At 42.9% G+C, this 68,204-nt stretch overlaps 1 protein-coding gene across 2 annotated transcripts; it reads right to left on the minus strand.

Annotated features, from left to right (window-relative positions):
• Nucleotides 1-14,043: 14,043 nt before the first annotated feature.
• LOC116386019 (E3 ubiquitin-protein ligase Midline-1-like) lies at nt 14,044-60,480 on the minus strand. Of its 2 annotated transcripts, none has more exons than XM_031851957.1 (10): nt 60,217-60,480; nt 36,014-36,807; nt 27,907-28,002; nt 23,976-24,083; nt 22,197-22,345; nt 21,557-21,684; nt 20,357-20,500; nt 17,646-17,807; nt 17,236-17,443; nt 14,044-17,148 (listed from the first exon to the last, which is right to left on the minus strand). In XM_031851957.1, the coding sequence occupies exons 2-10, from the start codon at nt 36,737-36,739 to the stop codon at nt 16,800-16,802; spliced, it is 2,070 nt and encodes a 689-aa protein (XP_031707817.1). In that variant the 5' UTR covers nt 36,740-36,807; nt 60,217-60,480; the 3' UTR covers nt 14,044-16,799. The 2 variants fall into 2 exon arrangements, with proteins under 2 accessions (XP_031707817.1, XP_031707816.1); XM_031851956.1 differs by lacking the exon at nt 60,217-60,480 and adding an exon at nt 47,687-47,952.
• Between the last annotated feature and the right edge of the window lie 7,724 nt (nt 60,481-68,204).

The following is a 68,204-nucleotide window of genomic DNA, read 5'->3' on the forward strand; positions in this document are numbered from 1 at the left end:
AAAGCGATGATTCACCATCATTATTCATATGTTACAAAGCTTTTATCATTTTAATACAAAATTACTTTGAAAGGATGCTCAGCCTTAAAAAATATAGGCTTTAAAGAAATGTGAAGCCCATACCTTTACTTATTTTCAGCTTTTTTCTCATTTCCTGTTCCGATATTCTTTTGGGGGAAAAAACATTGTTTTAAAACCTGTTCAACTCCACCCCTATTTTGGCGCAAAACCGCCTAAAATGACATACCCAAATTAAAATGACTTTAGCTTCTGAACCACTCTGACTATATGCATCAATCCGGTCTTGCTAGAAAGAAAACCCCCTAAGGTTCCTTGGAAAAGTGTCAGAAAACCTGTAGGTCATATAGAAACAGAGCAGTGGGCCTTTGAAGTCAGTAAAAATGGAAGACTTTTGTCGGCCTAAAATAAAAAAGTATCTTTCAGTATAAATAACTGCCTGTGGCTGTATCTGTACAGGTAAAGGACAGTATATGGCTGTAACTACACTATCAGTGAACAACTGCCTCAAATTTGAAGAAGATTGGACAAAGTATGACGATTCTACAGTGTTTCTTCCATGAAGAGATCCAGGCGGAGCTCTAAAAGGATATTTGGAGACCCAAATGGACACATGGTAACCAAATGATATTCTGACACACTAAAGGTGTTTCTCCCTTTATATTTTGATATTATATTATTATCCTTTTATTTTTAGCCTTTGCAAAAACTATATATATATGGTCGAAGGGGTGGTGTGTGAGTAGCGGACTTACTGTGCGTAATAGCTACGACCGAGCACACGATCGAGTATGCGGGTAGCTCAGTTACGCAAGGTTAAACATTGGTTGTCGGCTTATGTAAGAGGAAGATAAGGTTTGTACTTTAAGTACTAGCGTTTTCTGGAGCAACTAGCTCCATGGTAACATCCGCTAGCACATAGTCGGGTCTGTAATGTGTCTTTTTCCGTCGAACTGCTGCAAGATCCGACTTGCAGCGGTTATGGCGACTTTGGACAGTGTGTGTTTGGGCTCCTTTTGTGAAAAATCCATAAGAAATGAAAGAAAATCGATGTTTTCTTTGCAAAGATGATGATTTTGGGCATGCTGGGATACCGAACACGGCCATGTTTTGTGACGTAGTTTGCGTAAGCAAGCCATAGGAACGGAAGGGGAGGGGATCGAGGACGCCGGCGTCCTCGCGGAGTTGAACAGGTCAAGTCAAATCAAGTTTCAGAGAAAAAAAAATCAGGGCAGATGATCCATCCCAATAAGAAGTAGATTCCAAAACTTAAATCCAAAGGCTTCCAAACACACAGCAGTCTGTGTTTGGAGGATAACCAAGACCAGCGGCAACAGCACCTGCACTGAATTCAGTTTATTACAAACTTGCGGTCCATTATGGTACCAATCATGATAATAATCCAATTGTGCACTTTTGATTTCAACTTAGAAAAGTTCTCGAATTGCCTGAAATGACTTTTAATTGACTCCTTACTCTTGAAAATATACACTGATCTTCTGGTTTGAGTTTCACTCCCAGTCGGCCTCGCTACAATTTAGCCTCGCTCCCCCCAGAAATAATATTACCATCATTACACAGATGACTATTCCCTCCACTTCTCAGCCTGAAATGCTCGGAAAATCCCCAAATCTCTACCTCGAACATGCACTTCCACGGTGCTGCAAGCTATACGCCCCGAGCTACAATCCATCGGGGCAATAATTCCATTACTATACAGAGCATAGCATATAAGGGCATCGATTCTGCCTCGAAACACACTGACTCACCGGTTTGAAATGTGCCTTCAGCCTGCATTACTTCCGCAGCATTCGTCTCCAAGGATGGGCAGACACACACAGGCTCAGATGTACACACCTGGAGGAAACTGCTGTCCGAGTTCTGTCCTTTAATTATTGTTTCTGCTCTGAAGAACTGAAAAGTGTACAATAAGAGATGAGCTGAACTTGAGCATGGGACTTGTGGTGGATACATGTGCTGTTCCTTAATTGGGTCAATTAATGCGCTCTCTGGTTGGAACTGCAGTTATGCTTAGATGTGTTGTTTCTTTTCACGTTATTGGCCAAGACCCTGCTAGGTGGGATTTTGTACTGCCACGTTCAACCAAGAACTTGAAGAGTGAGAAATTGCTGCTGTATATGTGTTGAGATTGATTGCGGGCTGTTGGACACAAAACATTCCAATGAGAATTTGAGGCTGAAGAAAAAGTTGCAATTCTGTGAAGGTGGCACGAAACCAGGAGTCATTAAAGCAAACAGTGTAGAGTGTGAGCAACGTAAAAGCAGGACCATAATAGTGGGAGTGCTGTTAAAACCACAGCTATTTAAAGACGTGCGAGTGTAGTAGGTGTTATTTTGTTGAAAGGACGTTTTTCTCACCGGTTTGTTTAAACTGAGGGAGATTTCATTGTGCGTGTGTTGGGGGGCAGCACTGCCTTAAAGCCATTGGGTTCCTGTTAAAGTTTGATCGTACCGACGGCGATCAGGCCCCGGTTGAAAACGGACAGAATTCTGCTTCGTCGCGATTGGCGACACGGTAAATCCAATCGAAACTCCAGCGCGCAGCTTTAATCCTGCATTGCGGTATTTCAAAAATTTTACCGGACAGATTGTTTGCGGCTACAAATGCGATTAAACACATGCGCGCCCCACATGCATGCAGGCACGAATTTGATCTGTTGGGTCGAGTCTCAGGGGAGCATCACTGTTCAAGGTGGCGCCAGGGTATTCACGGCCTTCCTCTGGTGTGCAGTTGACCCATACGATTACTAAGCCAAATGGGTGTTTGACTCAAACAACACCCTGAGGATGTTTATGCTGCGCTGCGAAACACAGTCAGTTAAAAATCGCCCCGGAGTAACTGTGGGGCTTTTCCCGAAAAAATAAATAAGAAACGACTGCTCTTCCAAGCTCCAAAGTTAACGTGTCTGATGTGGAACTGAGATACGAAGGTGTACCTTAAATGGTGGATGATTTGGTTAAGGGACGGTTGGGAAAGGGATCTCGCAGTTACACAAATCTATACCTTGGGCGATGTCTTGTGTCGGAGTAAGAAAAGAGGTGGGTGGAGGAAGCAAAAGCTTTGCAAGCTGTTGCACGCGGGGACGGGGAAATGATCCCAGGCATCTTGTTTGCATTGTCTTGCGTGGCCATTGTTTGTGAATGTCAGGCGGCGGCTTCCAGCTCTCAGTGTGCTGGAGAGAGTTGAAGCTTCGTACTATGGCTGACACACACATGTACGCGTGTGCATAGTGAACACACCCACACACACACACACACGCACACACACACACACACAGTTTCAGCTCCTCTCTGTTGCAGAGGGTTGGAGAGTAGCTTCCAGCTTTCACCCAAAGCCGCAGTCTGGAAAAGCTCCATTATAGTGTCTGCATCACTCTCTGCTGGCCAACTGTATGAACTACACCCACATTGCTCCTCTTATTGACCCATATTGTCTCATCCTCACACCTATTTCTTCTCACAATTGTCAGTTGAATTCTTCGTTTTTCATTCAGTGATTTCTTACATTAACCCTAATGTAGTGATGGATGTCCTGCAGACCGCAAGCCCTATTTAATAATACAAAATAATATATATTTAACATTGTTTTATTATACTTTTATTATAAACATGATTTTGAACTGATGGCATATGCCAATGTCATGAAATGTGCAAGCTCAGTTTGTGTCAGGAAAGGTTTTCTTCAATACTTCCACTTCTCTCGTATTTAAATCGATCAAAAGAAAAGAAAATTCATATTGAATTGAAAATAAATGATTGCTTTTGCAGTTATTAGCATGATATTTACGTCAGTAAGGTCTCTAGGACACCAAACAATGAGAAATAAATCCAACATGAAAACACAATGGTTAATGATACTGCTTAGAAATGTTTTAACGATGCCAAACGCATTAGTTAGCGGGAGATAACGGCAAAGTTCCTGCAAGTAAGTAACGCAGAACATGTATCTGTGTGGGGGTAATCCAGGATTAGCTGTGCTGCTGTGCACTGATTCCATATGGGTCAATCAGGGAGTTCCAGGGTTCCTTGGCAAAATCAGGAATTTAGGAAATCAATAAGAAACATAACGGATTAAGTCTAATTTATTCACATTACACGAAGGTCTTAGCATCAGGGAACCCAAATCTCCTTTTGAATTCTCGACACTCAAGCAGACGATCTAGAAGTTTTAGGACTCATTCACATGTATAGTGTCAGCTAAGGCCATACTCTTGGCATGGACCGGTGCGTCAACCACACAACCCCACTGTGATTCTGTGCCTGTAAAAATTACAAGGACCACTGGGTTTTAAGCGTATCCCTGTCAGCCCTCATCTACTTCAGGCCCACCACGGTTCAACACATACAATGTGTAGAGAGGTATGTAATTGAATGTTACCCACACCTTTCAGTCTCACTGGGATCCCTTCTGCAGAGAAACTCCATCAAACGCCACACTCACAAACAGCCACCTTGGGTCTAAAGGCATCCAATCTGAACCATAATATGATCGTTATTTAGTTATTTTTTGTGACAGCAAGACAGTTGATTTATTTCACGTGATCATAAGTCTTCTTCTACACTTGACCTTGATCATTTTGCTGCAAACTAGATCATGAAAACTACTGTACTGTTAATAGAAATGATTGACGGATCAGAATTCATGAGCTTTCCGACATGTGACCTTCCCCTGATTGCTTTAAGTTCACTACTGTCTTTTTTGAGTGATGCATCTGTTTCGGAAAATGTGTTTCAGCACATTTTTCTCTCCGTCGTGCAGCACCGATGAGGCGGTTTCTGCCGAACTCCCTCGTCTTTTTATGTGACAGTAAAACTATTTGTTGCAGAACGTTTATCACCCTCCGTTTGATGCAGAGTTTCCCCTCTTTTTCAGGTGTTTTAATGGTTACAATGAGAAAGCCCTGAGTTTTCAGCACATTCAAGTAAATGAGGGGATGGTGTTCCATACAATGTGTGAACTCGGGAACAACCTCACCAAGGCTTACACATTGTCATTCACTTCCCTATCTCACTTGCAGTTGAGGGCCATTTATTTAAGTCAATTATAAGGACGGTACTTGCAGGAGGACATATTTTACAAAAAGACCTTCATTCTCCACTTTTATTCTATATTTTTCTTTGTCATTACTGCAAAAGAGAAGTATTTAAATCAGAAGAATGACCTCTACCATTTCTATTTTATGCATGCGGTTATTGAAAAACCTCCCAGGGGGAGCAATTGTTGATAGTGGTCACTGTTTGAAATTCCTAATTCTCTATAAGTCAGAAAATGACCTGCAGCAACCTTTACATTTATATGGTGGCCATATTTTCCCTGCGCTGCCCATAAATGACAGCTGTTAGCGACGAGAAGCAACAGCTTGCGCAGTAAAGTGTGAGCTGGATTTGAGCTTTTGGCGCGATACGCTAATATCCATACTTTGAGTGGACTTTTCACCCGTCCTCAGAAGTGCGAGTGACAGATTTCTACCGGCTTAGTGGGATCGCATCATAAAGAATTCACTGTGTGCAAAGCCAACATCAACGGGCGGAGGGAAAAGTAGCCTGAAGGAGAAATAAAGTAGCCGAAACAAAGAGTTATCTCTGATCTGCTGTGTTATTTATTCCTGGCATAAATAGCACACCTGCTACTACTGAGTATGTAGAAACTGTAAGCACAGTTAATTTTGGGGCTGTCCAGTATTTCGCCAACTGTCCCAACACAAACAATGGCCATTGCTTGGCTTTTGTGAATTTTAATGGCACATGAAATAGCTCTTTTGTGTATATTTGTCAGGCGAGCGGAACCACTTGCTTTCTGCAGGCAGACGTGACAAGAGTTTACTCTAACAGCAGGTACACACTCACACTCAAGCTTGAGTGGCTTGAGCAAGGAGAAATAAATTCTGGGCCCCTCGGCAACAACACAACAGCTTTCAAACTGCAAATAATCACAGCCATCTTCCAGGGGGTTTTGGCCTCCCGAATCCCCCCCTAATGATGTCCCAGACCTTGAGGGTTTACGGAATTGAGAACTGAATGAATACTTGTATGTGTTGACTGCTGGAAAGCCTCTCTGAGCAAGAAATATGTCTCTCAAACCTCCTGAATTTGCTGGATGCAAACACAATTAGCAGCAAAATGTTCCTGTAATAAGTCTGTCAACCACACTGAAATCAGCTGAGTCACAGATGATGGATTTGGAGGGAGTGCGTGTTCGTTGTGTGTCTGTGTACTCGCTATCAGCGCATGCAATAAACAGCTGTGACGTCTTTGGAGTTACTACTGTGCAAGTCAGCAAGATGAAGGAGACAGTGTATCACCTTGGATCTGCACACACAAACACACATGATTACAGGGACGCACACAAGGATATGCGCACATCAGGCAAAGCGAAATTAAACTCTCGCCCAGACCGGATATGAACATGATTCAAGGAGTCACCCGAGAGTGTCATTTCTAAGTATCTCCAGTGGGACTCGCTTCAGGTAATCCATAAGCAATTATTCTGGGGAGACAACAGACAGGCCTGTCATATCCGTTCTCCTCTGTGCAAATGCACTCAGGCAAGAACAAACGCCACCACAAGCGTGCGCACAAACACAAACACACACACATGTGCACATCCATATACAAATGCGCATCTTCCTCTCACCTCTCCTCCCTCTCCACCTCACACGCAACTACACCTAATCTCACACATACTCTCTTCGCTCTCCTTGCTCACACAAACTCACCAAATTCATGTTTTCTCTCTTCTCACATTTGGTCTCTCACCCTCATCCTCTGTCCTTCACACATACGCTCGCGCAGTGTAGGAGTAGTGTTTCAGTCCTATTCATGTCTGTCTGCTGACTGCATTCATTCATTCTTTGTAAACTTAAAGGGGCACTCCAGTGATTTTACATGTCAGGTTTATACCCGATCATTACTGGTGGGCAGAGGTATGGACTCAAGTCACATGACTTGGACTGGAGTCAGACTCAAGTCACTAATTTGTTGACTTTAGACTCAACAAAATCAAAGAAGAGCGCATAATGACTTGTTTAGGACTCAAAGTTTAAGACTTGAGACTTGACTTGGGACTTGTTAGTCCTGATTTGGGACTTAATTCAGGACTCTTCAGTCTTGATTTGAGGCTTGATTTGGGACTTGTCAGTCTTGACCTGGCACTTGACTTGGGACTTGCCTGTCTTGATTTGGGACGTGACTTGGGACTTGTCAGTCTTGACTTGGAACTTGACTTGGGACTTGTCACTCTTGTCTTGGTACTTGACTTGGGACTTGTCAGTCTTGACTTGGAACTTGACTTGGGACTTGCCTGTATTGACTTGAGATTTGACTTGGGACTTGCCCCTCGTGATTTGGGACTTGACTTGGGACTTGAGTGCAAAGACTTGAGACTTACTCGTGACTTACATAACAATGATTTGGCTTCCACTTCTCTTATCAGATCGTATTCTGGTTCCAAAGTGTTTTACACCTGCAAAGTAGCACCTAAAACACCTTGCATTAGTAAGCATTTCCTCTTGTCAGAATAAGATATCCAGATACAGATTACAGGATAATACCATGTGTAAATGGAGTAAATGATTTTTGCTGTAGGTCAAACCTCTAATTAGCATTTGAGGACAAAATTTGCACTAATTGGATGATTAACAATACAATACTGTCTAAAGATAAACCTACTACAAAACAATATTATATTTGTTTATAATAGTTAACTGTAATCTGAAATATAAATCCTCGACTGAGGACCAAAACAAATTAAATCTGCTCACGTCTCAGATATGCTGTCACTAGAAAGGTCTAAAACTAGATTTGTTTCTCTCAAGTACAAAAGTACAAGAACACACAAACGCATACACACAAAGACATACAGACATGTTTGTTCTTCCACCTTGTCGGGTCAGAGAGGCTCTCTTGTACTTTCCTCGTGTAAATGAAAAGCAATGTGTTGCTGATACAAGCGACGCTCCCCTGAATTTTAAAAACGGAGATGAAACACACCTGAGTTCTTCGATGACCCACTAGCACCCCTTTAGAAAAACGGCCTGCTCTTAGTTTGGACTTAGCCAAGGGAGAAACACCTAGCTACCACCCTGCCCGTGTCTGCTACCTTTTAATTCATGCCTTTATCGTTTCTCGTCGCTTGGTTGCTCCCCTCTCTTGTGTCCCTTATATATATTTTTTTTCCAATTACTTGAGTGCACAAAAGCCCTTGCCCATTTGGAGTGCAGTGAATTATCGTCTCTTAATTAGGCAGCGAGGCAGTAAAAGCATGTCCGTCCAAGTTTGTTTCAACCTGACTGAAGATTTTATGATTGAGAGGTGCAAACTAATTGGATTCCTGACTGGCTGTCTGGATAAAATTGCTTGACTATCAAAGAGGGATGGAGCGAGTGTTTGAGTTTTAAGGAGAGAAACGCAAGAGAGGGAGAAGTGCTGGGAAATACAGAATGGGAGAAAAGAAAGAGGGAGATGGAAGTCAAAAAGAGATACAGGTACACACGACAATACTTCCTAGCTGAACTTTCCAAAATAAAACATCATTAGTAGAGTGATTGTTCATGCCTTTGGGTTTTAATTGTGCTCCAGGCCTTTTCTGATCAATAAATGAAATTGTTCATCACAAAAGCCTCTGGTGCCTCGTCTGGTGCAACCGATTAGAATGCAAGGCTGGAGCATACATAACAAGTGTCTGATTAACATCAAATGCAATAAAGGAGAAATGAGGAGTCTCATTCCCCAAACAAACAAAAAAAAAAAATGCTATCTGAAGTTTCTAAATAGGTTTTGGCGAGGAGAGGGTATGGTTTAGCGTTATTTGGGAGGTAGCGAGAGGTAAGGGGAGTTCTGATAAGAAGCCGCGCCAGACCTCATTCTCATTAACGACCCCATATCTGTCTGCTCTCCTTTCAGGGGGATGGTGAGCTTACCTCGTGTGGGAGTAAGGATAAGCCACGGTTGTTTTTTTGCAAGAAGCTATAGCGTTGCTATGAAGTCATGTGCTTCACACCTGAAAGAGAAGGATGAATATGTTGAATTGCATTGATCAGTAGCGAGGCTTAGTTGTGCCGAGAGCCAGGATGAACAGGCAACATTGGAATACCTGCTTCCTCTAAATCCCCCAGCAGCTAGCCTGCGATTAGCACAGACTGTGTGAGGGCTAATTGCAGGTTAAAGAAGCGGGCCACTCTTTCTAGCTCTCTTTTTTCAACATCCTTAGAATAAAGCCGGGTGGCAAGCTCTGGAGGACTTTTCCTGAGTTCAGCAGTACTGTCCAGACAGCCTTTGGGCCCCTTGTGGCTACTCCACCTCCTCACAGGAGAGGCCCCAGCTAGCGACCAAACAGCCTCGGCAGCAGCCTCCCAGATGTACTTATGAGCCAAGTGAAAAGGGGCCACTTCGGATCAAGACCGAGCCCCGAAGCGCCGGCGCCAGCAACCTGGCCTCCACGGATGCCAGCCAAGATCCTGGATGCTGGCTGGCAGCGAGCTCCGCAGCTGTGGATGTCATCATCAAGCGGCTTGACCGTGAGGCGGAGCAGTTGGGCAATGGCGCATGAGTTTGACCGTAATGCCGTCCATCCGCTGCAGCCGCTCTACTCCACCTCTTTGCTAATCATTGACCTGAAACCCTTTAGCCACATTAGCTAATAACTTTCCCATAATAATGGTGATTTTACCCCTCACACTGGCAATTATGTCGTCAGAGTGGGTGCGAGATTTCTCAAATAGTGGCCATTAAGTATGTGATGTTTGATAATACTGTGATTGTGATAAATGTTCTCCTTAGGATAAGAGGCAGAGCATGGTATCTCTGTAGAGGGCGGGTGTGGCTCATGGACACCTCAGTAGGGCAGAATGCTCGGATTTCGTATAATGCACGAATGTGTATGCTACACATGCTTGCAGTTTGCACCAGACGTACATGCTGCGTTCTTAGAAAACTACCCTTCAGAAAGAAAAAAACCCACCCACAACCTGATTGCGTATTGATCTTTTCAAAACACTCATGAAACATTATGGCTGCAGTCGAGCCTCGCAACGTATTCTGCCACATTTTCTCGGCCCATACTAAAATGGACACAACTATGGTCTCTATTACTGCAATGGCTTGTGACTAACGGTCTCCAAACCAAATTGAGGATTTAATAGATAGTGACTTAAAGGAGTCGAATGTTTGATGGAAGTCCAAATGAGTTACTGACACTTTACAGCAACTGCCGGCATTTCATTCACTGAATTTTCCCATTTTCAGTGTAATAAAGTTGAAATCAGTGTTTATCAGGAGATGAGATATGAGATATGATGTTATAAATGGACATGATTATTTGTGGTGCTTTCCAGACCAGAGGCCTCAGCAATATTGTAATATATGAATAGGGTAGATTATAATGGAGAACAATCAGTTGATTTGTCTGCTGGAAATGCCTCTTTCTTTGAAACAAGCACACACACCAGGTCTAGAGAGAAGTTCAATAGTCCTTATGTTGCCAATTACTGTCCATTATTCAATGACATTTCTATGGGGTATGCTTGTTTTTCCTGAACCCTAACAGTGACATCTGCTGGACATTTAGAGGACTGATTTCTATACTAAACAGGTTTAGCATGGCCAGCCGCACATATACATAGAGTTGGTGAGAAAGGAACTTGCTAGGCTTAAAATAAGTTTTATAATAATGAACAATGTTATATTACCGATTATGTCTTTACAATATGGCTTGAATGTTCCAAATGTTCTTGAATGTTTTTTTTGTTTTTTTTAATCGCATGCACATCGCTACATTTCCAGGTCGCATTAGTTTCAAGAGTAAAAACAAAACTCCAGTTAAACTACGTGAGAACTGAGCTAATTAGTAGGGAGCTCCCCACAGCTCGAGAGAGGCGACAGGTGAAGTTGCTCGTACCCTAATTAGACCCAATCACCGATCCGGGCTACCACCAGGTGAGAATCAGTTTGACGGCGCGTGACAACAGACGCGCGCAGTGTTTACGCTCGCGACGGATGCTCCGTGATTTTCTGCGTTGATACTGAGAAACTTTTACCTTCAGTGAGGTGTGCGTGAGGACTTGCTGCTGTTTGAGACCTCCGCTCTCCGTCTGCAGGACCTCGCTCAGCTCCAAGCGTTTGAAGACTTTGAGGAGCGCTGAGGGGACGAGAGGAGGCCGAGGGGACCGGCTTGTGTTGCGGACTGAGAACGGACGCGCCGGGGGATGCAGAGCAGACTGTGGAGGCCCCTTCAGACTGGTGAGTGGCCTAATTGACTTGTTGTTTAACTGTTTATTGTACAGTGAAAAGGTTGGCAACCGCTGTGTTGCAACATAGCAATGTAGAATGTGTGTCTTTGCTAAGTAGTGTGTGCACAAACTGCAGTTTCTCTTTGCTTCATGCTGTCCTGAGTCTATCATGCACACCTGTGATGTCTGCTCTGGTGACGTTTTATGCTAATATGACTGCTGTCAGGTGCATTATAGGCTAACGCTGGTTGCACCTGCCCTGGTGTCCATATTCTCATTCATTTTTGGTCATATCTCTCTAATTGTCTGGTTTTGTGTCTTTTCTGGTTGCTTCTAGAGGAAAGTGATTGTAGATAATCAGCTGTATGCAGAGGCTGCAAATGTCTATCGAGAAGGAATCTGTTGTTGGTTTGGATGTTGATGTGGGCCCCTTGATGTATGGGTCGACATCTGATCAAATGTATTTTATAACCTAAAGGTAATGTTGAAAAAACAGTATGTAAACTTGAGAATCTTATTCTAATATTATCTCCAACCCTGCAGGTAAGTGCAATAACCAACTGTTATTGTTGTAACTCACTGTACAGGTGAGAGTGTTGTGTAGCAAACTGTGCAGTTTCTCCTTCGCTTACATGTGTTTGCGAGCTGCTGTGGACTCTATATTATGCTGCACATCTGCTTTGCTGACGCTTTATTCCGCTGTTGATTCCATAACAAGTGTCATATTTAATTCATGTGGCTTAATGAGGCTCGCCGCACTCGGCGTGGTGTCTGTTGCTCATTCTGTCTGCCATTTGTTTGTCAATCGCATGTGCTGGCTGCAAATATCCGTCTATAGAGAAGGAACTTCATTGTTGGTTTTGGACATAGGCGCTCATGTGGTGTGATGGTGTTCCTAGTGGATGTGCCAGAACGTTCTCCAATTAAATAAAGACAAAGCTGACGCAATCAAGTTTGGTGGCAAAAAAAAGAGGAACCGATAGAATGTTTTACTCTGGACTCTGACCTAAATTTCAAAACCCACAACAACAGAATTACAAAATAAGCCTACTATCATGTTTGAAAATATCGTTTAAAGGACTCGTGGGTACAACAATAACTTTGTTTTTACAGGACTGGATTATTGTAGCAGTGTCTTTATTTATTTATATATGCAGTTTATTCAGAAAACTGATTACCGGATGCATCCAGTAATTGATTTCAAAACATTATTATTGACTTACAAAGCACTAAATGGTTTGTATATTTATTATAACATCAATTGAATCCCCCCCCTCATATTTTCCACGTTAACTCCAAGTACATATGAACTGAGCTACTTTTTATCAAAGTATGCTTTTGCTTGAGTATGACATTCTAGTTCTCATTCCATTCCTGGTCGTCAGAATTTCATTTGCAAAACGGGTGAGACCCAGTAACCCAATAGTTAGACGGAGCTTTATTTAGTCTTTGTTGGTCCTGTGCTTCTGGACCAAAAGTCTGTCCCACTTTCCAGATCCACTCCTGAGGGAGTTACTATTATTGGTCCTCTGCTCATGCTGCCATTGCCCGTTGGCCTGAAATGCCATATTGTCACCAGATGTGCAAGTTTGTTTACCCCACACACACACACACACAAATGTACATCAGGACCGCAAGGGCCTATAGAATACATGCACAGCTCCCCCAAGAGCACAGAGGCTGTGTCTTTTGGAGTCTCACTCTCTCTCTATGCTGTGGCTTGGCTGTAAAAATCCTCTGGGGACGGCAGAGCCTCCAGACTGCCCATACAAGTGCGGTTGCGGTGGTGGCAGTGTACAAAAGTAGGACAATGCTCGCCTAGAGGAGAGTGAAGTGGTGTTGTGAAGGAAGGTCAGAGAGGCTCACGTTCCAAGACCCATGGGTACAAATTGAACGACTAACAGTTTCTGTGTCTTGCTGAAATATATTCAAGGTGCCCTTGGCAAAATGTAAGGCCTGAGCTCTCTAAGCTGCTGGACCTTCACAGTTCTCGAGTGTGAATATAGTGGTGGTACATCACTATGTGAACCAAGGTTGTGGAGAAAAACGGCAACACACAAGCTCAGTAAATCCTTCCCATGACAAAGGTTAATGTAATAGTTGGTCCTCAACCTTTTGCGGTACATTTCAGCCGAGCAACAAAATCCCAAGACGCTTTAAATTACTGTATCGATTGTTTGAAATGTCACACAAAGTCTTGCACGTGAACAGGGGAGGGTCAGTGAGCGCTTTTAACTGCTGAACTTGGGCTAACATTGGATTAAGTTGGTGGAAAAGGTTATAATTTAGGGCCGGTGATTTTCATTGTTCTTTAAGTACATGCAGTTGTTTGACAACCTGAAGGCATTCCTCCCTTTATAGCAGGCCAACAAGGAATTCATTATTTAGTTGAATACGGAAAGTTGACTCCGAGGCAAGTGTTCAGAAGATAATTGCTCTCTATGGACGCCCTCATATCAAGAAATGACGCAATTCATGCTCGGCTGACTCCCTTTTAGAGAACAGATGGCCTAATATTGTGACTCAGCGTTTGAGACATTTCATATGCAATGAGTGTAATTGTATCTTGGATGTAACACTGTGCAACTGGTTCTCATGACACATTCTACTAATTATAGTCAGTAGCCCATGTTGTGTGTTATGCATTATTTACGAAGACATACTAGTGGAGTAAAGTTATTCATAAATGCCCAATAGTAAATGCACATTGTCTGTCTCATGCAGTAGCAGTTCAAGAAAGCAGCACTAATGACTGGTATCAGCGACAACAAAGAGTCATCTGCCCATACTAACCCCACCATATCTTCTATATTACAGACACACACTTCCATTATTTGCAGATGGTGACCCGTAAATTGCCTTTGTGTCTTTTTATTGGTTGCTTGGCGGAGCGCTGGCTTAACTTTTTTTTTTTTTTTTTTTGCCCACTCAAACCACTGAACCGTGCCAGCAAACACACACAAAGCTTGAGCTAATGCTAGGTGTTGAACGACAAACCCCCACTGAGGCCTGGCGTCTAAGAAGAATCAGGAAGAGCCCCCGATGTCCGCGGGAAGTTTACATGACAGACTCGACCACCACCCCTTCCTCAGGAAACGCATCAAGTCAAATGACCTGAACAAGTTGTGGTCTGAACTTAGAGGGACATAAGCATCTTCCTGGAGGATGCCAGTGGGTGCTTTGATGCCTTGTGCAGAGTTTAGTTGGCGGTTAATGGGTGTCTGGCTATCGGAAGCAAAATAAACAAACTGATATCTCTCGTCACGTTTAGACCCCACCGAACTAAACCTAGCCACTGCAGATCCATTGTTGAACACATAGGAAGTGGTTTTGTGACTCAGCATTGATTTCCAACCTCGGGGTCGATCCCTGATAATTACCGAGCAACCCCTTTCACATGTCGTGTGGTCCATTGTTCATGCAAGATTATGGATTATAGAGGCTTTAAATGACGGTTGTCTGACATAGTGTCTGACCTGAATTGAGTGCAGTCTCCCTGAGGGACACCACTAACTAGACCAAAATGCCAGAGTCTTAACTGAATTTGCAAATGCTTGAATATCTTCAAAATGTGATCTTTTGTTTGTAAGCCCCCACCAGAAAGAACACCAGAAGTGGCTCCTGGCATTTCACCCCATCCTGCTTTTATGAGATCAGCTCTTGATATTCTCTCACCGCTGTTTCGCCTCTCTGGATAAAGAATGGCACACTGTAATGTGAAAAGGAACAAATGTTTATTTTTGACCTTCTCATAGACTTATATCAGACGACAGTGATGTAAGCGCACATATCCTGTTTTCCATAAAAATGTCCACAGAGACGGAACAAATACCACCATGGTCATAAAGTTCAAATGGAAACATTAAATTGAGCACTACATATTTATCGGATACTATGAAAACATACAGTTCAATTAACTGCCAAGGAAACAGAATTAAAGAATAGATGTGTCGTCATACTTTTGAAGTGTACCAGGTATTGAAACTACGCAACATTATACAACCAAATCTTTATATTTACACCGACGAGCGCCTTTTTTGCCACTGTTAAACAGTATTACATACAGAACAATATTGAATTATAGGATGTATTATTGACGATATCCCTTTGAGAGGTTTTGTTGCAAGGGCCTTGACGTTTTTCCCTTTTTTTTTTTTTTTTTTTTTTTTTTTTTAAATAGCAAGCCAATGAGTGAAGAGTGATGTACACCCTGCTGACATCATCAATGTGCAACATGTCTGCAGGAAAGTGGTGCTGCATGTAGATTTGATGTTCACAAGACCTCAGTGTAAACATGACATGTAAATATGAGTATTTTGATAATGGGAAGAGACGAAAAAGCAAATTAATTAAGTATTGGCACACCAGCACAAATATGTCCCACTAAACAGCCATATGCTTGTTGTAGAGGAAAGTGAGAAAATCACACTCTAATGTGCATTTCATCCCTTTGCTCCAATAATAACTTGCGGCTACAACTGTAACACAACTCGCATATAATGTATCGCATGAAACCCTAATGGCTGCCAAAAAAGGGTGAATTCAACACAAAAGTCAAACGGAACACAGCACATTCCCAATATTAATGCATGTTAATTGCACCAAAATAAATTGTATGCTACAAAAGCATGAATAAAGTATGAGCAATGTACAAAAAACAAGGTTTACATTTAAGGGAATCCTGCATTTAATATTAGCATAATTCTATATCCTCTCTTATTACGTTTTAAAAAATAATACAGCATTTATTTACTATGTAAAATTTATGTAAAGACATCTGAACAAACAGCAATGGCTACTTTGGTTCCTTTTCAATGAACGTGGGAAAGATGAGGGGAGGTATGCGATGAATTTACAAAATATACATCTTTAATTCTGCTCTTTCCAGCAACCATGATTGATTAATGTGTGTACTTGCAGGGATTTTCAAAGTGCTATATCTGATAAGGTGGTGTAAAGAAGAAAATTAGAAATTGATTTGTGGCTTGTTTCCCAGTTGCCATGGTACAAATGCACCCATCGTGGCCAAAAGTGCCTTAGAGTATGAATGTGTGGCTCACATCTGTCCTTTTGTCCTAGTTTCTTCTGGATTGACTCCAGCTTACTGTCATCCATCTCGAAAAAAGGGTTTCACTCGGAGTCAAAGATGACATGAACCAGCGCCATATCTGCTATAAAAATCAAAGTAAACAACGGAAAATCACAGCTCAATGAGAAAACACACCAGACATCTATTCTTCTTTTTTTGCATATAAAAGCTGCACTAGGTCATTTTGCACAAATGGTAGCAAGTATTAATATCAGACACGTTTGAGTCCAGTGTTTTTTAGGGCCGAGCTGCTGTTTAGGAGACTTCACTCCTTATGCAAATGTGACGAGAATTTAATTTAGGTAAAAACAGCAGACTTGTATCAATTAAAAAGGATGGGACACTCTGTTGTTTTTGTATCCAAATAATTTCACAAAACTTGCCCAGTGCAGCTTTAACATAATCAAGACCAGTTCATGCTGATTTATTCCCATCTGTCTGTAGTTGTCAGTTGTCGGGCTCCAGCTCCTCTAGATGGTCAGGGATGGGTAGACCAGTGAGAATCGTCAGACACTTGTTCCACACGTTGAACACGGGACACACGGGCTGGACGAAGGAGACGTGGAATGTGTGCAGGTGCTGGGAGCCCACGGCGTCGTAGAAGGTCACGTAACCGGCGTCGTAGTCGAGCAAGACCCCGACGCGTCGCAGGTGGGGCGAGGGCTCAATGGCCAGCTCTTTGCTGTTGTGGCGAACCACCCAGGAGTTGTTGCAGCGGCAGAGCACCCAGGAGGCAGAGTTCTTGCCGATCCACTCGTGCTTGGGGGCTGATTTGTAGGCTATACCCACAGCGTACCTGAGGAGGAGCGGAGACTTCGGTCAACCTCGAAGCTTTACCTCAAACAGACTCCCGACTAGACATTTGTGGGTCAGTAAAACTTACCATGTGCTCCCTCCAATTAACGCCTCCCAGTAGTGACGACCGCTGTCGATGTAGACATTCCCCACCACGCCGTAGCTGCTCTGGCTGGTGAAACGCTCCTGGCTGTGGCCTTTCTTGGACGTGGTCTCGTCCCGCTCCACCGTCAGGTTATCGTGGGACACCTTCAGCTTCTTGTGGGCAGATTTGGGGTCCAGCTTGAACGGCTGGCCTGGTAGAAGAGAAGGATTTTCAAATGTATTGAGATCTATGACGTGCACAATCTTTACAGAACTGCTCATTTCCATTAATTTACTTTCACAATTGCCGAATAATTAAACCAACAAGCTACTTTTGTGAGTGTTTTTAAAGATATATTTTCAACAAAGGTCGATCCGATATGGAGTGTTCGTTTTCAGTAGTTTTGTGCTTACTGTTGGTCTTCAGAGTCCCCGGTTCACTGCTCCTGCTTCCCGCTTGGTTAATGGCCTTGACAACAAAGATATACTTTGTGCCGCTCTGCAGACCATGCACTGTGTAGTGGTTCTGCTTGATGTTGGGAACAATCATCCAGCTCTCCAATGAGTTACACAGACCTGAGAGAGAGAGGGTAAGGGGCGCAAGATAAGGAGAAAGAGGGAGGGTTGATACAGTATTAATTCAATGGGACATATTCAAGTTTTTGCTTGTTAAAGGTTCCTAAAAAATGTATTTATAATAATCTTTATATAAAGGATAACCGTCTGAGAATAAATCTGTAACTGCAGACATTTTCAGCAAAAAACACCCAAATAGGAGAAAAAGGGTTTATTTCAAGGTTTCCTGGAGAGGAGTGAAGTCCAGTACAGCCGTGTGACAGGATAGTGTAAGAAATGATTGGCTGTGTGTTAGCCTGCGGCAGTGGGAACAGGTGAGTGTGAAAAGGCACTAGAGGAAACCATTCACACCTCGACGGCTTCATAGCTGCACTATGCTCTATCTGCTTGGTGTGCGTGTTTATTCAATGGCACTACCTCCTGAGGCGTGTATGTGTGTTCCCTTCCATGTCATGGCATAGTTTGCCTGAGGAAGTTACACAGGAAGGTACCACTACCACTGTAGCTGCTCTTTGTTGGCCACCCAGAAGTGAAAATAATATTCCATACCGATCGTCGTCAGGTCTCCTTTGAATGATACAGTGTCGCATAAAGATCTGGCCACCACACTGGCTTCTCATTTACCTCTGTGGAGAAATAGGAACGTGTCCATTTCTGTGTCCACTTTCTAGTGACAGTGTTGTCATGTACAGCCTGTATGTAAGCATGTGAGATCTGTAATAACATATTCACCATTGGGCCTTCTACTCGGGACCGCACAACCGCCGTTGGACAAATAGGAAGAGTGCCAGTGCGTTTTATTGATAAATTGGAATTGATGACATCTCTGCAATTTCACACTATGCAAAGTCAGCGTTTTAAGTGTGAAAAGTGGGGATTAATGAACATCTTCTAAATGTGCATTTATTTTTATATTATCTATACATGTGATTAAGACAAATTAGGAAATTATGATAAGAGGATCGCACTGAGGAATTGCTACTATTCCTGTATACAGTAAGTCCATTAAAATCCAACACATGAAAGCAGACTGTCTTTCTCCCTTTCCTATCATCTTAGCACACATTTCCCACAGGCAATCTAATTCCACTGAACATGCGTGCATAGGTTACACGTGTTTTTTTTGGTGTCTTTTATTAAATCAACATTGGTAGACTTTCACTTCTTGATTTATCCGAATTGCTCCGGGGGTTATTTTCCAACAGCAACAACCTCTGACATTATCGGATGTGAAAACAGGAGGTGAGAAAAATCACAGCGTCTCGGTGAACGGGAGGAGACGGGGATGTGAAAGAGAGAGGGAAATAAATGTCACATTAGCTTGATGGCCGTCGGTTCCAAACATGCTTTGAACGGTAAAGTAATTTGAAAGGTGTAACCTTGGGAAGAAAGATGGAGAAGAAGGAATCTTTCAGCATATGGACTCCGTCATTGCCACTTTAACATCTCGCATGTACAGACATAAGAACTCCGTACATCCACTGAAGTCTCCTCTTTTACTGAGGGCTCTACACCCAAAGTGAATTATCTGCTGCACTATTGTCAAATCTTGTTTGCCTTTCATCCGTCACAAGCTACAGTCACTTGATGTGCGACAACATCTGAAGGTGATAGCAGCATAAAGGCCAGAGGCTTCACTTCAGGAGGTTCCACTTCCACCGCTATCTCGGCTTTTAGAAAAGCACTATAGCTCCCAGCTGCCTTAGGGGAGCCAGTGGCCACCAGTAGAGCAGCATGATTGTACTTGAGCAGGTCTTTTTATTCCGTTAGCAAGTTCTCAAGATGCTTCTTCAAAACATCTTTAATTAGTTTGTCCCTGTTGCCATAATGCATCTTAATTTGTAAGGACAGCTTCTTTCTGGAGCCAGCTTGGTACCTCAGCACACAGTATTTTATATCCATTCATTTAACCTTGATTCAATCCTCACCATCGAGTACTTTGTGCTTCTTTTAATGTAGCTTCGATTGTGTATTTCAATGTGTCCTGTCTGGATGTAATATGTTTTAATGTACCCTTTCAATAGCAGATTTTACACATGCAAACCAAAGACAAATTTCTGCCTCTTGCGTGCAAAAAGTAGACACAGAATTGCCATTTTACTGTCACTTCATGTTCCCCATTTTCCATCTGGGTGGGGTTGTTATATTCCGTCCGTAGCGACTTGACATATCCATCCAGGCTGCATCAGTTTCAGTTAGCAGGAAAGCTGCAGTAGTGCTTTCTGGGGGCAGTTAATATGTTCTGCGTTGATGGAAGAAATATGCTGATTTCAGAGTTATTTCTCGTCAGTCTCATGCACGCTAGAGGCCATTTTCAGTTATTTGTTCTGTTTGACACAGGGAGACAAAATCACTGTTCCCAATTTTGCCCACAAAACACGGATTGGCACGGTTGTTTTCCGACAAAGAAATGTAAAGAGATGTGGACTAGACTCTCACCAGGCTGCTAAAAACACTAAATACAAAAAAAGATACTACTTCCAAAAACCTGAAACTACAATAATTCCCCGTCTGATTTCAAGCATTCCTTTTCAGCCACTCATACTTACTGGCAATGTTAGACTGCCCAGTGAAGATGGCGTACTGGAGCTCATAGGACACCACTGTGAACTCGTCATCAGACGTCCAGTGGACCGAGATGGTGTCGTATGAAGCTGTGCACAACTCTTCCCTTATGCACGGAGCGCTCGGAGCTGCAGAGGGCATAAAAAAGGAAAAGTCATCCAACACGATCTAATGCTGATAATACCAACTGAATATAATTGCAAATTACGCTATTCCAAAAGTGATAACACACTTGTCATTTGTTTTAGCAAACAGTAGCCCCAATTAACCCCGTACTAGTTCATTTGGCTCCATTTAGGAGTGTAAAGGGTTCATTACACACAGGACTGAAGATGTTCTTTCCACTAGAGTGGTAGGTTGAGCATTAAAAGCAATGCGGAAGAGAAATAATGAAATATTCACATGAAAAGCAGCTCACATTAACACAGCGGGGAGGGTAAATAACACAATCCTTTTAGCAGTAACTAATGCGAGTCGTTATATAACCAGATACGCTAGATTGGCTTTTACACTCATGTATCCATGTGCTCTTTATGATATAGTTCTCCTTTTTATTTGTATTCACACAGCATTTGGTAGGAAGAGAATGGACTGAGGTAAGATACAAAGACGCAGCTTAAACTGATTGTACAGCCACTTCTCGTCTCTTTCTGTGTCTGTCACTCTCTCCCTCTCCCAAGCGTTCTGCCATGAGTGGCTGAACATAGTGGAGTGATTCAGACTGATTCACTTAGTGAAAAGGCCCTCCAGCGAATCCCTCATGCATCGCAGAGAATAAATATGAGCCAGCCATTTTCACAGACCTTCAAATCCACTACCCATGATGCCTTGTTTTTGTCCCCGGCGTGCTCATAACTCACACGGTGACATTATGACGGGCCCTTCCAAATGGGACATCAGAAATTAATGTTGAAAATTAATTTTGGAATTAATGTACTGGGGACCGCTCCTTCAAACGCAGTGCTTGAAAACAGCAGAGGCTTCAAAAGAATAACAAGTAGAACTCGAAGCAAGAATAGAGTTGTAATTCAAGGCAATGTTTGGTTTTATGTTCAGTGAGGAACTGAATTAAAAAGACAGTCTGTCGTTATAACAAAAAGCGACACCTGGTTTGTGATTTAACCTCAAAGACAATGGGCTTGAATCAATAGATGTCCCTCTGGAGGGAAGACGAGAAGGTTTACCTGTCAGGTAATCCAGATTCTCCAGTAGCTTCTTCTCTCTGGTGAAGTCCAGGGCAACCGTGTCAAAGGTGTCCGTTAGGTGTATCTCAGGAATCAGCACTTGGGTTGATGCAGTCGCCATGGAAACCCTAGATCAATACCAATCAAAATAGAACAGGCTTTCATACTTTATTGTGTGTTGTGTTGATATTAGAACCGAGGAGCTTTATCATAGTTTATAAGCTACTCCAAGATGCTGAAACAAGGAATTTTGGCATACTAGGCTGATGGATTAAGATACGTTATATAAAATGAACTAACTGCTCAAGAGTTGCTAAATTTATAGATACTCAATCTGAATTAAATCAGACCCCTAAATAGTGACTGCAAATGAGATTCCGATTGAAACACTCCAGAGCATGCACATATTGGACACCGGGTTTTGCTCTAAATTGCCAAATTAGAAAGCTGGAGTAGGGAGTGGAATGCAATTTGGCTAAATGAAGGATAGATTCCCTCTCTACTCGTCTGCTGTTAGGGAAATCAAGTACACGAAGTTCTCTATCTGTGTGTGCAATCTTTGCCCACTTCCTAACGCTAGACATTGGCTGACTGAGCTGAGTAATTCCAACATGTGAGGCCAGTGTGTGGGCTATCTGACCTCTCGTTGATGCTCTTGGCGGTCTGCAGGAAGCGAGCGTGATCGGTTTCCTTAAGTGTCTGATCGGCCTGCGTGATGAGGGCGGAGGACCTCTCGATGCACTGTTTGCAGTTGGTGATCTGTTGGGCGAGCTTCCGAATCCTTTGTGCCTGGTAAGGATGGCAAAGGGAAGTATGAGAACAGTGCTGTTGGGCTGGATCAAATTACTAAACCTAGAATGCATGAAAATACCTTCAGCTGGGTTAAGATGTTGCAGATTATTAGGGATTATTAGGGATTAGAATAATCAGATTAGGGATAATCAGAATAATCAGATTAGGGATAATCAGACTTGACAGGAAATTACCCCAAAACGTGTTTTTTTTTTTTTTTGGTACGGAGATGAATTTTAACGTTTCAAAGTTAGTCGTACGCGAAAAGGTCAAATCCAGGGCCGACTGATGCACATAGTCTTGTATTTCTTCATGTTTTCTTAATTGGTATGAACATCCAGCACTGTGAATTACAGCAAAGGGTAAGAACGTGTCCATCCTGCTTAGAGTTCAGGGACTGGAAGCTGATTTGTTTTGGCCTCCTTCCTTGTTTCATGTTCTATGAGGTTCTGTTTAGACGCCATGGATGTCTTCTCACTCTGAAGATAAATGAACCAGACACTTCAAAGTTAACTCTCTATGTTGTAGAGAAACTATAAGTGTCCTTCTGCAACTAAACATCCTACGAAAGCTAATTATTTTGAAAAAGAAACTGAGTGAGTTAAGCTTTTCCATGTTGCTGCCAATACTACATTCTTTAGGCCTTTCAATGATTTTACTGCACGCAAATCTGGGATTTGATATCCCCTCGTTTGCCCCCCGGTTTTATCCCCTCTCCCTACAGTATGAGCAGAGATGTTAGCAGACAGATTGAGGTCAGTGGCTGGATTGAGGTTAAAGGACATTTCATCATCAGCTTGGCTTGTACAGATCAAACAAAAAAAAATCTAATCTCAGTCCAATTCCATTTCAAGTTACAAAGTCCTCATAGTGTTCAAAAATAAGGAGAACAAACCGAAACTTTCTCAGAAAAGCCTGAAAAATAAACATCTCTGTCTTTTCTGTGTCCTCGCTGACACAATCCTCAAAGCTAAAAGCACACGTTACACGGTGTAAAAAAAGAAATCCCTGGTGGGATCCTAGTCTCATTAGAGACAGCTTTTTAAAAAAAAATCATCTGGGTTTAGAGTACAAGTACATGCACCCTCCCATATGCTCTGGGATCTACTTTTGGCCAGTCTGAGTGTTTTTCCCCGTCTGCTCAGAATGTGTTGAAAGGTTTGCATTTGAGGCAGCTGAACAATTTGGCATCTGCTCACAATATAAGGTCAAGTGGCTGTAACGAAGTATTGCATTGGACACAAATATAGCTTGGAGTGTTTTCAATGTTTTAAATATTGATGGATAAAGGTAATGACATTAGCAGTCTGTTGGAATCCAAACCGTTTGACTCATTACATTGTATATGAGCAGGAATAAAGGAGTTAATTAGTTTTTGTCATGCATATGATTGTTGAATATTATATTTGCAGACAGTATTTGCCCCTTGATGATCATTGTACCTGCTGTAATGTTGATGGACAAACAAATATTTACATTGTGCTGTTTGAAATGGGCTACGCATTTTAGTTTATTCACTGTTTGCCAGTGAGAGGCTATGAGGTGAAGCATCGGAACACAAAATGGCAAAAGAAAATAACTGGATTCTACTGTCGCACTCCTCGACCCTGCTGAGCGTTCGCCTCACCTTCCCCTCCTTGATCTTGTTGCCGATGATCTGCCTCCTCTGCTGAATAATGTCAATCAGGACATCGCACTCCTCCAGGAGCTTGCCCTCTTGGCGGGACGCGTTCACCTGAGAACCAATTCACAGAGAGCCATCCATAAATGAAGAGATTGAGAGATTGTGGGTATATATCGAGAGTCAGAAGTTTAGTGGCTCCGCATCATGTCGGCCGAGGGACAGGATGTCATTTTCATCCATCAGCCGGCCCTCCCGGCTGAAGCCAACACTTTGGGAAGATGAGGCATATTCAGCCATTTTGCCTCCCGCTCGCTTTGAGTGCTGAGTGACAAGTGAAATATGCAGCAAGCTCTGTGGCTGTTAGAGAGCAGACATGACACTCAGCAGTATGCTGAAGAACCAGAATGTCTTGAATCAGGACTGTGTGAAATGTAGTGCCCTGGAAAAATGTTTCACTGTAGAATTCAATGTGTTGCTTTTCATAGAAATGAAAACGCCGGTTGTGAGACTCTACTGATGTCAGTGTTGATGCAACAAGACAAGGATTGATGGTATGTGTTGGAAATTTCAATTCACTGAGTGAGAGTAAACTACCGAGTGTCTATTCTATAGGGAATAGTGAATGAGGAACAAGGGAATGATTTTGGAAACGGCCAATGAGTAACCCTCTTTTCCATGGTAGTCCTTTTGAAGTAAGGAAGTATTACTGTTTGAAAAATTATGGAAATAAGACATATTTCATTTTACATAATCCCCGTATTAAGAAAGAAATCCAGGTTGCTTTTTGCTCAAATTTGAGGGTTTTGTATCGCACTGTAGAAGGTATAAAACTAGTTGACCTACATATAGATAAAGGCCAGTGCTCCCCTAACTTCATATGAGGCATATTGATTTGTGTGGCAGTGGGTTCAAACATCTGCTGGGCTCAGAACCAAACACTGATGTTCAACTGAAGAAAAATAATTGGATTTAGTTGGAAGGTGTTTGGGAAAGTGCAGTTGACTCTGAGCGTCTTTTTAGAAGCAAAAGGGCAGCCAGCTGAGGTGTTTGATTCACTTGGAACCTTTACAGTCTATAAAATCTGTTCAACTCCAATTATGAGACTGCGGGGCCGAACATTACGTGTGCTTCTCTTTGTGGCCATTTCCTCGTGCTCCTTTCAGCACCTTGTGAAGTGTTGTGTTGCCGCTGCGAAGCGATAGCACAGGGAGCAATGAAAGGGAACTCTGCTGTGAGTGTTGCCAAGCTAGCCAGTTAGCGCACATTTATTCAAACAAACACATACACTCTCTGTTAAACACAGGTGTTTTAATAATGACATCATGGGCAGTTTCCTCCGTAGAGCCAAACAAGGCTGGAAAGTACTTCCTCAATATCCTCAACGTGGCCTCCTAAACAGCCTCCATGGGCTTTTCTGGACCCCGTGTTGCAGACAGAAATCATTTTATTTTAACACCTGGATTACAAACCTACAGCTTGCGAGACGTGCTAAGATGAACACCTTCGAGCAACGCCGGTGTGTCTGTCTTTTCAACACTACTAATTGGTCCCTTCGACATCACCGCGACAGCTCTGGGGGAACTTGAGATGTAAAACTGCTTACTCTGTGAAAAGCTTGTATATGTGTTATCTCTTTGTGTCACTTTGTGCACCAATTAGTATACTTTAACGGATCTAAATATAATGGGGATTTGGGGGTAGAATATTCACTGAAATTAGAGCAAAGACAAACATTGAAGTTCAACTTTTATTTTTTTGTAAGTCAGCTCTTTTTGGTATTTTGCTGTGTTTTTAAAGCACCATCAGGTTATGAGTCGTTTCCACAAGCTGCTAAACAACAACAAAGTAGAACTGGCTGACATTTCACGACCATTAATCTCAAGAGGTCAATGTGAACGAAGACGACGTCCTCCGATATTGCTCATCTGAGTGGAACGACCGCTCACACACGCACACACTGTGGTCGGTCTGCCTCCGAATTTCAGCTTTCCAGTAAGAAAACATACACACGCACAGTTTGTGACCAGAGTACATGATGCACCATGTAAAGATGTGGAGCATCTAATGACTGTGGGCAGAGCCCTCTGGAGCGTATGAGCAGTATGACAGATTGCACCCTGACAGGGACATTAAGTGATTCATTAGCCACAGAAACACACGCACATACAAAGACGACTCGGACCTCGAGGATATCCAAACTTTCGGAAAGGCAACTTTCTGTGGAGGGAGGTGACTTTAAACTTCACAAGACATCAGAGGAATGTATTCTTCTGTGGCTTCTGCTACAGAATAAGCATTAGTGTTTTTCCCTCACTCTGAGTTTTTTTCTTTATTGCATTTCTATAAACAAATCAATTAAGTGCTTCAAATGGTCCCTCTTTGACTGTTTGATATTATATGATTAACTTCATTTAAACATTGTAACTCTGTTTTCAACATGCAAAAGGCGTTATATTCCAACAATTACAGCATCTTCATTATATTAGTTGATGTGCTGCTAGCTGAAAAAGAATGCTGGTATTTGAAGTAATGCGGTGCAGGAGCTTTGAATTGTGGCTAAGGTTAAACCACAGCTCAGAAGAACTGGATGCTTTTTAGGAGACCATCTATGCCTCTAAGTATGCATGAACACTGTGCAGTCTTAAGCCATCATCTAGTCTCGGAGATGTCAGAGAATCTCAGCAGCTATCTCCTGAGAAGCTGTTTCATAGATTCATCTGATTTGAAATATTCAGAAAGCTGCCTGTGCAACGCTTTTACTGTGACCCTCCTTTTTATTTTTTATAAGCCCTCTTATACACCACTACTGCAGCTGCATGTCAAACAGCTCCATATATTGAGTTTATATTACTTCATGCATTTATTTTTGGCTCACCATCACCAGCTTAACATGTATTTCTTCCATCTACTTGTGCGATATGGCTGTTCTCACCTAAAAACAACGTGCTATCACTGCTCACTCCACAAGCTATTTTAGGCATTCAGAGTGAGTTGCAAAACCCTCCCGCACGAGTAGTTGTGACCCCTTCATATATCCATCATTTATTCATTTTTCTGTGCTTTTTTGATGGTCGGAAGGATCGATATTATTTAAAATTCCAACATCATCAAAATTCTTCAAGCTTAACTCACAGAAAAAACATCTCTTTGTGATGGTGACACAAAAACATACTCAAAATATATGCACACAGCACTATAGCAAATAAAAAAAAACAAATCTCCTTAATAAATCACAATCCTCTTTCCTAGCAGTTTGTGAAGGCCCTTGCCAGGCAGAGAGGCTGTCCTCCATTATTTCCAAGCAAAGATGTCTCTGCCTTTTAACCCTGTGGCATTGCGTTATTTAAAGCTTCTTAGTGGGCCAGCGTAACATGAACAGGCAGGCTTAGCATTGCCCTCAGTAAATACACACAACCATGCACACACTTTATTATCCTAATAGTAAACGTATTAGACAAAACCAGATGTTGGACACAAATAAAGGTGAGTGTACAAAAAGAATACAAGATCACAGAGCCTAGATGATTTTGTATGTCCAGCCAACACTCCAAAACCCAGAGATATTCCAATTTTTGCATTTTACGCTTGATTCATGGCTAAAACTAATATATCAGAAATGTCACCAGTTCCTTTTCTGCCGATTGACTAATTGTCAATCCTTTCAGCTCTCAAACACATTGTATAATAATTTCAAACAGCTACTATAGGGTTTTAGTTTAGCTGCTAACTGTAGCTACATGCTATCTCTGCACAATAGAAAATTCATTTTTTTTTCTTGCATAAATGAAAATAAAAAACTAGATTTAGTGTAAAATAACTGCAATAATATGCTCACAATAGACATAGCCAAACATATCCACAGAAATAATATGATAAATGTTATATTGACTAGACGGAGACATTATGTAGGTCAGCGGTGACCACTGAGACTCACCTCTACATGTTGACAAGTCTGGATCAGTTTCCCCATCAGAGACTCCAGCTCGTTGTTCCTCTTGATCAGATTGGTCAGGTTGGAGTCCAGGGCTTGCTGTAGCAGACACATTTAAAAAAACAACACTGAGAGTGAGACACGAACAAGAAACGGATGGGACATAAATGCAAAGAAGCCGAGGAGGGCAGAGCCGTAAATCAAAGGATACAAATGCAACTGCTTTATCATCCTCAGGTTTCTCTGCTTACACCAGCCAAAAAAAAGTTGTGAAACGACCTCGGGCACTACATCACAAAACAAAAAGTTCTAGAGCAACTACATGCTTGGAAACACAAATGTTTGATTCCTCAGCACAAGAGCAGCAAATGGAAGCGATGTTTCCCCCTCAGCTGTTCTTCCTCAAGGGCATCCCCACAAGTTGCAGGCTTTCCTTCTTCTATTGAAGAGGTGCATTCAGTGTCCATCGTACCTCTGAGCGCGGGTGATACCCCTCATCCCTGTGCTGCCTCCTCATCCTGCCCCGTCCGAGCTGCCGAGAGAGGAGCCTACTCTAGGAGAGGATGTGACTGGGACAGCCGCTCTACTGAGCGCCAAGCCAAGCGCAAACCCAGCCGAGCGGCAAATTGGGCATCAAAAGCCTTCCCTATGAGAGCACGCAGCAGCGCTCTCGGCTAACGAACCGGCAAACAGGTGACAGCGCGTCAGCTCTGGCCCTTAACGCTCCGCCCTCGCTTTTCTCTTCCCTCCCCCTTTTTTTTTCTTTTTTTTCCCCTCTTTTGCTGATTTTTATCCGCCCGGGCACAAGCTGTCTCCTTTACTTCAAGACCATCATATTATTGCCAAACAGAGCGCGCTTAATCCGCTCTGATGCCGCCTCGAAACTGTCCTGTTCAAAACTGTTTTCCTGAAGATTTTCAGCTGTGACTTGGCGAACGCTGAGATTTGCGTGTCTCAAAAAAAGGCGTTGGATCAACAAGGCCAAAGATAGCTTTGCTGAAAGCGCAGGTTTCTTGAATTCAACATTTTTAAATCCTTTGCTTCGGTTAAAACTACACATTTATTGACTTTAAAATCAAAAACTAGCTCAATACGCTCCATTCCAATTCACTTTAACCACTTTTAAGCTGCAGTGTAAACACAGCCAGGTTCTGATGTTATGTCGAGGATTAAGGAGGAGTTACCCCAGAGGGAATATTGAATAAAGTGTGTGTGTGTGTGTGTGTGTGTGTGTGTGTGTGTGTGTGTGTGTGCGTGTGTGCGTGTGTGCGTGTGCGCGCGCGTGTGTGTGCGCGCGTGTGTGTGCGCGCGCTGGAGTGGCACTATGGGGGCTTAATGGGTGGCCTTAATACGCAGATGACACACAAAAGAGAAAACGGCATAAAGGTCTCCTCGGAGAGAACGGCGCTGTCGTCGCCATTATCATCCATAGAGATAAAAATAAACTAAAGCTCTTGCATGATGAAGATGATGATGATGACAAGAATCACAACAATCAGTCAAACAGCTGCGTCACGCGCAAGTCGCTGTGTGCATGGAACTCATGCATGCATACTTCAATGCAAAGAGGAAAACAAATTTGTAATTATGTCTACATACCAGCTATCATAAGCACATGTTCAAAAGCAGACTTTACGTCTCCATATGCACACATGCAATCTTCAGGACAGGAAATGCACTGTGACATGTACACAAGAGGACAAGGCTTTTAAAAAAATTAAACCTGCTGTCAGTCTCCATGCGTGTGTGTGTGTGTGTGTGTGTGTGTGGGGGGGGGGGGGGGTTACTGTTTGTTTAGATGTACATATACAAAGTCAATACACATTCTCTCTTTGTGCATTTGTGGTCAGACTTGGACGTGAAGGGGTTAACCCACATCTACATCGTCCACGTCGCCAACTAGTATTAATCTGTTGGAGCTGAACTGCTCAGCTGCTGGTTGATCGCCTCACAATTATCCTGCTTGTTTATCCGCAGTATATCTCTCCATCTCTGCCTGCCTATCATCCTCCTCTGCTGCCAGTCCGAACTGGATTTGTACCCCAAAAACAGTGTCATTGTAAAGTTAATCTCTGCTCTGAACCAACTAGGCCGTGTTGATTTGATGAGTTAGTAGATATAAGCTACTGGATTTGGAATAACTGAGCTGTATGGATGCAGAATCATTTAAATGGCAAAATTATTTACCAAATCATGCTGTATTGTGTGTATGTAACGACACATTGACTTCTATACAATCGCCCCCTGCTGGCCATTATAATTAATGCACATTCAAGGCACTTCAACATTGGCTTCACTTTTCAGAACCGGAGGTTGCCGCCTGGGTCCCTTTAAAACAAAGGACTAATATGTGTGCATTAAGAGAAGGCCGTGAACATCACTGTGTGGATTAGAGACCTACCACCTTGTCATTCAAGGTAAGGCATGGCAGGGTACTTCACCTATGAGAAATACATGTTTGTGTAAATGTTTCATAAGATATTTTTCATAGGATCCGATACTTAAAAAAACATGAGTGTTTGGTGACCTCAAGTGGTCCTCTCACTTTTCTGCAGTGATGTACACGTGTACTCCGGAGAATGTCAGTACAATGTGACATCCTCTTGGTTGTGGTATCCTTTAAATTAACAAACGCATAAAAATATAGCCTGCAATGTCTGCTTCAAAAAGAAGTCCTAAAGTGGTCAGTCTCGTCCACGCAGTGATGTTCATGGTCACTTGGCAGCTGACAAAACTCTTGTGATTCAACATTTGGAGACGTTTAGTTAAATTGCTTTAAATGTAAGTATACCTTTTTAAAAATAAGAGTTATTTATTGAAGCGTGGTCAGCTGACAGAGGCAGAGCCAGTTCTGTGTTTTTCAAAGGAAAGCTGCTTCCCTCCACAGCATCTGCTCTTAATCACTGCTCTGCTGCAGCACGCTCGGATCAGCCTCTTCTTATATCAGCCAACTAGAATCCACCCTTTGAAACCGAGGCACAAATTTGCATACGTTCCATCACCGGGCGTCTCCCTGTTGGCTTAAAAATACAAAGTTGTGTGGTGTTGTCTGCCATTGTCATTAGTGTTCATGTCTGCATGAGCAGATGCATGCTGGGAGTGAGCTAAATCACCCTGAAGCAGTGCTGATAAGCTAGGAAGGTGTGCAAGGGGATCTCACGCGCACAACCAGTGATGGAGACAGGTAGACAAGTGAACTGAAAACTTCAGAGGAGCTACATCTTTTCAAGATTTACTGCGACACTGAGCAGGATTGTGTTCTCAGGAATCCTCACCAAACTGCCAGAATTTCACTTCATTCTTTTCCTTGTTGCTCGTGTGTGTGAGAGAGATCAGAGAAACGTAGTCGCACAGATGAAGACAGAAACAGTGAGGCAGAGAGAACAAAGGTGGACCGTTAAAGAGCGAGGCAGAGAGGAAAAGCTGACCATAGGATTCTTCATTTCTTTCTTTACTGCCGTTCTTTACGGCGATGTCCAACCATCTTTCCACACTCTGTTATTGCTCAGTCATCATGGTGTAGCAGTGTTCTGTAGTTCACAGAGGGCACCGGTGTGTTTGCTCGACACCCACTTTTCTGCCAGTGAGCGCCTCTATAAATTGGAAACAATATGTTTGTATCAGTCCTGGGGAAACAGAGATGACTCCGGCCGGCGACACCTGACTCGAAAGCAAAGCACGACAGAGAGGGGAAAAAAAAGGCAAGACGGCATTGTGCTGCGGTAAATTGGGAAAGGATTGTTTGTGTGGGTATGTGTCTGAGACGAGAAGGCTCTGAGTAAAAGGAACATTCCGTGCAGAATGAGGACAGTGAGTGCTGCCCTGTAAATTCTCAAATAATGGCTTCAGTTGAAGAGAGAACAGGGCTTTATTTGAGACAATACAACTTGTGATTTCTAACAAGAGAAAACATTGAGGTTTTTTTTGTTCCCCTTATATCCTGCAGAAGTCCTGTTTAAGTAATATAAAACACATTTGGTAAATTTAACTTTATGAGTTTGCAAAGTATTGCCTGGATGTTCCCTAAACAGCACTCAACAAACTTGAGTCACGGGACAATAGTGTGTTGCAAAGGATGCATGTACTCTGCACTGGTTGTGTTAAAATCCATACAGGAGAAGGCTGTATGTTGCAGTAAGCAAGAGCTTTTGAAAGGGGGCAGGCCTTGTCAACCTGTTACGACGTCTAGAAATGCTGACTTGGCAGGATCCAGTCCTTAAATTGCATCCTTAAAGTGGGCTATGATCTATGTGTTTATAATAACAATGAGCCACTTGAATAGCACCTTTACCAGGTGATATGTCAATGCTGTGTTCACAGCTTGTTTCTGCTGCCCCCAAGTGGACATAAATGAGACGGCAAGTTTAAAGGACCTTAGCTATAACAGGGGTTTTGTCATTAGATTATTTAAATTTTATTTTGAAAAGTAAAATCTGACTTTTAACGGCCCCTTGTTTTGCACTCGTGAGTGATTTCAAGGTATACAGCCCCGCCCTAAAGTACACTACATCACTGCAGCAAGGTAAGAAGTTACACCACTGGAGAAGATTTTGCAGCTGCTCTTTAAATTACTTTAGGGAAGTTTTTCAAGGTTGTAATTGAAGGTGAAAAAAGCATTATAGCATGGACTATATTGAGGAAGTAAGTCGGGGGATAAGGGGATTCCTGATATAAAAAGATGGATTAAGGCATAAAAGTAAATATCGTGCTTAAAAGGCTGTGAATCAAATGTTGTGTCTGTTTGCTTTTTATTGTGCATTTTGGCACAAAAACCCAGGGCAGCTGATTAAACCAAATGGATTACTATATAAAACACAACAAACCTATGATTTGTAAGCAAAGCTGAAACACACAGAAGGGCCCATCTTTTATCCTCAAGGTTCTTTCTCCTCAGACCCAGCGCCAAGGACTTTGAAAGCTATTTCAAGTCGCCTTCTCGTCAATTTCCTATGACGGAGTAATTTTATCTCCCCAAAAGGATGGGTGTTCCCTCAATAACCTCCACGGCTCTTATCAGGCGCAACACCACTGCCACTGAAAAAAGGAAACAATTCCAATCATGTGTTTTTTTGTTATGTTTTGCCCGGTGCAGAGTAAGGATATCTCAAAATCCAGCAGATCAGTGCAAAAAGAGATATGCATGAAATGGTCCGGAAAATAGGACCAAAAGACTTTTGACTTGTCAGACTCCAAAATGAAAGAACTGCACCAGATCTGAGTGAAAGAGGGGGAAAAAGGGAGTGCCTTTTATATCTGAAGGTTTTTAACCTGACAAACGGAGGCCTCCGTGCCTGTTCTGTGCCTCCTCTTTAAAGAAGTTCGCCCCAAAGTTTTCTGTCCTCATGAATTAAAAATCAAATGTGTTGTTCAGCATAAATATTGCATGGCGGTTGTTTTTTTCCCCGTGGTAATTAGCTTAGATCGAGGCCTCAATTTATTCCCTACCCTGTTTCTGTCGCGTGTTCAAAACATCAAGCAGTTGCCTCTTAAAAGCTTCAACTCAATGCAGTGTAGCTAGTAAACCATTTGAAGTAACATTATATATTCATTAAAACTGACTTTCTCTGTCTCAGGGTTTAAAAAGATTGCATTAACATTACTTGTTTCATAATCGAAGATATTACCGTTTCTGTCGAGATTTGTTTGCTTGTGTAGTGAGTGTGTTTACTGCCACGCACAAAAAGTAGCCCGAGCGCTAATACAATGAGTTGAGATTAAGTTAACTCGCATGTACAGAACTTAGCTTTCTACTCTGAAACAGAATTCAGCCCGAGGCTGAGCTGTATATTTTACGCCTCACTGTTGATTGAAGATGCAGCAAAACAAGTCAGTTATTCGAAGAAAGAGCCTAGACGCTTCAGCTCAGGGCCGACCGGGTCTTAATCTAAGGCTTGCATCGACCTCCCGTCATGGGCCAGCTGGCTGGCGTGAGGCCTTTGAGGGTCGACAGGTGGTCAAATCCCCTCTAACTTCTGCCAGAAAAGGAACATTTGTCTGTGTGAGAAAGGAGCTGCTGGCCGTGAATATCTGCAGATTGCTGTGAGGGTAGGGGGCAGATTGGGGGTCTCCAGGGTAGACATGCATGCCTGGGTGTGCGTGTGTGAGACACATAGACGGCGTGCTCAGAAGTTAATGAAGCGGGCATACACGTTTTGTTCCCCCATCTGCTCTCTTTGTCCGCACAAGGTACAAATGCTTTATTTATGATTGACTTATTTTGAGGATTATGCTTATGAAGTATTGCTGTGGTTTTTGTATTGAAGCGGATAATTAGCCTGTATAACTGCTGAGCTCGCTGACCTGTGCTGTGCTACGTTCTCTCTCCGGATGATCGGTGGGAGCCTGATAATTAGATGATGCACTGACCCGTAGCTTTTCCTGCTAATTATTCCTCTCTGCTTGAATATGCAGAAACCCGCAGGACGAGAATGGCTACACGTCACCTGTGATGACGGAACATGAAGCCCTTCATCGGAGGCAGAAAGGGTGCCAACCAGTAGAGGGCCCCTAATAACAGATCAATGTGCGGGAGGTTTTCGTTGTCTTTTTCTTGACAAAGAAGGAAAGTGCAGATGCTGAAAATAGATGGTTTTAATCATTGATTTTGGTTATTGTTTGGTGCTTTTATACTGTAAAGAAGGATATTAAAAAAGGGTATTTTACAACTCGAACACTTTTCACTCTGTGAAACTACTAACTTTTATTACAAAGCTGCCGTTCTATGGTTGCGCTGTAATGTTTCAGTAATCGCTGCCTTTTTCTTCTGTGGGTACCACGACTTGGAATCGGCTGTTGCGATTCAGTTTCTTCAATTATATCACCGAAGGAATGGCTCCTCTCTGAGGACGTATTACAAACTACCTCACACTTGAACATGTGTTTCAAACTTCTGGTGAAAGGAAAAACCTGTTTCTCAAAGGAGTCACGCCACAGCGTTTCATTTAAAGAGGCTTCGAGAGGCTGAATAAACACTTTCCGAGAGCAGGAGGCTCCTGCTGAAAAATGCTCCCTGGGCAAATGATGCTTTGGAAAAGTTAGTTGTATTTTCTGTTACTTGTTCTTACGTGGAATAATGAGTGGTTGAAAAATGTTTACGGTGGAGGAGTAAGTCAACGCTCTGACTGAACCTGAGGAAAAGTCAAGTTTGACCATTTGGGTACAGTAAAGTGCATCTTCTGTATTGAAGGGGTTACATAAGTGGCACCAAGAGATGCGAGTATAAATATTATCCTGTGCTAGCTTATTTTAAATGGCTCCCTAGTTGATTTTTATTGCTTTTAACATCCTTCAGATTCCTTTTAATGGCCTTTCTGCTTGAAACATGTCTGAAACATTTAGTAGATTATTAAAATGGTTACTAAATAATTTAGCCAAATCACTAGTGGACTAAAATCATTAAAACGTTTTGTGTAACTCTGCCAATGTTATGCATCAGTTTGCTCGTGAGAGCCTGAGAAAACAGTTGGCAAAAGCCCAAAGTCCATACACTTTATGGAGGTTCAATACTAAATGGAAAAGTGCTTAAATATTTAATGGCAGACAGTTGGATTATGAAACGAAAAGCATCCTGTAGACATTCCAAGTAACATTTCCTAATGGATGAGCTCTGATCTGACAAACGCACTGCTCACACACACACACATCCTGCCTCTGAGCCCATTACGAGCACACTCTTAATAGCCTTGCCCAATTAGGCACACCTACACTCGGCATGCAATTGGTGCTCGTTAACCTGCAACCTCATTGAAGACACCATGCCTCGTCACTAATGACACTTCCCATATTCACTGTGTGCACGCCTCTGAATATCCTCCCGGCATGCTGGCATGGAGTAGCGATTATGCTAATTGCTTAATTATTCAGCGGCGATAATAAGTCGGCATGAGATGATAAAATCTCACTTGATAATCGAGTTAGATACCTGGGTAAGGATAATAGGAGATTTCTGCAGAGCGGCATAAAATTAAAGCTTACAATGTTAATGGAATGGAGGTAATCTATGACATTAAAATAAAGGCCGCAGGTTAATTAAAACTCAGTTTTTGGAAAATTCCGCTTTTAAAGGCAAAATCACACCATGAAAGTCTTGTAATTTTACTTCTGCGCTTACCCTGAGTTTCTCATAGCGGTCGCTCAGTGCTGCCACCTGGTGGTCTCTGTGCCTCCCCACCAGTTTGCACAGTGAGCAGATCAGCTGATCATCTGTGACACAGTACATGTTCACCTTCTCCTCCTCGTGCTCCAGGCACTGGAGCCCTCTGAGGTGGGAGTCCGGCATGGGCTCGATGAGCCGGTGGCCGGTGAACGGCTTCTTGTTCGGGTGCGTCGCCCTGAGGCACTCCTCGCAGTATGACACCTCGCACGTCACACACGTTTTGACGGCATCCTGCGGCGGGTCCTGCTCGCAGAACTGGCACTGGACCGGTTCAGGAGGCATGACCGGGCTGGACATGGCGGTGCTGACTGGGACCAGCGCCAGCCGGTCGCTCCCTTCCTCGCCGGGAGAGTTGGGCCCGCTATGGGGCGCAGGCAATGGCAGCGGCAGAGGGACCCCAGCTGAAGATGAGGCCCGCTGAACTCTGTCAATAATGTTCTGTAAGGTCACGTTTCTCTTAAGTCCTTCTAGTCCACGCTCCGGACTCAGGGAAATGACATATCGACAGGTGGGGCACTGGAAGGCGCCGATGCTCTGAACAGGTTCGTTGGTGGCGCAGTGAGAGATGAGGATGCGATGGGCGCAGCCGAAGCACAGGCTGTGAGCGCAGGGGAGCAGTAGTGGATCTTCAAAGAGCTCCAGGCAGATTGGGCAGGTCAGCTCTGACTCCAGTGTGTCCATCCTGCTCACAGGAGGCCAGGCGGGACCAGATGCAGCGTCAGCGAAATCCAGAAGAGCTGCTCAGCTGTCTGCAGGCCAGAGACAGAGAGAGAGATGGTGGATGGCAGAAAAAAGGGAAAGGAAAGCACAGGGATTTGTGATTAAATGGTGTGAAACAGCTTACTTCACATTGCTTTCTTGGGAGGACTTATATCTCAACGGACCAGACCACTGAGTGGACTTAAAGAATGGCTGTGTGGTAACTGCTGGATTTTCTAAGTCTGTGTGAGAGGTGAAAATGAGGGACAATTGATATCTCCAAACGCTAGACAATCGAATACTTTCAAAAGTTCAGCACAGTTTTGGCTCTGATGCATATAATTACGTATAGAACCATAAAAACCAGCTTGGACTCACATAATCCATTGGACCAATCTTAATATAATGAATCATTTACCAATGGTAACAAATCCATTGAAGAAGAGTCAACATCTTATAAACCATGGCCTCAACCCCTTTCTATGGAATACCCAAACATAATATCCAAGCACAAATGCACACTAGCAACGAGGTAACCCAGAGATTTATTACTCTGTTGGTTATCTTGAGTAACAGGGTCATGGTTTCTGGAAAGGCGCACTTTTTTTGGCACTTTGAGCACCAATCACGATAGACATGTAGCAATGCGTGTCCCTCTCTTGCTCCTCCGAATATGGTCACTTCTGGCTCCAAAAAAACAAGATGGCGACGGTCAAAATTCCAAACTCCAGGCTTCAAAAAGGTCATCCACAAACCAATGGGTGACGTCAGTCTATGGTAGGATATCGGTAATTACAAAAAGAACCGGGGGATTATAGTCTTTTTCCAAACATTTGAACTGATATTCAGTTGGCAATGGGGTGTAGTTTTGATATCGGGTGCAGCAGTGGCAGCTGCAGGCACGGCTGTAGTAAATTGTTAATTTGTGCCCATGGCTATTTAGTCTCCCTGCAGAAGAGCTGAGTCATGATTTCCATCTGACCCCGTGTCACCAATGAGTCACCTATGTACTGTAAAGTTGGTGGTTGCTGTTTACTTTGTGTGTGCAGTTGTTTTTTAATTAGAAAATTTGATTAGGCCTCGGAGGAAAACCCACACTTTCACATGGGACTTAGTTCTACTTAAATCAACACCCAGTACTCGGTAGTATCCTATAAAGTAATTTTCAAAGCCATGGCGGGGTTAGAAGATGTAAAGGGAAGCTGTCTGCTGTTTAGTTAAATGTGTATTTAATTAAAAACTGTCTAGAAATATTGCGTTTATGGCGATGAGTACAGCAGTAAGTCGATTATTAAGTGTGGCTGGGATCTTGATTACTTTACTTCCAATCAGTCTTATCAGCACGTCCAAAAGTTCACTTTGAGCCTCTCTTTCAGTTAAAAGTTCCACTCTGCTTGCAAGTTCTGTTTTTCTTTGTTCCCTCGTCATTGACAAACTTAGCCAGAGGGTTGTTAATAACGGCCGTTAGTTTGTGGCAGCGAATGGAGATTTCACAACTGCTGAAAACAATCTTTCAGCACAAAGAGAGAAACTTTTCAAGATCAGATGAAACCTATACAAACCCTTCAGGGAAATAGGATCTCTGTACGCAGAGGAAAATAGATCACTGTGATGTAGATAAGACTAGAAATGGAATGGAATATATTGAAGATAATACAACAGTTTGATTTTTCTTGTGTGAATGTATCAAAGGAAATCCAGTGACCGTGTGTTTTCTCAAGTGGACATGCAAAATATGTGCTTTGAACAATTCTCGACTAGTACTAATTCTTATAGAAAACCCTCTGAATGCATTCTGACACTGAATGAATTGCATGCATTTCTGCGGCAGGAAAGGCATCCACTCTTGCCATACAGTGAGGTATTTTCAGCAGCTGTCACTGCTTACTGAGCTTAAGGCTTGTGTGCGTCTGAGTGGACTACCATCCTCAGAATATCCCTCCTATTCTCTCCCTCGTCATGTTCATGCATTGTTTTCTTTCATCCTCTGTGCTGCAGATAAAGCAAGTCACCTGCGATATCTCAAGCCAGATATCAGTCATTTGCAGTGCAGATGAGCTGCCGGATCACATAATGGATGGAAGGAGAAAAGAGAATTTTTACATTTATGATTATAAAGAAAATAAGCTGATGCGAGCCGAGCAACTTTGATCTCTTATTTCCAAATAAGAAAGGAAAGGCCACATTTTAAAATGAAACGAATATGGAGGGAGAAGAGGACAGAAATGGAGTGGGAGAGATGGAAGTGATTCAGCAATCGCACACTTGAAATGAAATGGTGTGTTTGGAGGGACTGTAAACACAACAAATCCTCGGAGACGCACTCTTGTCCATACACATCGATACACACTCAAATTCCTACAAACACACAGCAGTTTCTCTGAAGCACCAAAGAGCCTCTCTCATGCATTTATTTCCAGATATTTTGTCAGTGACGACTGAAGCTTGTTGGTGGTCCAGTAAAACTTGGAGAGCTGTGCTGAGTTGTAAAGGGAATTCAGTATTTCATGATTTTCTTGGCCGTTTTGGTCAATTTGCCTGTTAGGATATAGACGCTGAAATCTTCCCTGTGACACCTTGGGATGTTCCTAATGTCTACGATTTCAAACTGAAGTTTACACTTAAAGTAGGTAAGAAAACACTTGCACAACAGTCAAAGTTAAGCACAATTTAATCATTTCCGTGTTGCGATAAGGGCCATTTGAAATCTCTAAACACATTTTTCAATAATGAAATTGTGTTTTAAGGCCACTAAAATCAATATGTCAGTGTCTGACTGTGGTCTAAGAACAGTCGAGGTTTGGCATAGTTTATACCATTAGTGTCTGTTGCTGGTGTTGGCCCGCTTCATTGGTTCTTACCACACTAGGTCACTAGTTTTAGTCTGTAGCATACTGCTAGCTGTTTAGCTACCGAACAAGCTTGAGTCAGTGTGCTGCTGGCCAGTCGGGTCGACCTGGAGACTAATTTCCATAAATGCTGCACCACCCACCAGGATGGTTCAAGCAAAAGGAGAGTGTGTCTTGGACTTACATTTGTGCTTCGCGTCTGCTGGTTGTGTGCCATGGGTGGTGTCAATGTTGTTTTTACTGCCCCAAGTGGCCAACAATCTATTAATGCAGCTTTAAGTTTCATGCAGCATCATGCCCAAAAACATGTTGGAGGCCTGCTAATAAAAGAAAAAGCAGTGGTTCATTATGCACCCTGTCGGTGAATCTAAGGACTGTTGAAATTAAGCAATAAGCTTAATGTTGGAACACCTGGATTGAATTACATGTTTAATATGGCCATAATCCTACATAGCTAACTCGTTACAAAATCTTCTTTTTAAAACCCAAATGCATATATTCTCTGCAGATAAATGTCATGCAGTAATGCATGGTGTGTACTGTACATTGAGCATTGTCAAGGGTGATCAGTGCTGTATTAATGAAGAAGATTTGAGAATTCTGCAGTCCATCCTTGTGCACAGATGTCAGCCAGGTAACATAAACAGCAGACAGCGTTTTACAAAAGCAGAGAGAATGCAGAAAAAAGGAAAAAAAAGTTCCTGACAAAGTTTGACATTGATGGAGCTCTGACAGGCTACTGGTGACAGCAGGGGAAACCTGGAGGCACTAAAGGATAAAGAGAATAAACCCACCTCATTCTGACAAAGACAAACACACACAAACCCAAATTTGACATACATAGGCGCACAAATCCAAACTGGTGTGTGAGACGGGGTGAGATGCCTCTCAGCACACCGTAGGTGACACTGTTGAACCGTGCGTTGGGGTAACAGCACAAAAGGGAGGGTGAGAGTTCCAGAGGCACAGGAGGGAAGAGGAGCATTGAAATCTAAAGTCTGGGAGGAAAAAGGTGGAACAGGAATGTGAGAACGGCATTCAGGCTGGAGGAGGAAAATCCAGGCGAAGTTGTTTATTTGTGGGGAAAAATATGCCACTGGCTGTCAAAGCTGTCGCTGTGTGTGAAAGGCTCGTCCTCGTGTGCCAACACCACTAAAAACGTCAGTACCGATACTCTTCAGTGGGGGGCGGGCTATACAAAGCTGAGTGAGCAGTGGAAGAGTCCTCCACTGTCTTATTCCTTCTCTTTTCCCTATCGATACATGTTTCTTACCCAACCGAAAAACAGACTTCATGTACTATACATACTATTTATATACTTCAGTATGGCATATGTCTTCATTAAAGTGGTTAAAATGATGTAAGAGAATGTACATATATTTAGTTCCTTCTGTCTTTCTCTTAGTCAGCACTTTTTTCTTTCCACAACGTAATAGTGCAGCTTTAGCTTCAGTCTTTTAGCACCATATCATGTATCAAGTGCATATAAGATGCCTTTTACACACTTCAAAAAGAGTCCGCTGGAGACAAACTATAGCCTGTTTTGATCGAGTTGACTTTGTACCAGCACAAAGTGTAACCTGTAAGCCTGCAAGGAAATCTAAAAAAAAAGTCAAATACACAAGGAGTCTAGTCCAATTGGAAACTATACAAGTACAGTGTCATTCCTTAAACCACCAGAAGCATTGCTTTTTAAGCCTGTCATCCACTTTGAACAGGACTTTAACTTGTCAGTAAAACTCTGCTACTGCTCTGTGAACCTCTGACCATGAGCTGTTATCCCTGTTTCCTTCCTTCCCCGATACAGATGGCACAATAACATCTGACCGATATGAAATGCTTAGCTGTGCGTTAGAGGATCTGTGGAGAGCTTCTCCTCCTCTCAGAAAGAGTTGGATTCCTGTATCATCTTCTATTCCTGGCAGTTTTCATGTCTCTGCCTCTCTCCCGTTACACGGCCGTGTAACCTGAAGTCCAAAATGCTACATTTCTATTTCGAGAGGTACAAATGTCATTGCCCTGATGCTCCTCTCGGATGCATGGTTATATTTTAAAACAAAGCCCTCTGCTCTGATCCATAAATGTCAGCGAATAACCTTTTGCAACGGAACATTCGTTTTTCTCACTTTTGATATTTTGACAGGTGTCCACTGGCTCCTTGGAGAGCAAATAAACACGAGAACAGCTAATGAAGCGCTTGAGAAATGAACCCTCCTTTCAGCTTTTCATCTCTCTTCCTGTTTATATTTGGGTGGACTCCCCCATCAGCCTGCGCTCTACCTCTAAATCTTTCATTGACATGTGGGTCAAAGGAGGCTGCGGCGTTCCCCTTCCACTCACAGTTTAAACTGTTAAAATTTTCATAGGAGCTCTCCTATCTATTTTCTAAACTCATTCGACAAGAGCACGATGCAGACCAAAACAGAGACTGTGTTTTTGAAATGGGAAAGGAGTGTGAGCGGTTCCTGCGGCTCTCCATGATACAGTACATGGAGCCGCTCATGATGTGCTGGTAATAACTGTTCATAATTGCACGTCTCCCCACGGTTTCTTCTTCTCCCAGCGTTTTAACAATAAAAGATTCTGCCTTTTATATTATGTCCGCTTTAAACTCTCCCTGAAGCAGGATTCTGTTTTTCTTTGAGCTTTTCAGCTAAATGAATATTTCAGCTACACCATCGCTTGACAAGTCGAGCTGAAAAAGTTAGACTCAACCATGGCAGTGGGGAGTGATTCTATTTCCAGATAACTCCCAGTAAATGACACGAAATTGCTCAAAAAAAATAATTATAGTAAGCAGCCATAAGCTATTTAACTCACCCCCCCCCCCCCCCCCCCCAAATAAACCAACAACATTTGGGTGGGCAGAGGGGGTCCGTTTGGTGTGTTGACGTGAGCGGCTGTGGCAGTCCACGGAGCACAACCAAGAAGTAGGTCATCGCCATTGACCTGCCTCATACAGTCATCATACACTGTGTGTGTGTGCGTGTGTCACTGTATGCTTGTTCCAATTCTCCCTTAACTTGCAGGAGGCAGAAAATAGCAAACACACACAGCGAAATGTTGGAACCAAGCAAAAGAGGGCAAACCATGTGAAGCTGAGTGTAAACATGATGCCACATTGTCAGACCAAAACAAAACTCTGAATGAAATATATTCACAATCGACCTAAAACCGAAGGTGGCCATGACTTAAAAAAATGTCGCTTGGACATTTCGCCACTCCAGCTAATTGCAATTATGCCATCATCTTGAGCAACTGCCCACAAACATCTCTTACTTTCACAGTAGGGACACGCACGGACAGAAGCAGCGCTCAATTATTCACATTTTTGTGGGAAAACTGCATAAATTGACAGATCTTTTGAATTATAAAACACAACCTTCACCTTGTTTTTTTTTTGTTCTTCCTCTTTTAAAAACTTCCCCTTCTCCATATTTAACATAATCTAAACATTTCGACACCTTGTTTAACTCCAATCTGTCGAAGTATTTAAAGACCCCCCCCACCAACCGCTTATGGGATTTGAGATCGAGGGGAAAAAAACAATCTGCTTTCATAACAGCAGCGGATAGCGCGAACCAAGAGATTAACCCCCGACCTCACGGTCATGCTCTCCGTGCCAAGGTCGAAGCAAATTTCCTCCGCAAATTGATAATATATTATATTTGATATAGTATATTGCTTGTCCATATACGCGGTGTGGATGCAGCCATGCAGAAAGACTGCTGATATGCTCCCACTGCCATGTGGAGCAAAGTCAAAATATTATTCTGCAAAGTATTTGTCTTAGGCACCGAAGTATGCAATAAATCTTGCAGCGCTGGAAGGAATTCATTTTATGTTGTCCACAGTAGACTTAGGCGTGCAGGTGTAGGTGCTGAAAAGTCCAATTAGGACAGAGGAAGAGATCGTATACTTTGGTGATGTGAACACGCCCAGAGCTAACACTAAAGAAGTCCAGACTCCACTAGTGATTAAAAAGAAAAGCTTAGAGCTTTTCAGATGTCAAACTCAAAGGAGAATTAGATTTCAGAATCTCTCTCACCTCTTCACATCCCTCCTTCTCTACTTTCTCTCCTGTAAAGCACATTATCTGGATTGTTAGCACGTTACCAACACAAACTGTTGCCACACACACACATTACATCTTTGTCTGGTTCCAGACACCCTGCAATGTTGATCCCTAATCCGCTTCCTACCACACTGGCTGTGACCAATCACGTCCTTTCATGTTCCGAAGCGGTCAGTTACACCTAACAGGATTGGCTGGTTGCATAGTCCGGGATGCAGACGCTATTAGTGATTATGATTACGGGTGACATTTGTGATCGTGTGTGTGTGTGTGTGTGTGTGTGTGTGTGTGTGTGTGTGTGTGTGTGYGTGTGCGGCGAGGTCCGTCTGGATTCTTGCTTGTGTGACCCAGATTGGGTACAGTGCCGCATATGAAATGACATGTGATGTTTGGGGACCAGAGATTACAGGGGACAACAACAAGCCTGGTGCTGCTCTCCTGGACATATTTGATCAGGGTGAATGATCTTCGCACTCACGTTACGAACACACACAGTGATGGGGATATTAGAGTGCTTTTTGTAGCTTGAATAAAGCAGCACGTTGGTGGGATTCAATGCACTGCAACAGTTTAAAGTGCCAGTTATTGTGTCTGATACTGAAAGCCCAACATAATGCACTTCAAGGTTACTTCTTTAGAGCAAGAAGCCACTCTAGTATGAGTCTTCTTTTAATATTACGTTGGTCGTGTGTGCTGCCCGGGATGATGGAGTATTAACTGATGAGCACACGTGTGCTATATTTCCTTTTTAAGACGCTTCAAATGTACTCCATGATCACAATTATTCTACAATGCATTAATGTTGCCTTCAAAATATGTGCTTAGGATCCCCTGGCGGATATGAAAGTGATTAAATAATGGTTATTCCCCAAAGTGTGAAATTATCTTCGCAACTTTGATTGGATGATGAAATGTTTTCAGCATTAAAGCGGCCCCAGAGAGCTGGCAGATGAGGTAGTTTATGCATGTATGAACCGATCACTATGGGAGGAATGGAATTTGTTTATGGTGTGATCAAGGAATTAGCTTAGAGTTCAATTTCCTCCCCTAAAAAAACCTGTTTCTTTGCACATGTGACTCCTGTTTAACCTGCGCATGCCTAAAACGACCCTGCTCCACAGAGCACCTTGTATGTCACACCATCCAACATGTGGACAGCTGTGGAATATGCTTACAATTACACAGGCTTTTGAGCCGTGCATTTTTTGAGCGTGAACCATGACTTTTCAGAGCAAAGTGCGATGACATGATCTGTGTTTACATTGAAACCGAAGGGAAGGAATGTCAAAAAGAAAAACCAAGATGACATAGAAATCGAGAGGCCCCTCGAGTGGCAGATATTCCAAAGCGAAGTGATCTGACTCTTTAACATCTGCCGGCCTGCAGCACATTAACCAAAACCATCCATCCATACCAAGCGGCCGCGGCATATCTTCAAACTCACAATCAGGAGAGGAAAATAACTAAAACCGAGTTGCGTCTGACACCTGTGAAAGGTTGTTTATCAGGCGGCGTGCTCAAAGAATCTGAGATAATTTTTGCTCCTAATGGATTAAACTGCAAACAGTTGTGGATTCATCGAAGATTTAAGAGGAAGTGAGCTTTGCTTTGATTGCAAGAAAGTTCTGGGATTGCAAGATTACTGTGGAATAGTTTGAAATATGATGTATAATCTCGTAGCATTCACGCAATCAAACAAAGATACAAAATTATTACTTGAATTGCAAATCCTACCAGCAATCGGTGTTGGAGCATGCATTTAGTTCTGCTGCTTTGCTGCCTTCATCTCCAAAATTTGCATGCAGTGCAAAATGGATGAAATGATAAAATATGTATAGTTCAAATGTTAACTTTTGGGCAATACCGCCCTCGGAATGTGTAAAGCAGCCCAGTGTAGAGGCTCCTGACAAAGTTTGAGGAGCCACTTGTCCTCTACACGGGACTGCACAAGCTGCCAAGTCCCACTGAACCGGTCGCGCTCATTGCCACAAGTTTCCATGGCAACGCTGCACTTCATTTTATTCGGTTGGTGATTAAAGAATGCACTGGGGTGACTAAAACGAACTGAACTGGAGTGGAAATAGGGGGGAGGATGAGTGAAAAAAAGTGTTCCAGTCTGTCTTTTTCTGAAGGATGTTTAGATAGCAATTAGCAGTCTGCCCCTCAAGTCGGAGGCTGCTGACGCTTTGAAGACTAAATCAACTCATTATCTCATGAGTTATACCTCCACATCGTGTCACGGAAGCTCCACACTGGTGAGATAACGGGCTGTTTAGGGGCCAACGTAGGTGGCTCATGCTATCAGCAACCAGCAATTAACTTTTCTCCTTGTGTCTTAAAGCAACAACAAGAGTGCAGCTTTCTCTCCTGCCAAGTCTAAACAAAGCCACCGATGGGCCCCACTCAGGAAAAGAAATGACAATACAGCCTCGTCTATATTTGTCTACATGGTTCCCACAGTCAATCATCAGGTCTGGAAAAAACCTGAGAACTGAGATGCTTTTCTTAAGCCCACCCTGGCTGACAATGCCACTGAAACGTGTCGGGGGGGAGAAACAGGAAAGGCAACAATGCTATTTCGGTCGGCATCGTGACAACTACAAACCAAACAGACAAAACCTTTTGTGCTTGTAGTTTCTATTTGGCAAAGCAAATGTGGCAAACTTCTATGAACTGAAAGTTAAAGTTCTTACAGATAAATTAAAGCACTATACCCTACGTATATGATCTCCACAGTTACTGTAGGTCAAATAGGACTAAAAGGGTGCACTATTCAGACTAACATCAAAGGAAGCTGCCTCAAAAGTCGCACATGCTTCTATTTAATGCTTTTGTTTTGCTTCGGTCAAAGTCGCAGGCAGCATTCCTTTAACCATCAACATAAGCTGCACTGACAGTACAGTACATTGTCTCGCAGGTCAAACCCTGAACCTGGATTTCCTTTGATCCCTGTGACCCGCAGCAGGTAAGAAGGATCAGTAGTAGCCCTGAGCCCGTGGCAGCCAGCTGTCTCACACGCGCTTCGGCGCCCACGAGACGTGTATACACACACACACACACACACACACAGATACTGTACGTACTGTACTAAACACGCCTCAGCACACAGGAGATGCTGCGGGGTCGAGCACCTCCAGGAGGCTCATTAAAGCACACGATGACTGAGTTATACATGAAGAATAATTATAAAGGTGTGTTACATTCACATACACACAGGAACATTTAGGGGGAAAAAGTGCCATCTAGCTAAATATGTTAGCCATTAAATTAACTCTGTCAGACTTGCTCCCTTAAAGTGCTAAAAAGACCATTCGGGACCTTTTTAAAGCCACTCGTATACACACGGCACTCTAGAACACATATTTTAAGCATCCCTCAAGGCGCTGTCTCCTGTCCTTATGTATCATGTGCTTCAAGCAACCACCACAACACAGTGGCTCTTTGGATTTGGGTCACACAAACCCCCCACACACACACGCACATACACAGAATTAAATGTTCAGAAGTGTCACAGTCAATACTTGTGAAACCTTCAGATTCAACATCCAATTCCGCATTTAAAGTTGATGTCGGCACATTTTTGGTTGGCAAAAAAAAGACAAAATTAAAGTTTTTGTAAAGCTTAAGTTCTTTTTAGAACTCCAAGACCACATGGGACAAATAAACTTCTTGGTCTAAAGGTAAATTCAGCAAGTGTTTCTACAGAAGTTTCTCCTCGACAGTGATACAGATGGCTCCACAGAACTCATTGGCTGAGTCCCGAAGCCACTGCTCTGTCATTATCATTCCAGTAATGCTGGCACTCAACGCTTCAATTCCTCATTTCCACTGAAAACACAATCTGAGCCGAGACGGAGGGTGAAAGCATACGGGAATCCCCCAGGGACTCACACTTAAGTAAACTAAGAGGAACACAAACTCCCACAGGGACAGGCCCCCCTTTTTAAAGAGTGCATAAGACAACAAAACAAGCCCCTCACTCCTCCTCCTTCCACCTCCTCTTACCTTCCACATGATTAAAATCCCATCATCCACACACAAAGTGAAAAAAGAGAGGAAGAGAGAGAGGGGTGGGCAGGGAACGGAGGCTATCTCTGGCTCTCTCTGTCCTCTGTTGGACGCGGTAACGGCAGCAGCGGCGAGCAGCGAACTTGGGAGTCAGTGAGGATGTGGATATGTCTCCGTGGCTGTGTCATCACCTCTCATGACATGTTCCCCCCCCTGCCTGTGTAAGCCTTTCCATCCTGACCCGGCAGAGAGAGAGAGAGAGAGCAGGGACAAACTAGTGCTCCGCCCCCCCCTCTCCATCTCCCCTCCTCCTCTCCTCCCTCTCTGTTTCCCCTGTATTCAAATCTGCCAGTGGGCTGCCCTGCCTCTAAGTAGGCCAATCACTGTTCCACTGGGGGTGGAGTCTGGGCCGGCTGTGTGCATGTGCGAGTTTGCCATCAGATGCGTCATGCAGATATTCTGTATGCATGGCTATTCAGTAAGAAGACGTTACTGTGTCTTCAATCCGTTTTACCGCTGTTCAATTAATAGCCGAGTTGTGTGTTGTGCCCACAATGAAAATAATGTCCCTCCAGTCGCATCACATTACACCTACATCCTGCAAATATGTGCTCCATCTGCCATTCACTTTAAATGAAGACTGTCTGTCTGACATATTCAAGCATGTCCTGTTTCCTCCTTTGATGCAATCTCCTTTTGTTGAACTTTTCCCCTGCTGTTGCAGAGCATCGCACTTCCAAGCTGTTTTGAGTTTGTAGCGTCTCCGCTCAGTGTTCATTACCCACACTGGAACCATGACATCCATTGTCAGGGCCCCGAATGGGACAATTTAGTTGAGCAGAAGGCTGGTGAACAGAGGGCTTATGTGATGAAAGATGGGTAGAAAAAGAAACCGTTGAGATTACCTGCACTGATAATGGCTTACGGGGTTAATTTAAAATAATACGACAACAAAAACGGCCACATCAGTCATCACTCTAATTTCTACTTTGTTGTTTGTTTTATTTGTTTCTATTGCAGATGTATTGCACATGAAATGCCTACAAAGACAGTGAGGCTTTTCTGACTTGTTAAAAGCGCTCACGCCGACATCCAAGTTGTAATTACAACTCCCATGTTGAAAGCTCAAATATATGACATGAATGCAGCAACACACCAATCGGACAAAAAGAAAAACACAGCTATGTAGAACTAATTAATGCAATTAATTGAAAGCAGCATTTCTGTTCAAAGTCTAATCGTACTAATAGATCTAGTTCTGTGGAAATATGAATTACCCTGCGGGTATCAAAACGGGTAAAACTGGAGGAAGAGTTGAGTTTACATCAACAGCAATTTAGATCGAGAGCAATGAAAAACATCTCTATAATAAGCCTCTCTCAAGTGAACGCTTCTCTGCATTTGAGGTCTATATTTTGTGAATTTCCTGTATTTTTCCACTATTGCATCCACGACACATCCTCGGTAGCGATTCTACCTCCATTTTTAATGTCTGTCTGCTGTCTCTTCCCCCTCCCTTGAAACTTCAGCTGTTTTGGCCGCCACTCATAAAAACAACCCCCGTTTTTTATGAGTCCCGCAAGGAAAGCAGCTTAAATTAATCTGTAGTCGGTCATTTACCCTCCCACACAAAGCACTCTGCACTGCCAAAAACTGCAGTCTCTGATCAGAAATCTTCAGCAGGCATCAGCTGTCTGGTTGTAAACCATACCTCCCAGTCATGTCTGACTCACTGTGAATGGTGCTCTTAGTCTTGCCAATTGCGCATCACGGAAATCGGCATGAAGCCAGAAAAACAGAATCAGCCCTAACATTATTGAGAATTTTACAGTCCAAGTGATGTGAAAGCTTTGTAATCTGGCTGCTCATTGGTTGCTAGAGCCCAAATAATCCCTAACATTTTGCCCTAGGGGAGTGAGTCCTATTGTTAAAAGTGTAATATGTGGTTCTTGCTTTGCAAACGGCTTTGGATTTAATTCCAACTTGTATCCTGGACTGCAGGATCCTCGAGCCAGAAATGGCCTTTCGGACTAAAACGCACTTGTATGCTTCAAATGAAACTGTTTGTTTGGGTCTGATACGTTCCAGAAAGTGTGAATGCACCTCTGAAATGCCCCAAGCACTGTTAGACTTCTCAATAAGACGACGTGTTGCTGAATGCCTGTAAGGTCAGTTTAAACTATCATCTAAGATCTCAGATGGAGGTTTAGTGAATTAAAAAAATCAATGATCATATATAACATGCATGACGAATGTCGGGTGTTTATGGCACGTTTCGTTACAACTTTTTCATGGTGCTTGACGGGTGTGTGAGCCGACAATATGTCCATGTACAGTGTTTGGATGTGCGCTCTCTGGTGGGAGTTGTGGCTGTGTTTCTGGCGGTTGGAGTGGGATCAGTTGAGGTGAGGCTGCTGCCAAAGAATGTTCTTCTGGAAAAGAACAAGCGAAGAGTTTCCATCTAGGGTCAGTTCCCGGCAAGATCGCTAGCATTCTGAACACTCTACTAGTCCCATAAGGTATGAAGTGTTCCCTCAACACACACACACACACAGACACACACACAGTGCTTTGACCTCAATGCAAAAATATATTTTTTTCTCTTTTTGAATTCATAGGACTCAGAATTAATTAGTCGAGTTGTGAAGTTGTAAAGTATGTCTCAGTGCTACAGTATGTACGTCTGAAGGTCATACTTTCAAGCAAAGTGGCACTTGCAATTTTCAGACAAAGAGATCAGCACTGAGACAGATTCATACAATTTAACCACAAACCTTCCAGAGGTCAGTCTCTTTCCTGCTTGCATAAAGTATAGTGCCACTGATTTTGCCAATACATCAAGTAGAAAGCACGCAAACGGACAAAACGCCATCTAAGTTGCAGTGCATGGAGCATTACGCCCACCTTTTTAAAAAGTAATTTGAGTTTTGTAATCAAAGTTGTACCTTGGGAGATAGATGTGGAGGGAACAGGCGTTCCATTGATGGCACAACAGAGATACTGCTCAGCCCTCCATTATACGGTTTCAGTTATTTCCCCTCTGGAGGTTATCCAACAGCACTCTTCGGAATTAAAGCACACAGACACAATGCCTCTTCACTCATTCAAGTCTGAAAGCAGCAGACGCAGCAACTGAACTTTTGTCACGCATCCTCTACCTCAATACCGCAAAGTCGAGTTTTTCACCTTGAACTATATGTTCCCGTCTTGCCCCTGGTGATATTTTGATTGTGCTCTAAATGACATTGTGCAAGTAGAGATGGAGGGTGTTGAGTTCAGAATCCTAATTTGCCAGGCACAATGGCCAATTTAATTTTAAAGATTTTTGTGCACAAACGCCAAAGAAGACATGATGATTCACATTCCATGCAAGGACGCTATAGAGACGGTGGACAAAATAAGAGAAAAAGCAATTTAATGGAATATACAGAATTGTATATTCCATATAACCCAGTAACAGGAAGATGTTATTTTGTACATTCAGAACGGTTTCTTGGAATGCTGTCACTGTGTACACATACATTTTTGTTCATTCTTGGTAGTCTTCAAGGCTGTGGTTTTATTTTGCTCTTACACTATCCTGTGAGGTTCTTGTGTATCTAATCACGCAAAAAGAAGATGAAAGAGTCTGAGACATAAAAGCTCCGCTGTGAAAAGCCCATCTTTAAACATGTTAAAAGTTAAAAGTTTTGCTTCACGTCAGCCCCTCCCATTTTTTTGTGAAATATAGAGACGAAAGCTCCTCTCTTGCCTTTAATTCCCAACCTTCCAATGACAAGTCTCTGAATTTTGGAGAGCTGGCCTCCACCGACATTAGAGAGGTCTTATTTTTAACAACCAGGAATGAGCGGAATGCGGCGGGGTCCATCTCCTCTCTCGGGGTGAGACCATTAAAGGGATAAAGCACGACAGGGTTACGACCGAGACCTTTGCAGAGGGCACCGACGCTGTGGGTAGTCTGGGATTTGTGGGATTTGCATCACACATGTGCAGATGGACACGTGACCAACAACACTCTGATCTTTTAAAAGGCTCTTAGCCAGGTCAAAATAAATGCAAAAGGACCCATAGTCAGCATCCTTTTTGATCTGAACGGCCACATATGTTGCACACGTCCGTGAGCTCCATCAGTATATTATCATCCAGAGGCATCTTTATGACTTAGATATACCATGTCATAAAACCTCCCCAGTCACTGATCACTATCTTGGACTGTACATTAGATATGCATTCAAATTGCATGACTCAGCTGTGGAGATATTCTGAACATACATTTGCTTCTGAGTGTGGTTGTTTCTTGCTTCGCCCCTGCTCCCTAAAAGACGTATTGGTGACCTTTTTTAAAGAATTTTGGTAGTCAGGGCTAAGGCTCAACACATTTCCCCTCAAACTGACCTCTGGCCTTCTAAGTGGGTTCACATGCGGGCAGTAAGGCGCTGGCTTCAATCAGCGAGGGGGAAGATGCACAGCTGGTACCAGCCGAGCAGAGACACGGCAGCGCAGTTTGAGATTAGTACGAATTTGGGGTTTTGTTGAGGAGATTTTGTTGTCCGTGAGCTTTCTGTCTCTGTCAAGTGATCTCAGAGAATATACTGATTTAATCAGAGATAAACTAATACAAAGACAGCCCCCCGACAACAGATTTCTTTGGAGAGGAGGAGGGGCAGTGAGACCGACAGATTGAGAGATATGGAAGGATGGGGAGGGCAGGAGATGAAGAAGTCTAGGTGATGAACATTAAATGTAGCTGCACTATTTCCTCTGGGATAGATATTGTTTGACTATTTTTTTCTTGCGGTTATGTTGACTGGCCCTTTAAATATGCCCACTGAGAGACCACTCATGACCGACATTCACATGTTTATTAGGTGAATCGACAGACCTGACAAACATTCCCTCCAGTGCCTCAAGTGAGAAGAGACATGAGATTCTCTAAGGACAGGACACGCGTTACTTCAAATGTCATTGTGAGTCAGGGAATCAACGGAGATATTTTTGATTCGATGCCGTTTGTGAGTAACAAGCAACATGAGGCAACCGAGCTCAGAGGGAGAAATGGCAAACTCTGAATCAGCAGTTAGTTGTGAACATCTTTAGCCTGCTGGCTCCTTCCGACCCTGACAACAAAGTGGACGCGATAGAAACATCATCCGGGATGATAAAGAGAGAATAAAGGAGCACTCGTCAGATTCCAGATATAGTTGAGAGCATCCAGTGGTGATTTTTGTACATTATGCATGCACACACACGCAAACATCTATATCCATTTCCTGAATCTGACACATTCACCAGAAGCAATGGCTCAAGGTCACTCTGTCACCCCGAAGAAATCCACTGCAGCATCACCAAGGCGAATGCAAATAGGCCCAGTCAAACACTTAAATGCCCCAAAGCGCACACAAAAATGGACCCACACACTGATAAACACAAACGGATACACACAGATGGGCTCACACACACACACACACACACACACACACAAATAACAGCCGCATATGTACGAGTGTCGGGCAGCATCATCATTAGCTGTCAGCGGGCCCAATGTGTCCTCAAACTGTCGTGTCCTTGCTGCTCGCCCTCAACCCAAACTAACACCAGCTGGCGCACCATGACAACATTATGCAGTCCCAAAGAAAATAGACTGCAAATCATGAAAAATCAACCAGAAAATGAATGTCTGCATTAGGCTACAATACCGGGAGAGCTAGAGATGAAATTATCATAATTATTTAATGGTTTTGGCTGAAGTGTTTTGGATGGTGGTCACATATCTCTCCTTTGAACTGTCTCGGCTCAAAGTAACAAATGGTATTATAGAAGAATCGTTTTGGCATGGGGGCCAATACTACAGAATAGTATCAGCAGTATATTTTAGATGATACCCAGCCCTACTAATCAGTGTATTCTACAGACCAGTCTGCACTTTATCATGGCTCCGTATCAAGGCCGACAAAGATTAAAACTTTGTGACCAGATTGCGACTCGCACTGAAGCGTCATAATGAGACCATTAAGGATGTTAATGACTCAAAAAAATAATACAGATTCTTATTAAAGCCAATTTAAAAAATGTGTAAAGTGGCAATGATTTCACTTGCTTATACCATTACAAATCCCAATTAATCAATATCAAGACACGAGACAGTCGTACATCCAGTGCATATGATGGGTCACTGAATATCATGCACAGCGTGGGTAGCATCAGGCGGTCACTGGCACACACTGCTGAGTTTGTCTTCGAGCTAATGTGCTATTTCAGGCATCGCGACATCATCTATTCAAATTCTCACTCTGAGTAAAGTGCAGTATAGCTGCCTTGTATTGAGTTAAATAAGGGGGTGATGAGGCAGAGAAAATAGTCTTCACTTCTCTTCCACTAAGTCCAGGGTAAAAGCCAAATTAATTTAAATATATACGTGGATTTCATAGGAGAAAGGAAGATGTTATCATATTCTCCTGCAAAGTACAGTCATAGTCCAGCTAAAATCCTAATTATGTCCAATGTGAAACCTTCCAATTAGTGCATGAATGTATCTCGTCACAATGCTCTGCTGGTATTTTGCAGTGAATCCCCTCACCATTTTGTCCCTGGAAGTTGTATAACGCCTCATTCCATATCAAATGGAGTTCAGCACAAGTTCAGCTCTTAAAGGACAGCAAACGTCATTGGCTAATGAACGAGCATTGCCTTTCTGTACAACTACAGTCCTAATATTAAACATCCCAAGGACTTTACCCTCACTGGAAATAAAAGCTCACATACAAATTAAAGTCAGTAATTCTAATCCGATGTTTAATTCAACGAACATCTCCTCACGGTCCGCTAGCTGTCCTGCAACTGTGCAGAAATACGGTGTTTAATCAGAACAAAAGGACGTGCAGCATTCTGTTGCATTAGAATTTAAATGTCAACGTTATGAATAAAGCTTTGAACTATTCACTACAGCCCCACACACATTATTCCAGTCAGGACAGGAGAAAGGCCATGTATGTATAAAGAGAAAAGGCCGTGGAAATCTGGCAACTCCACCTTTTTAACGTCATAATTTAGAAGGCCATGTAATAACCCTAATGGGCAGACCGGAAGCTACATGACATATCGGCAGCACTTGTGACCTTTCAGGATTACTCCCTCCAATCCAGGGCCAATGATTCAATCGGCCGAGCCTGAAACTGTGCCACAAGAAGACAGTGATAATACGGTTCCACTGTTTGGGTAGTGCCACCCTGTCATTTGGAGCCCTGAAGGAGGTAATAGGAAATACTTTGCGAGAAAGTTATCTTAAAGTCACATACTGCTGTTTTAGATGAGCAGCCCTGTGGTGAAAGAAATTAACTTTTTCCCCAGGTGTGGTGAATGACAGCGTGAAGCATGAATAAGTTATAAGTGAAAGTCGGACTCTTCGACCTCCCCTGCTCTCATCCCTGCAGTGTAGTGCAGCTCTCTGTGTGCACAGTATGTGTGTTTAATGGATGCAATGATGTACTCCGGTCCACCTGGCAGTGAGAAAATATTCAGATATATGAGCCTGTCAGCACCTGTGACAGGGTGAGTGCACATACACAAACATGAGTATAGCAGTAAGTAAACATCCTCCATGGCCATAAAACAAATCTGAGATGTTCGCCGGGGATGCAGATGACTGTGACAGGAAGTACAAAGTCAGTGAGAGGAATCGGAGGACATGCATTTTGTATGAAGGTGGGGAGGGGGCTGCATACAGTGTGACATACAGCATAAGACAGCCATAAATTATGAATGGAATAAATGATGGTCTCAGCTGGATCATTAATGGTGTGAATTATTAATCAACTGAATCATCCACTTTAACAGGTTCAGAGCTTTTGAGATCCAGGTGTAAATAAAGGTGTTTGTCTCACCTTTTTATAAAATACAGAAATAAGTTTGATATGTTACATTTCTGTCCCGCACAAAGCTTAGGATGATGTCACCAGAGAGCAGATATAATGAACAGAAAACGGAGGAGGTTCAAGAGGCACATCGGACTATCTATCTCACTTTCAATGCAGTATTGAGACAGACAGCTACACAGACAGGTAGATGTGCTGGCCCCCAGAGGTGGTTCCCAGGGAACAAAGCTTCTTAAAGCGAATGGCATTTGCTTCCAACATGTTTGCTTGCCCTCTCTACACGTCTTGTTTCTCTATCAAGCCCGAGCTGTCCCCTCAGGCCGAGCGAACGCCTCGTCTTCTAACATCAGCACAGATAAATACTGCCAGCCAGAGACACACAGGGCCAGTCGTGTGTGTGTGTGTGTGTGTGTGTGTGTGTGTGTGTGTGTGTGTGCACATACACACACACACACACACAGACTCGAGCGCACATTGACCTTAGAGGTTCAATCAATAAACCACTCGCAGCACTTTTCCAAAGCTTGGAAAGAGACATTGTGGGACCGTGTGTGTGTTTGGTTACTGCCCTAACAAACAAGGCAATCTATAAGGTCATTAGTGATATTGCGTTGCTCTCCCTTGGAGCACACGGGTGCATTCATCTCGGCACGCGTTGTCTGTTTGCACAAAGGATTCCGTTCTTAACAATGGGGCTGAAAAGAGAGCGATTGTTTGATCCTTCCTCAGAAGGGGCATCGCCGCCCTTTTAACACACGACGAGTTGTAGATCATAAGGTCCTACCATAAAGATGGGAAAATTGGTCACTATAAATACATTAGAGCTCACGTAAAGGATAAACTCGTGCCTCAATCTACTCTTAGAATTCAGAATCAATACATCCGTAAGGAAATAGATTTGTCTATTGCAGCACGCTGCATCCCGATGGCCGACACAACATAATTTGTGATGCTGTCACAGTTCAAATGGAAGTTAAATAGTGGAATTATCCTCCAAGATACTGAGCTTTGGGTACAACTTTCCAAAACAGTGTGGTGACTGTGATCCTGCTGACTTGACACATTCCTTCTGTGGTTTTCCTTCAAGACTATTGCGGAACAAAAGTGATCAAACCTCCAGTTAACAGATGTTTGGACCACTGAGTGATCAGACCACTTTGCTTTGTTCAGACAGCATGCAAATCCAATTGGCTGGCTTTTGTGTTTTACAATCCTCCACATTGGATTTGTGTTCGGACGGTAAAATCGCTTTGCTGTCACGACTGTATTGTTTGTCTTGGTAACGATAGATTTGTACACGCCGAGTGCGATTGTGTTGTCTGAGTGGAAACACTGGACACGCCACATTGTTTGGATGTGTTGGGGATTTATTGGTGACAGTGCTGCTGTGAAAGGTGGCATGAAACGGCTTTGCTTTGCCTCCATTCCTTTGCTGGCTAGTCTTCACTTTTGTTGTCTTGTCACATTTGATTTTTTTTTTCTTCCTTCAGTTAAGTGGAACAAGTTTGAGCACATCTTGACTTTTTGTTGTCGCCCCACAATATATACAGTTGTAAAGAATGATAGCACACTGGTATGCTTTGAGGTTTTGGTTACAAATCATAACGCTGCACCTGGAAAAACCTGCTCCCCATATAATTCCAGGAATCACATTGGGCGAGCATGATCTAATATGATACAGGGATACACGTGCTCGTTTGAGCATTTGCAATGTTGAACGCGACTCTCTCAGCTTTGGAAACAACTCTCCTGACAACGTTCTCTCGGTTTTTGAATTCTCCACCAGGACGCATCGATCCACTTCTGCTTATAGGCCAGACTCTGAGCTTCAGCTAATCAAAGTGCCAATTATCGCATTCAGCGGTATGCGCACCAAGCCACAGCGTTAATCAATGGAATACTGAGCTGCACAGGCACTGCCTTTGTGAACTAGATGAGGCCAATGGTGTCGGCTATTATCTCGTTGAGTGATCATTGTTCCAATTACCTTCTGTTGGATGCTCGTGTTGATAATCACAGATCAGCTTTTGTTGACTCCAACAGCTATGAAAAAATGATCAAACAGTCAAATCAATGTCTCTCCTTCAATGACAATACTACAGACACTTGCGATCATTCATTCGGTCTTTACCTTATTCAGTCACACAGGGCAGCATCTTATTGCATGACCAACTTTCCGGTTCACTGTATTAATCAGTCTAGTACAACTTATTTAACAAACTTCAGTGCTCATCAAGAGAGAAACTCCTGAAATATTGTATTCTATTCTGTTCAGGATTGTCATCCTGTGTGAGTTCTAAAGGCGGTGGTGCTGTGTGTACAAGGTTCCCAGCACATTTAACAATGGCACAAGCACACAGCGTATTGAGAGAAATAGAATCGCCCACACAGCCGGAGCTGCAGTGGAGCCAAAGCTGTGTATTTAGCAGAGACCGAACAAAGCAGGGCACTTGACTAGTTCACGGTCCATCTCATCACCAAGTGTCTTTGGCTCCCTCAAGTTTTGTCATTGTGCAGATAAACATTTAAGTGCCATGTTTGGTCACCCGAAGGACAAACCAGCCCATTCATACAGTCCAATACCCCGAGGGCGGATGAAAGGGGGTCACTGCAAATAAAATGCCTCTTCGTGAATTTAACACTCCCCCTACGTCTCTCCAGAACCCCCTCCCCGTCCTTTCTCTCTATTCAAACTGATTTTCTTGAGCTTTGGTTATAAGACAAGGAGATGGCGAGGAGCCAGAGTTCTGCTGCCGAGGAGTTGAAACGTGAATGCCAAGCTCTCGAATCCTCAGCAGAGAGATGGGATTGTAAAGCTGGAATGTGGGGGGGTTTGGCTGGGCATGAAAAAGACTGGACACATTTGTCAGTCGCTGCTGCCAAGGCATCCTAGCTCGAGATGCTGCTGGGTTCCAAATATGGCAAAGAAGGTGTCAAAACTGGAAATAATCTGAGTAAACTGCAGATAGTTAAGACTTCAAAAGGGATTTTTAACATGTAATGAAGTATTACAATATTCAAATCAACTGTCCCTTTTTCAAAATAAGAAAGCGATTGAATCTATAGTTTTGTTAAATCTGGGGGGAAAAAATGAAACAAGCAGTGTGAGGAATAAAGAGGCAAAGAACCGGGTAGCAAACATTAGCAGCAGCTATCAAACAGCCACAGCACTGGGCACAGTTTGGACGATTGCCTTCAATGACGCAAAGACTTGTGCTTTTTAATTCAGTATCTAGCTATCTTTGGCTTTCTCCAACACATTCACTCCTCACTGACGAGCCAGAAACCCTCGCTCTGGGTCTCCAAAACCTCCCTCCATACCCCGTTCCACTTCAATATTTAGAGCGGTGTGTGTTTGTGTGCCGGCCTTTTAACAAACCAAAGGGAACATCGCTACGGCCCGAAAATAAGTCCACAGTGAGCATGCAATCACAAATATAGTGTAGGTAAACACGCATGTTCAACGTGAACCTTTATGCTCAGCATGCAGCCTCGATAATTTGTCTATAATTGATAACCAAGTGTATATGTTTGTATTATTCATTGGTCATGTCAGTTGCGATTCACTTCAGACACATTGCTTTGCACTGAAGCATGGAAGGGTGTTTAACACTGAACCCTCGCAGAAATTCATGCAGACCTGAAGGAATTTCAACTACTTAGCATAAGAAGTTGTGCTGTTCTTTTTCAAGTCTTTGCAGAGACTTGAGGGAGGAACTTCAATGAAGAGTCTTCAGTTTGTAGTAACTGCACAAAAAAACAATTGACATAATTGTCTACTTTTGACTGAAACGTAAGCTGCATCCTTATCACTTCAAATCCAACTAATTAAGGCCTCTTATACTGACAGGCGCAATATTTAGCTTCATGATTTATCCGGTACAAATGTGGAACATTGGCTTCCACAATACGGTCATGAGTCCAAGCAAGCAATTTGTCTATTGGCTCGTGTACACGGAGAACATTGGATAATATGTCGGTATAAAGAAACGATGGTACATGCAGGGTACAGCTAACAAGCTACTGGTAAAACATAAACATGGCATTCTGTCAATTCAACACACAGCACAGATAGATTTCAGTTGGCTGAACTATGTTTGAAGCAGTCGTAAAATACTCAAACACACTCTGCAATAGGTAACTAGATATGACCCAATAACTACTACATGGGAACATGTGTTGCATCCAGTTAATGTGCAGGAAATGTATGTGGACAAATAGTTGTATTTTAGTCATTTAAAATTGTTAGTATTTTACCGTTATGTAATGATATTTACAAAACAAGCTATTGCATTCTATTTACATTTGAAACAATTTCAATTGAGAACCTTGCAAACCTATAATCAAGCACGTGAAGTTCATGGTTACCAAATACAAAGCCCACCAAAAGTCAATGAATGCAGCATATCGGGTTTAAAACTGAAGACAAAGCTGTGCTGAGACAATGACAGCAGCAGACACGTGCATCCAACTCCCACGCTTAGACCACATGGAGCAATCAAGCCCCCAAAACACCCCCTTCCCGACCCACTCCACCCCTCCGATGTATGACATCCCATTGTGCATGTGCTACGAAGAAGAAAAAGACCCGAAACCTATTGCCTCTAAAGGAATGGTCCCAATGAAAGTGAATTAAGTAACAAAGGAGGCACTTACATTCAACAGCCTCACATGTTCCTCCGACAGAAAAGAAGAGAAGCGTGCACTGATTCCAGTCTGAGAAAACAATAGTGAATAACCTTGGAGAGCGAGAGAGGTGGTGAAAGTGAGGGGGAGAGTCGGACAGAGAAAAGAAAGGTGAGGAAGGACGTGGATTCAGGCATCCACACACCCAGTGTCCTCGCAAATCAAAACACTTAGGATCTTTTCTTGCATCTCCCCTCCTCCTGCTGTTCAGCCTCCCCCCAACCCGTGCCTTCGGGTTTTACTTGTCATGTGTTCAGGCTCAGTCAAGCGAAGCGAAGCGGGCTGAGGAAACCAGCGCTGCAAGTGCTTCTTCGTCCAGCGGTTGGGAAGCTCATGCTTATATTACTTGGAACATTGAGCTTTCTTGGACCCTTCTGTGAGTTTGATCCAGAGCAGATGGATGGTGAGGCAGGAGACGATATCCAGCATCTTGGCTTGTCTATCACACCTTCCTGGGATCCCATCCTATAAATAATAATAATTAAAAAAAAACCTCCTGTGGAACATGTAGATAGATCTCCTTCAGAGGCATGCGTCCAGTTTCCAAAAACAGTTGGCTACAACTTCACATCTCAGTTATGTCAGTCCCAAAAAGTATAATGAAAGCCCCAAACTGCAGACACATTCACATTGCCTAAATTCAATTATATGAAGGGCTCTTGCTGTGCAGCCATTTGCTGATTACAGAAAATGTTATACTCTATATATCCATTTTTTCTTTTCGCTAAAAGAGCTGATGCAAAACGCCTCCATTTTTAGTAATGTTTGCAATTTTTCCAGCTTTGAGTTGCTTTTAACTTTTAGTGGTCATCACCCAAGGGAACAGAAGCACGGAGCAGCGGGATCAGCAGACGTTTTCATATTCAAAGTCCACAGTTTAACTTTGAGCATTTTGGGCTGAAACTGTGTATTAAAAAAAAAAACAATACAAATCTCCTTCCAGAAAAAGAAATGACTGCAGATCATCAGTGCCGTTGGTCTGGGAAAGAAGGAATGGTCTTGGAATTAGCATGTAAACCAACATGGAACATCAACATTTCAAAGCAGACGATTTAAAGAGACTCCTTATCTAGAAGAAGACAAAAGCATTTTTGAACAATTCGCGATCTAACTTATAAATACAGTTTCTTGGGTCTATTACGTTTGTCTTATTTTAATGGTATTAAATGTGTTTAAGACTAAGCTAATTTCTTTGTTTGCCGATGATCTCATTATGTACACACACAATTCCATGGCAATTCATCCAGTAGTTTTTGAGTTTGAGATTTATTGTGTTAGCATGTTATGTAAAGGAAAACTCACCAGGTGGAAAACATCCTCAAAATTCGATTTAGCACATGACGTAGTGGTTCACTTCCGCCTCTTGTGGTCAAAAATAAGTATTAAAACAACAAATGCCTTTTTCCCACCTCTTTTTTACTAATGCAAAAAGGTAAATGTTTGAAACTTGATCCTGGCACAGTTTTTTTTTTTTTTTTTTTTTTAACCTGTTTCACAGAATAAAAGAGGTTCTGCCAGGATATTTCTAGATTACGTATTTTCCCCCGTTCTTAAATCATAAACACAGGAGAGAAGACAATTTAGACCAGACTAAGAAAAAAGCATGAGCAGAATTTTTTAGTCTCACTTGCTTCTGAGGGCCTCTGGGGATCACCACATGAACGCATAAATTACATACGAGGGATGTGGTAATGGAGCTGGTTTAGTTTCATCGTGTGACCCAAGTGTGAACCCTGGTAACAGGTGGTTGCATACTGGGTAGAGATTGTAACCCCGGCCGTACACTAAGGATTGTCATCGGGCTCCTTGATCATTCATGTGGGACCCCGTGGCAATATACGGAACTGATTCAGCCTTTACATTTATATTTCTATAACGGCCACTGTTACCATTACTAGGTGAGCACATGATAACATATTACAAACATACGTAACTTCTTGTGAAATGTCTTGGTTTTCTGAAGTTAATAGCATAGCAAGGGTTAAATATCGCCGTGTGGGCATGTTTGCTTGACTGACAGGTGTCTCAGATGATTGCACTCAAACGTGGCATTTACCCCACCTCAGCTTCACCCAGCATTCGGATTATTTTAGTAGCTCCAGCAAAAGATGGCAAGAACAGATGAATGCTAAGCTCAAGCTTCAAAACATTTAAACCTCAAAAATGTCAAGACTTCAAAACATTTCTCTCCAGTCTGTGGCAGCATTTTTTATTTTTGGCTCACTCTGATGTCTCTGATGACAAGACGGGTCAGTACACAGGAAACGGGCCCGTGGCATGGAATGAAACTCAAATGCATGAATGAGGATCCTTTTCTTTTCGGTTTGCATCATTTTACGGTCATTATACGGCCAGCTCAAACGTGTCTGGAAAAGGAATGCCCCTCCCCCTCCCCTGCTGACAATGGTTAGGATTTGGATGACCTAAGCTGTTCCAACAGTCCCGAACAAAATGATCAGCAGCTCAGTCAAGCTCCACCAGGGAGCATAAGACCTGCTGATGAGGGCTGGCATGGCTAATCATCTGCTTCAGTGCAAGTGGGAGGAAAAAAAAAACAGATTAAAGTGAATATTGAATGTGCTATGCTTTTAAGAGACGACTATTCATACTCTGTGAAGATTACAGAGGATGTAGAGCTGAGATTCATGCCTGTATGGACATGTGGGGAGATAATCTTGAGATGGGCTCGCTTGTTAGGGAAGTGGTAGGATAATCTTAAAAGCCACCCAGGAGAAGGTGTTTGGTTTCCGATGTGTATCATCTCGGTTGGGTTATGCACGTGCATCCATTTTTGTATTTGCTGACAGGATAACCCACCGAAATGGCCTTCTTGTTGGATTAGACGATGTACAGTGTAGATCTCATGAGACGTTCAAAGACATGTCAAAGCTGCAATGCTTTTGTGTTTGCGTGGGTTGCAGCTGTCTTTCATTTCTCCTGAGAGCTCAAGGACCAATCCTAATATATTCCATGCCAACCTCTGGTACTTTATAATGCTTTCATGCTTTCTTTGCTGCGGTGGAACACATCACAAAAGACCTGTTGTGTCTGACATTACCTTGAGGTGAGTGGGGCGGTGTACCGGCTGTGTCAGGCTGTAGCGGTTTAAGCTTTTGTCCCAGTTCCGATGGTGAGAAAAACTCACAATGTTGCTGTTTTCATTTTTTCCCCTTTTTAGCAGCAGAATAGCTGAAAAGTAAAACTTTGATTGTGGCTCATTAATGCAACCTCGAGGCTGCAGCTTCAAATGAGGACACTGAGGTCATGTGGTGGAGTCTTCATTCCACAATTAAAAAGCTACACATGGTGAGTATTTAGTTTGAACGCAGTATTGTGAGATTCATTTTATTCAGATTTGACTACCTGACAAAATAAATAAAATAAGGATTCAGCAGCTCTCCACCAAGCAGTGTGGGTGAGGCATTAGGGTGACTTAACGTTCACAAAGTAAACTTTGAATCATCTAATCGGGCATTTCTGTTGTTCCAGATGTTGCATGGGGCATTACACTCTGGACAGTCTTTGAAAAGCCTCGTCTTTTTACATTTCCCCATCTCAGTGTGGACATGGTGTGCAGTTTTAAGAGCAAAACTTTTTTTTCCAATAACTAAAGTTGGAGGCTCTGAAACCGTCACCAAGATGAAACTTAATGGAAGCTGCAGTTAAATTACATCGTGTTGAGTGACGTCTGGCCACTCAAGTGTTCCAGCTGCTCGTCGAGGAGCACACCTGCCCTCATCCAGTACAGCAGGAGTTTGGCTCACAACCTCCAAAAGTGGTGGACATCAAAGTGAATAATGAATGGGATCAATATGTTACAAAGTGAGTTTATTTCTGGACCGGACGGCTGTGCACGCAGATTCCAGCTGTACTGTATACAGTTTGAAAGTGAAACAAACAGGTCAAGGCTGCTTTTAAGTCGGCATCAGCAGCTTTATTTTCTCCACTAAAATCTCCACAGGCAGGAGGTCAGCTCTGTACCAGGAGGGAATCACTGACACACATCCACCGTCTGTTGACCCATTTAGCCCATCTGTACAGTAGGAAAAGGCACAACAAAACCCCATGTAGCTGGTATTTGGATGCGAAACAGACAACCTTTCTGTCAACATCATGTCCGAGTTACTGCTGCTATTTCAACTGCATCAAAAAAACATCACCTTCAACAGCTGGAGAGCTACATTTGGTCTCAAATGGGAAAGAGACAGCAAAGGGAGAACATGCTGTTGACGGGTTTCAACCTTTTATAACTCTTATAACTTTTATGAATCTGGATTTTCAGGAGAAGATGTTATGATGATGATTATTCACTTCCTTACAACCAAAATAATAGAAATCAAGGCTACAATGCAGACATGTTACTTTTGCTGTCTTCAGGGCATGAGGAAAATACATACTAATTTGTTATTGTCATATGCATTTAAATATGGAAGGAGAGCATGACGCCATTGCATCAATATTTCACATACAGTATCAGCTGAACCGCTAACGACAAACATTCTGCCGTGTTCTGGCCCGGAGCGTCATGGCTGCAGGGCTGCTGTGAGCTAACAAAGCGTCCAAAAGGAAATAAAATGTTTAATACATTTTTCTGAAGGATTGTGGGAACAAAGAAAGTGATGTTTTGCATAATGTGTTTTAACAAAGGCAGACGGACTGCGATCAACAACTTGGATAAACGAGCTCTGTTTCCTCACTCTTTCCCACAAGGGGTCTCCTTAAATAACTCTGAGAGACCCGTAGCAGTCCCGGGGCATGCCAGCTGAGGGACGACGCAAAGCACAGAAGTCGCAATGTCCTCAGGGACTCAACATCATAATACGTACATTATCATAGCAAATAGAAAATGAGACCAACTCCCACATATTTAAATGGCTGTGTTGCCTGTAGTCCATGGAGCAATGCACGGGCGACCTATTTGCTCTTATTAGTGCAATATGTCTAAGTTTATTGTATTACGTTGAAAACATATGAATCCAGTGACACAATATTTAGTAATAACACGAAAGCCTGGAGGTTTCCACAAGAGATCTGAGTTCAAAGCCACATATTCTGACTCATAAATTCCCATTAAACTCCACTACCAAAACAAAAGGATGACTTTGTTAAAAAGAAGAAATACATAAGCGGTCAGAAAATAATGCAGGTGTTGAACGAACCTATTTGGAAGAGGCGAACTGTGAGACTAATCCTTTTAAAATCATTTTCATTTCCCGGTACCTCGTTAAAATCATATCGGGTAGTAGACAGCGTGTGCTCCTTTTCACCGCGGGCAATGTGTGGCTGGATAGCATGAGTTTGTAAGGACTGATCAGATTAAATACAGATTTTAATATTGAGGCTTCGCTACTGTCAACAAAGAGCAGCTTGTTCAGGTTCTAGTATACACAATGCATCTGCCCTGGCTCTTCAAAATAAATAAAAGACAGTTCTGTTTGACATTTATCATGTATGTCTTAACTAACTACAGGTTGTGTGCTTATTCAAAGAGATGCTGCGTTAATGTCCTGGATATTGGGCATTGTTGCCCTCTACTCATGTTCCACTGCATTTTGCTTCCCTAGCACTGCAATGCAACACCACAAAAGGATCTGGCATTTGCACTGTGCCCGTCCATGCCCGGTCCTCTGCGGCTTCACCACATGCCGGTCTACTCTGCATGCATCTGCCTCCTCCCTGAGCCTGCAGGACTGCGGGCGATGCCTCGGGGCTCTGAAACATGTGTAGGGGGGGACGGGCAAACATGTCATGACCGCTTAGTCCACTGTGCCAGCTTCTCGTGTGCCCAACTCCCTCTACCCATGGGCCGTCTGCAATCATCCTATATGTGCCGAGCTAACAGCAGGCAGCGAGACTCAGCTGTGAGAGGCAAACAAGCGAGCTGACCTGGAAAAAGAATGCCTTTACTCTGAAGGGCCCAGAGGGTTTAAAGGGCACTATATAGCAGGGCGGCTGGCAGGGCTGAAAGCATCGGCAGTATCTCTCCCATCAGCCCCGGTTGTGTTTGTTCACCATGCACTGCTGTTTTGACTCCGATGTGCAGGAACACAGATGCTAGCCCTCACAATATAACACAGTAGCTGCGCTGCGGTTTTGCAAAAAGACTTGGACTCGGACTCGGAGGACACTTTAAGACCTATGAGCGTCCCCATGGCTCTCATTCTCATTAGATAAGGGATTGAACGCTTGCAAGGTTCTGTTTTAAAGGGCTGTATCCTACTGCTTCCTCCTCAGGGCGTGCGTGGTAATTTAATTAAGTCCACTGGCTTTTCTAAAGGGCAACTGCTAGAACCAACACAATTAATAAAAAGGGTGACTCCTCTGCTCTCTGTTGCTCTTTGTTCCCCGTTCCTCATTTGAGTGGCTCGGCACAGTACCCTCACGGCCCCCGACTGGATTTGCATTTAGAAAAGTCAAATCTGGCTTCCCTCCTGTAATTATTCATAAACCTTAAGAACAAAGTACACAGAACATGAAGAATAGCGCAATTGGAGTTCTGACAAAACGTCTCTTTTAGGAATTTAGTGCAAGAATAATTTGTATGCAACACAAGTCATTATTTGCTTGTGTGTGGCTCTACAGCACGATCTACATTTTCTGGCTCAATGACGAGGGATGGTGTAAATGCCGGTGTGTCAGAATGTGGCTCCAGCACAGCCTCGTTCCTCCGGGAGTCTACTTATCCTTCTCAAATGTCAGTGTTTGACTGATGATGTCGCTTCCAAAATGGTCGCTCCTCTTTGGGATTTCTCTCAAACTGAGGGTTATTAGCAGGCTGGCTGTGGAGCATAGATGGCTCGGGGGTCCCATAGGACAGTTCAAAGTGTAACAAGGTTAATTAGCAAGAACATGACCTAGACTAAAGAAAACTGCTCATAATATACAGTCTAGAATGTGTGGGTAAGTCATGACTTGTTAATTTAAGAACTATATAGAAGTCAAACAATATAGTTCTATTCATCTAAAGTAGGTTTTGACTGAAATTATTATAATATTATAATATTTTGGTAATTTACTTTGCTGAAAGTGATCTTTTTCTGTACTGTATCTTAAAAAATAACCATATAAAATTCTAAAATCAAATCCAGATCTGATGAAAAATAAATATGCATTTAGTCTCTATGTATTCCATCATATTAGACATGAATTATTGCACTTTTCTTTCTTTACACTGGGACAAAACAGTAAACCAACACTTCATACTGGACACACACACACACGTATGACAATAATAGTTAAGTTCTTGTGTGATTCTCTGTCCGTAGTCAGTTATTATATCATATGTAGTTAAATTCAGAGGTTGATTCACAAAAAGGGCAAAGAAAATATGGATCTCCGTGAAAAAGCAAACCACTCAGACAGATCAACAAGGGTATAACATCTGGGCTGTTCATTTATACAACAAAACCCAGCCAGAAATCATTGCCTGCATGCCACACACACACACACACACACACACAGTCCATTAGGGTGTTTTGAGGATACACTGGTCATGCAGTCAGCGTCTAGAGGACTGTTCCCCACGGCGGTAGAGAGAGAGGTTCTAAGGTCAAACACAGAACAAGCACCCACGCAGAGACAGGAACAGAAAATACACTGTGGCTGGGTGGTGTGTGTGTGTGTGTGTGGGTGTGGTCAGTTATTAATACAAACACACATTATTTTATTTGTGGTCTTGTGGTTCATTGCTGTACATTTCATCATCTTGCTTTTCCTGCCTGCCTGAGTTCATACGCGGCACATGTGTGGCACTGTTGACACCCACGCAGAGAGGATTACTGGTCTCCCAACCTCGCAGTATACCAACATCTGTTTTCCATTGCGTGTCTTCAGCTTTGTATCTCCTCTCACCTGCTTTTAGCGTACAGTCTGTCGGAGTGCTTTGCAAGCATGTACAGTCCATATGGCAGCGTGTGTGTGTGTGTGTGTGTGTGTGTGTGTGTGTGTGTGTGTGTGTG

The sequence above is a fragment of the Anarrhichthys ocellatus genome, unplaced genomic scaffold (genome assembly GCF_004355925.1).
Source record: "Anarrhichthys ocellatus isolate YVR2014 unplaced genomic scaffold, GSC_Weel_1.0 scaffold12, whole genome shotgun sequence".
In the NCBI taxonomy this organism is placed as follows: Eukaryota; Metazoa; Chordata; class Actinopteri; order Perciformes; family Anarhichadidae; genus Anarrhichthys; species Anarrhichthys ocellatus.

Coding starts and splice junctions, on each gene's coding strand:
- LOC116386019 (XM_031851957.1), bottom strand. CDS start 36,739: ATGGACACACTGGAGTCAGAGCTGACCTGCCCAATCTGCCTGGAGCTC. Junction 22,346..23,975: donor ACAAGATCAAGGAGGGGAAG/GTGAGGCGAACG, acceptor CATCCTTACCAG/GCACAAAGGATTCGGAAGCT. Junction 20,501..21,556: donor GAATCTGGATTACCTGACAG/GTAAACCTTCTC, acceptor TGCCCTCTGCAG/CTCCGAGCGCTCCGTGCATA.